At 35.4% G+C, this 61,140-nt stretch overlaps 1 protein-coding gene across 2 annotated transcripts; it reads right to left on the bottom strand.

The window, feature by feature from the left end:
• Window positions 1-7,417: 7,417 nt before the first annotated feature.
• On the bottom strand, window positions 7,418-55,917 carry STXBP3 (syntaxin binding protein 3). Of its 2 annotated transcripts, none has more exons than XM_033093999.1 (19): window positions 50,807-50,958; window positions 45,964-46,013; window positions 44,734-44,815; window positions 41,424-41,500; window positions 38,548-38,626; window positions 37,132-37,229; window positions 33,032-33,186; window positions 30,344-30,434; window positions 27,476-27,600; window positions 24,843-24,938; window positions 24,652-24,709; window positions 21,977-22,042; window positions 21,328-21,408; window positions 20,307-20,445; window positions 19,683-19,789; window positions 19,042-19,134; window positions 17,192-17,277; window positions 8,962-9,110; window positions 7,418-8,158 (listed from the first exon to the last, which is right to left on the bottom strand). In XM_033093999.1, the coding sequence occupies exons 3-19, from the start codon at window positions 44,810-44,812 to the stop codon at window positions 8,064-8,066; spliced, it is 1,674 nt and encodes a 557-aa protein (XP_032949890.1). In that variant the 5' UTR covers window positions 44,813-44,815; window positions 45,964-46,013; window positions 50,807-50,958; the 3' UTR covers window positions 7,418-8,063. The 2 variants fall into 2 exon arrangements, with proteins under 2 accessions (XP_032949890.1, XP_032949888.1); XM_033093997.1 differs by lacking the exon at window positions 50,807-50,958 and adding an exon at window positions 55,780-55,917 and having other exon boundaries at window positions 7,419-8,158.
• Window positions 55,918-61,140: the final 5,223 nt, after the last annotated feature.

The following is a 61,140-nucleotide window of genomic DNA, read 5'->3' as shown; positions in this document are numbered from 1 at the left end:
GATCGATTTGAAATAAAAATTTATCTATCTGAAAATAGCTTTTGAATTTCAAAATAACATTTCATTTCCTGGTGCCCAATAACTGTGAGCTTGGATGACGGCACAGTGTGACAAAATCGGCATCCAACACGACTGTGGAGATTTCCATTCTAGCTCAGGTTTGCCATTGGTGATCAGTGTTGCATGTTTGAAAGCAGGATTTCTTCATCAAATGTTTCCTCTGAACCCACTGTGTCTCAAGCGAGTTTGAGGTCCGAGGAAGCAACACGGTCCCCCATCTCATTGGCTTTCACTTTTAATGAGGAAAACGAAAAACCAAATTCTTAGAGTCGAGATAATGCCAGATGACAGTAAGGGCTGGGCAGATGGTGAAAGAAGGAATGACTGGTGGGTACTAATTAAAGTGGGTGTTTAGATAGCCTCCCTGAGAAGTAGATATTTAATTATGTCTTTTTTTTTTTTTTTAGCTTTCTTTCCACTTCTATTTCTTTTTTTTTTTTTTTAAATTTATTTTTAATTTATTGGGGTGACAATTGTTAGTAGAATTACATAGATTTCAGTTGTGCAATTCTGTATCACATCATCCATAAATCACACTGTGTGTTCACCACCCAGAGTCAGCTCCCCTTCCATCACCATACATTTGATCCCCCTCACCCTCATCCCCCACCCCCCAACCCCCTTACGCTCTGGTAACCACCAAATTACGTTCCCCAGATTAATTTTCAAACCCCGTGGCCATCCTGTGGTCACCGACTGCCCTCCAATCCCCTCACCCTCCCCCCCACCCCCCATCCCTCCCGCCCATCTAGCAACCCTCAGTTTTTCCTCATTGTCTCCCAAACTGTTTGATTAGTTCATTCACTTATTCTTTTCTTTAGAATCCACAAATAAGTGAGATCATATGGTACTTATCTTTCTCTGTCTGACTTATTTCACTTAACATAATGTTCTCTAGATCCATCCATGTTGTTGCAAATGGTAAGATTTCTTTCTTCTTTATGGCTGCATAATACTCCATTGTATAAATGTACCACAGTTTCTTTTTTTTTTTTTTATTATTTATTTTTTAATTTATTGGGGTGACAATTGTTAGTAGAATTACATAGATTTCAGTTGTGCAATTCTGTATCACATCATCCATAAATCACACTGTGTGTTCACCACCCAGAGTCAGCTCCCCTTCCATCACCGTACATTTGATCCCCCTCACCCTCATCCCCCACCCCCCAACCCCCTTACGCTCTGGTAACCACCAAATTACGTTCCCCAGATTAATTTTCAAACCCCGTGGCCATCCTGTGGTCACCGACTGCCCTCCAATCCCCTCACCCTCCCCCCCACCCCCCACTCCCCCCGCCCATCTAGCAACCCTCAGTTTTTCCTCATTGTCTCCCAGTTTCTGATTAGTTCATTCACTTATTCTTTTCTTTAGAATCCGCAAATAAGTGAGATCATATGGAACTTATCTTTCTCTGTCTGACTTATTTCACTTAACATAATGTTCTCTAGATCCATCCATGTTGTTGCAAATGGTAAGATTTCTTTCTTCCTTATGGCTGCATAATACTCCATTGTATAAATGTACCACAGTTTCTTAATCCAGTCATCTACCGATGGGCATTTTGGTTGTTTCCATGTCTTAGCTATTGTGTATAGTGCTGCAATAAACATAGGAGTGCATAGAGATTTTTGAATTGAAGTTCTGGATTTCTCCAGATAGATACCTAGGAGTGGAATTACTGGATCATAAGGTAGTTCCATTTTCAGAATTTTGAGATACCTCCATACTGTTTTCCATAGCGGCTGCACCAGTCTGCAATCCCACCAACAGTGCACAAGCGTTCCCTTTTCTCCACATCCGCGCCAGCACTTGTTGCCGCTGCACTATGGAACCTAAAATTGTTTGATTAAAGATATTTGGAGTCAGAAATATGCAAAAACAATAATCCTAGATTAAAGAAACTTGGAACAAAAGCGAAGACAATTCATTACAACTGTGAACCTGGGATTTAGTAAATTTATAACATTTCATATATAATGTCAGAGTAATGCCAAGATTTGGACTTGCTTCTTTAAGACTTTTCTAACCTCCTTAATGACAGAGCAGCAAATTATTGGTTCTTTCCCTCTTTCCTGAGGGAACCATTCACTCCAAATGTTTAACAAATGGTTTCCCAACCTCCAGAATTTTGCTCCGTGGGAAGGAGAGAGTTGAATCTATTCCCACTTTGAATATTTTTGTGACCAAGGCAGCTGCTATTTGTCTAGATGGCCGAAGAACGGGCTGTTTTTAACTTTGGGGCTTGGAAATTGCTTGGGGTGCCTTGGAAGAGATAAAGCAGAGGCCAGTCTCAAGATACCTCTGATTTTGTAGCTAAGTTTACTTTAAGCAGTGGCATTACGAGGAAGACAGTGAACACTGGAAGTAGTATTTTTAAGAGGAAAAAAGGAGCTCCAACTGTGTACGTGCGAAAGAGGCTTCTAGATTCATCATTTACCTAAACTGAATCACAACTTGAGAATCTGTCGTGTGCACCAAGCATCACTATCCTGTCCCCAAGTTTAAAATTACATCCTTTTCCTGGATGGTTGAAGTATTCTTAAATGATTCATGAGTTCTTAACCTTTTTGGGGGTTCCATGGTCTTTGAGAATCTGAAAAGGGATATGTGCACATGCATGATTTTACACACAATTTTTCAAGTTCATGGACACCTGAAGCAACTCCGTGGAAGCCAGGTTAGAAAGGACTACCATAAATGAATGTTCTAATCCCTCAAACTAACCTTTAGAGAAACTTTTTACTATTGTAATCATTTTTGATTTAGAAATATGATCCATCTCTGCTTTAAGTTATATTCTAAATGTAATTTTACATTTCTTTGATGATCACTGTGAACAATCGCTGCCACGACTCATCCAAGAAACAAACAGGGCAATGTCCGTCAGGTGTTCTGAAAAAGTGCTAGGGAGGCTCTGATTTACAAGGATAATTTTATATTAATTGACTCAGTAGCCTTGTCTCCTCCCTCATGCAACTTCGTGTCAGTGCCGGCAGACCTCTTCGAATTCGGCCGCAGTGCTAAACCAGGAAAACAATGCTTGTTAAATGATCGCGTCTAATACTGAGTCAAGAGGCTCGTGAGAGCTGAAGGCAGAGGTGCTGTAAAGAAACGCCCGGCAGTTTCCACAGCGCACAGGTCTCTGCTTGGAGGCTGTCGGGTCCAAGACAGCAGGAGGAGCTGGGGCTGTAGAATGCTTTTCTAAGAGAACGTTCAAGCCATCTGCTTTAGTTAACTATTAGATTATACAAACAAAAACTCATCTTTTTATCATTCCTCTCTGTTGTAATCTTATTGTTAACGAATTACTTAAAATAGGCATAGTTCATACTATGAATATATGTATTTATATTTAATATCCAAATTGCTTGGTAGTAGAAATTTTACTGTGGAGGAAGGCATTTCTTGCTCCTTTGATTTTAAAAGAAATCTGCCCGCATCCTGATGGGCTTCACAAAGGGGATCCGATACTTGTAGCAGAACTGCGTTATGAAGGGATCACATCTTACGTCGACTGCCAGGATCTGGGCCCTTTGGGCGCGAATCCAAAAATGTTTGCATCTTGTGAACTGCTGATATTTTTCATGCTTAATTTTGTGAATATCGCTGAACAATGGGAATCCACTATACGCTGTGGACCAAGCACATTTCAACAGGAAGCAAAACTGCTTCAGAGAGAGTGAATAAATGGTTTCAGTTAGTTGCAACAACAAAAGTCTTTCCTTGGGTCTAAATATAAGAATGTTTAATTGCTAATTCTGGGGGATGAGGAACAGCTTATACTAAGTAATTTATGTGAGATCTTTTATGTCTATGTCTTCAAATTCAGTAACAGGTTTGGGAAACAAAGGGTCTCTCCTATTTTAAGCCTAAAACATATGTGAAATGTAGGCAGCAAAGGATCTCACATCAGTGTGAATGGGCAAAGTGATCACTGAGGTGGTAAGTGACTGATGAAATGGGCCAATGTTTGCTGTCATCACACTCGAGTTCTGCTGTCACAGGTATTGGATTAGTCTGAATCTCTGTTCCACACAGATACCAACCCTTGACAGATAGTTACCAAGGCATTCAAGGATCTCAGATAAAAGCAGACACCAAAAATTAACCCTCTCACTGGCAATGGACTGTTCTCATGCTCCGTATGTGAGGAGAGCTGTTTATTCATGTCAAGCCTTCCTCTCCATGTACACATCTAGGTTAAATTACACAACTTCTTTGTGCTTTAGTCTCCTCAGCTTTAAAATGGAGATGATAATAACAGTACCTACCTTCACAGGATTAAATGACAAGATCAAATGAGGTAATAGAAGCACTTAAAAATGCTGTTTGGGCCGGTCCGGTGGCTCAGGCATTTGGAGCTCTGTGCTCCTAACGCTGAAGGCTGCCGGTTCGATTCCCACATGGGCCAGTGGGCTCTCAACCACAAGGATGCCAGTTCAACTCCTCAAGTCCTGGAAGGGATGGTGGGCTCCGCCCCCTGCAACTAAGATTGAACACGGCACCTTGAGCTTGAGCTTGAGCTGCCGCTGAGCTCCCAGATGGCTCAGTTGGCTGGAGCGTGGGCTCTCAACCACAAGGTTGCCAGTTCGATTCCTGGAGTCCCACAAGAGATGGTTGGCAGCTCCCCCTGCAACTAAGATTGAACACAGCACCTTGAGCTGAGCTGCCGCTGAGCTCCAGGATGGCTCAGTTGGTCGGAAAGCGTCCTCTCAACCACAAGGTTGCTGGTTTGACTCCCGCAAGAGATGGTGGGCTGTGCCCCCTGAAACTAACAACAGCAACTGGACCTGGAGCTGAACAGCGCCCTCCACAACTAAGATTGAAAGGACAACAACCTGACGTGGAAAAAGTCCTGGAAGTACACACTGTTCCCCAATAAAGTCCTGTTCCCCTTCCCCAATAAAATCTTAAAAAAAAAAAAAAAAAAAAGAGAAAGGAAAAAATATGCTGTTTGGCACATACCTGTATAGAGCACTAAGAAAGCACATGCATATTATTTTATAATCATCACTTAGTCAAATAGCAAGTTATGAAATTTGTTATCAAAACAGTAACTCTTCTATATATAAAAATCTGTTTGAAAAGAATAATAGGAGATCCAATTCACATGGAACCATGACAGATCAGATATGGCAACATGCAGTACCTGTGTGAAGAAAATGAAGATCCTGAAGGTCATAAAGATTTAGGTAAATGAAAAAACATTGTATATTCCTGAATATCGAGTTTCAACATTATCAGGCTGTCAGGATTTTTCCTAAGTTAACCTATAAAATTACTGAAAACTTAATGAAAATACCAAAATAACTTTTTGGTATTAACAAAATGACATTGAAGTTCACTTAGACAAATGTAATAGCCAGAAAATTTCTGAAAAATAACAGTAATTTAGGTGCCGGTGGAGTAGAGATTACAGCCATCATATATTAAAACATACAATGAATTAAAATAAATACCGTAAGAAATACTATAGGGCCATAAAACAGAATCCAGAAATAAACCAAAACACAAATGTAAATTTAGTCTATGATAAAGGTAGTATTTCAGATTAGCTGGGGAAAGAGAGGATACCAATAAAACCTGGTATAATATCTGGATGTTTAAACAGAAATAAAGCTGGATCCTTGTTAAATATTATATCAGTTTGGGTTCTTTGTAGGAACAGAAACTCCTCTACATACTTCAAGGAGAATGGGATTTCATACACAGAATTAGGTCCTTAAAAAATCATGGAAAAAGCTGTAGGGGCAGGAACTGGGGGCCACCATGCCTTTAGACTAAAGGTCATATCACCATCTGTCATTCAGGAAACAGGATGCGAGTGCTGCTGCAGCCACCAGCATTGCCTCATATCCATGAAGCAGGTAACAGACACTAAAATGAGGAGTCTGATTGCTACAAACAGCTCCTGTTGGCAGGTGGTTACGTGTCATTGGCGTAGCCACGGTATATGGCCTCTGCCTCTTACCTCCCAAATCTTGACCAAATGCAAATCATTTGCAGAATCTAACCTTCAGAACCCTACTAATCTGAAAAACTTCATTTTTAGCCTTTCATCCCCTGTGGTATGGGAAAGGGAGGCATAGGACATAATCCCAAGTGCTAAGAGACAATATCTAGCATACACTCTCACACTAAACTCAATTCCAGATGGATGGGTTACCTGTAAAAAAGGAAATGAAACAATCAAAATGTTCTAGAAGAAACAATGGGTGAATTAATAACCTTGGGTGCAAAAGGTATTTCTAAGTACAACATAAAATTCAGAAGCCATAAAGGAAAAGTGATGATCTGCATAAAAATTAAAAATGTGTATATGTTAGTATTTTAAATGCACAAATACTTTGACCAGCTATGTCATTGCTAGAAATTTATATTATAGAAATATTTGTGTAAGTTTGCAAATGTACCCTAACAATGCAGCATTATTTGCAAGAGCAAAACTCTGAAGACGAGTGATATTTAAAATTATGGCCTATCATACGACAGTACACTAAGGGCAGGTAAAAGGACAGGTTTGAAATGAAGATGTCCTTCTTGTGTAACACATACTCCCTTTGTGTAACGTGTGTGCAGACATCCTTATATAGTCATGAATTGCATAACAGCGCTTCGGTCAACAATGGACCACATACATGACAGTGGTCCCATAAGACTATACTGGAGCTGGAAAATTCCCTCACCTAGTGACATCACAGCTGCCACAATGTCATAGCAGAAGGCATTAGTCACATGTTTGTGGTCATGCTGGTGTAAACAAACCTACTGCACTGCCAGTCGTACAGAGTACAGCACATGTAATTATGTACAGTATGTAATGCTTGGTAATGGTAATAAATGACTGTTACTGGTTTATGTATTTACTATACTATACTTTTAATTATTTTAGAGCATACTTTCTATTTATAAAAAAAGTTTGCTGTAAAACAGTATGCAATGTTACACAAGCAGCAGCCTCATACATCCTGTGTTTATCATGTCACTTGATTGCATCATTTTCTCTTGTGACTGATTTAATCTCATGTTTTGTGCAGTAACATGTTGTACAGGTTTGTAGCCTAGGAGCAATGGGCTCTACCCTACAGCCTGGGTGTGCAGGAGGCTGTGCCATCTAGGCGTGTGTAAGTGCCTTCGATGTCGGCACAAGGACAAAATCACCTAACGACACATTTCTCAGAACATATCACTGTTGTTAAGTATTATCCAACCTTATATTATTTTTTTTTAAGAGCCAACAGGGGTTATCTTGGTGGGAAGATTGCTGGTCCATTCTTTTTCTTCTTTGAAACTCCCTGACTTAGAACTTTTCAACTTCCTAACTTCCCCCCAAAAACACCAAGATAATTTTTGTAACTATATATTTATTTTCTCTTAGAATGTTCATGATTCTTTTTGGTTTTCCAATTTAAACATACATGATTTCAAAGTTATATAAAATTGTGTTCTTTAGAAGTATCTAACAAGACAGTATACACTGTGCAATCATTCTGTAATGACTGAATTATTTTACACATAAAAGAAATTATGAATTTCAGCTGAAAGAAAAACTGCACTCATAGGAAATAATTCTATCACACGTACACATTTACAGTTTTTACATTTATAACCTTTCCATTTAAAGTCATTCTTTCCCAAAAATCTACACTTCATCATAAGACAGGTAAGTATCTAACAAATAGTAAATATGTACAGAGGTAGCTGTGAAAAATTACGCACAACTCTAATATATTCTGTTCCAAAGGTGAAAAAAATTTCCTTTTAGAAAGCATTTTAACATTTTTTCTTATCATCTATGAAGCATCAACAATATTTAAATTATTAAGTGTCAAATCCAATTATATGTAATCATAAACAGTCCTTTAAGAAATAGATTTGAAAAGTCATTATTCTATAAAATATTTACATTGTTTAAATTACATGATAGCAACATCGTCTTAATCTACTTTAGTTAAACATATTAACAAGAATCTCCAACTCCCTCCCCTCAAAAAAAATGCTATTCATCCTTAATAAGGGAGACTTTATCCTTGGATTTATTCAGCATCTTTACATCATCCAACAGCTTTTTCGGTGTTAAAATATGCGTGGAACCTGGTAGGGGAAAAGATAAATTTTCAGAGGCCAGCAGTTAATCGATTTTCCTTGGCTAATTATATTATCATGTCCTTCAAATACGCAAAGTGCAGTAGCTTGGGGTAATACAACAAAATTTCTATAAGACACCTTCCTGAAATCTGCCTATACTATACACTATAAAGTATTTCAGTCCTCCTCCTTTGTGAGCATGCTCAGTAAACCTTTAGAAATACCACTCACTACTAGTGCTTTGTCTACTTTGTGCTACATATTAATATACCGAAAAGCAAAATTTGAAGTTTCTCTACCCTCATGACCTGTGAGGTATAACAGGTTAATCACAGAGAACCATTAAGCAATATTGCAGATAGAGGCTTGGCTCAGGAGAGTTTATGTATCAGTGGTTTTGACTGAAATTCTAAAACTAAATTCCATATAGGCCTTGCCAATTTCAGTACACACCCACAAAATAATTGAAAATGTTTCTGTAGTAGAAATGTCTCAAAAATTATTTAATGATGAAAGCAAGAAAAGTATAGAACATAATATTTTAAAGGACATATTCAATAATATTTAAAGAATATAGTATTTTGAAACTCATTCCCTCAAAGACAGGCAATTTAAAAATGAAAATTATCAAGAAGGTCAATCAGGAAAAGCTCTGTTTAGAACATGAGCTAAAATATACTATGATTAAACAGTTTTTATGCATTCAACAATTTAGTTCTAAAAGTAAAATACAAGATAAAGTTTTACATATATATTTTGTAATTTAGAGTTTGTTTAAAAAAAACAGAAAAGAGGAAAACAAGTCTTACCAATAATAACTTCACAGGATTTATGTGCCTGAGAAACTTCATAAGCACAACGCATTTCAGAGTATGTAATTCCTCCAATTACAAAAACAATCAGCTTTGACCCATTTTTTCGGTCCTCTAAATAATTAGCTCTGGGTTTCTGGCGAGCACTAAAAAATAAAAAAACACAAACATGTTAAAAAAATTTTCCAAAGCCATACTGCTTATAGACTTTTAAAAAAGCCTAACTCAAGCCAACTCAAATTTGGCACCAATTATACTGATTTTAAGGAAACGACTTAACTACGGTATAACTGGGCATCAAGAATTAGGCAGGACAGCCCCACTTCAAGTTTAATTTCGATCTGATAGAGTAGACAAATCACTCAAAATCTAGCTCAGCAGTTTTACCTATAAAACAGAACTAATGCCTTCTCTTACTTAAAAGAAGTAATATACCTGAAAAGTATGTGACTTCTTGAAGTTAAAAAAAAAAATGGGGGGAGTAGCATAGAAATAATAGGGTTTTAAAGACATGGGGAGGGGGTGGCAGTCACAGGACTGGTTTGGAGCTGATGTGGCACTGGGACGTCCATCGCTGGAGCTCAGTAATGTATAATGGCAGGAGACACTGGATATTGAAGACATCTCTGCACCCCGTGTTCATTGCAGCATCAGTCACAACAGCCAAGATATGGAAACAACTAAACGCCCTTTGATGGACAAATGGATAAAGAAAATTTGATGTGTGTATATACAATGGAGTATTATTCAGCTTTTTTTAAAAAAAGGAAATTCTGCCACTTGCAACAACGTGGATGGACCTGGAAGACACTGTGCTAAGTGAAATAAGCCAGACTTAGAAAGACGAATACTGCATGATCTCATTTATATCTGGAATCGAAAACAATCAAACTCATGGGTGCAGAGAACAGAATGTTAGCTGCCAGCAGCTGGGGGACAGGGAAATGAGGTGACGTTGGTTAAGGGCATAGTTTCAGTTCTGCAAGCTGAGTAAGTTCTAGAGATCTAATGTACAGCGCGGTGACTGTAGTTAACAACACTGTATTGTATGCTTGAAATTTTTGAAAGAGGGTAGATCTTAAATTCAGTCTTTTCACCAGAAAAAAAAACCAAAACGTTAACTATGTGGAATGAAGGATATATTAATTAGCTTGTGGTGATCATTTCACAATGTATACATATCAAAATATCAAGTTGTATACCTTAAACACATGCAATGTTATTAAATCAATTATACCTCAATAAAGCTGTTAAAAAGAGTTAGACCTGGGTTTCAACTCTGATTCTGCTTCTTTCTAGTTCAGTATGACTTTCAGCAAGTTGCTTAACCTCTCTCTAAACTTCAAGGGTTGTTTTCAAGATTAAATGACATAATGTATGGAAAACACTAAGTATGGAATCTGGTACCAGGAAAGCACTCAATAAATAGTAGCCATTATTTCTGCCATTTCCTCCCTGATTGCTCTATATCCGCACTGTCCAATACAGTAGCCACTAGCCACATGAGGCTACTTAAATTTAAATTAATTGAAATTAAATGAAATTTAAGATTCAGTTCCTCAGTCACACCAGCCACATATCAAGTGCTCAGTAGCTACATGTGGCTGGTGGCTATCATAACAGACAATGCAGATACAGGACATTCCATCACTGCAAGGAAGTTCTATTGGGTGGCACTGATGTAGAGCATAAAGGTCACCTTTATTGTTCCCATATCCACGGGTAAAAATTTTGAGCTTTTATTTGAAAAGTAAATAAATATTTCAAAATTAACATTTATGTACATGTTAAAATGTACATTAGTTTATAAATTATATGTGTACTAGTATGTATATACTAGTAATATATTATTATCAATAAAGCTTAATTTCTCCCTTTTCAAGGTAAAAATAAGTACCCAATAGATCATCTTGCTACCTACTTCGGAAACCATGTTCTAGATAACCTCTAAGACCCTGCAATGTAGGATCCCACAGTAAACGTTCTTAGTCTAGCCTTTGAGATGACAACTTCCATCTGCCATCTTAAGGAATGAGGAGGTATAACAGGAAAAGGGAATTAATTGCTAGTTTTGAAATATGGAACAGGAACAAGATACAGTCTTGGTTCCCACAGAAAATAAATCAAGGATATACTAAAAGTACAACTTAGGTTTAAAAACTTTTTCAAAAGAGGAAGAAATAGAGTGAGAAAACAAAAGTAAAGGACATACACTGCTCAAAACAATTATGTGATTCTAGCAATTTTTAAACTTCTGAATCGCAATTTTAGGACAATGTGATTCTATTTGTTTCACACACACGTGTAATATAACTCTGCTAGTATTTTACACTATGATAGATACAATACTAATAATTAAAATGCTAGATCCTGAACATCTCACTCTAAAAAAGCACCCAGATGTGTTGGTTAAAATAAGAGCAAACATCTTTTTGAAAGCACAGCTGAAAGTAAACAAGTAAAAGAAACCTCCAGGAGTCAGCAGTAAAAAGGAAGCTAAAAACTAGAGTGGTAAACTGTCGGGAGGCTTGGTCTGCCTTGTGGAATATTAGTCTAATCTTAGCAAACAAGGGGTTTAGGTGTTTATCTGTTTAACGAACAAAGGAGACAAAACCTGAGGTACTGTGCAAAGTAGCGACTGGGAGTTGACAGCCCTCCATAAGCTCAGGACACCCTCAAAAGCAAGGGGAGATGACCAAGAAGATGATAATTCCAACCCAGGCCTTTCTCTCGCGAGTTCTAATTTCCACTACCTTCAGGGCCTGGAGAAGCCCAACTGAGAAATTAATACATAAAAATGTCTCTAATCCTGGCAGAAGTAAATGCAAAACCTTTCTGAAGGCACCCACTTTCAACCCCAGCTACTGAAATAAATCAGAATCCACAATTATTAAACCCATGAGGAAATATGCAACCTTAAGTGTCTGCAGAAATAAAAAGCAGCAGAATTAGACTCCAAAGAATGCCACATATTAAAATTATTAAAAATAAGACTAAAATTAAGTGTGTTTAAAATGATAAATCACAAGGAGAAAATTCTGAGATGTCCTAAATTAAATTACAGCAGGTCAGAGGCTGAAAGGAAGAGACACAAAGGAGTCAGTTAACAACTCCAGTACAAAACCAACAAAAGACTGCCCACATCCTTTGTGTATGTTAAATTATTACATTAACTGCCAAGTGGCCATTTCCAAGATTATCCTAAAAGAGAGACTAGTCAGGCGCAGTTGAACCCTGGGAGTCTCTGCTTCTTGTTGACACATGAGCTTCAGGGACTCTGCTGAGCCCATCCCAGCAGAACGGCTTACATCTTTCTGTCCCCTACTTGATGTATAAAAACTCCTCGGAGCTTGCAAAACTCCAGGACAGCGGACTTGGCTGTCTTTCCTACCTAGCCTCGCTGAGGCTGGTTTAGACTCATGCCCCAAGACCGGTCTTTTTTGCTAGCAAAAAAGGCTTTCAGCTGTGGAAGTTAAAATTTTTGTTTAATATAAATGACAAATGGAGAAATGAAAAAATACAGAAAGTATGATAAAATAATAACAAAAAATTCCAAGCATATTTGAAAAAGAAACAGAACTTTTAAAATTTCAAAATAGTCACTGAACACAGACATTTAAAAAATAGCTCACTCAGCAGGTTGGACACAAACTTAAGAGAGAGCTGAAGAATTGAAAACCAAATCTGAAGAAAAATTTCCAGAATGAAACACAAAAAGTAAAAGAAATGTTAAAGCTTGAGAAATTACAAGACATGAAGATAGAATGAGGTATCTGAACAAAACCAAGACTGCCAAAGTGGCAATATTTGAAGAATTTATGAAAGATAAGAAACCTCAGATTCAGTGTGTTTCCCAATACCAAAGACGAAAAGCAACCAAAAAGAAAAGGAAAAATTACCCATGACAAAAGTGGCAGAAACAACCTGCCCCCATACACATACCTTCCCAAAAGTTTAAAATAGAAACCAAGAAACAGCAGAATAACATCTCAACGTGTTGAGTGAAAATTACCGTGAACCTAGAAATTTATAGCCATCATATAAGAATATCATGTAAGAAAAATGAAGATATTTTCAGACAGAGAAAACCATAAAGTCTCTACCACCAACAGACCCACACTAAAGAAATTTCTAAAGGATATGCTTCAGAAAAAAACGTAACTGTATCTAGAGAAATCCAAAACGCTAATTTGAAAAAATTCATGCTTATGCAGAGCTATTCACAATAGCCAAGAACTGGAAATACCGAAATGCCCATTGGTAGACCCATTGGTAGACGACTGGATGTATATACAATGTGATACATTGTAATACAATGGAGTATTACTCCGCCATAAAGAAGAATATCTTAACAATATGGATGGATCTAGAGAATATTATGCTAAGTGAAATAAGTCAGACGAAGAAAGACAAATACCATATGATCTCACCTATATGTGGAATCTAAAGAACAGAACAAATGAACAAACTAATCAGAAACAGTCTCAGAGATATAGAGAAAAAACTGAGGGTTGCTAGTTGGGAGGGGGTTGGGGACGAGGGAGAGGGTGAGGGGATTAGAAAGCACAATTGGTAACGACGATTGCCACGGGGATACGAAATACAGTTTGGGGAATATAATCAATAACGTTGTAAAGATTTTGTAGGGTATCCGCTGGACACTTGTCTTATTAGGGAGACCACTTCATGGACGGTGTAGGTGCCTGACCACTGTACACATGAAGCTGAATAATACTGAATGTCAAATATATATACACACACACACACACACACACACACACACATACATACATATATATATATTCACAGGAAGGAGTACAGCATAAGGAATAGAGTCAGTGAAACTGTAACAGCGACATATGATATCAGAAGGTTAGTAGAATGGGGGACGGGGGTTATTACCTTGTGAGGTGTATAAATGTGTATTACATTGTTTTGTACACCTGAAATAAAAAAATAAAAAAAAAGAAGGTAACTGAGCTCCAGAAAGGGGATGTAAGAAGGAGTGGTGAGCAATGAGTGGTCGTTAACGTAACAGACAACTAAAAAAAGATAATAATGCTGATCATTAATTTGAGAAGTAAAAAAGATGTAAGGTGAGCAAAAATAAAGCGTTAAGATAACATTAAAAAGGTATGTGGCTTGAACTAAACTGTTCTGAGGTTCTTGTGTTGTTCAAGAGGAGGGATTCAAGAGATAATTCAAGAGATATTAATTAATCTCAACTTTGTTGAGTCAAAGTGTACAAAAATTCTAAGGATAACTGCTACAAATATACAAATAGAATATGTAACTTCCAAACCAGTAGAAAAGGAAAAAATAAAACTATATAAAAAGTCCTCAGTCCAAGAGAAGCACCCTAGAGAAACACTCAAATACATGTAAATGTACAAGAATGCTCACTGCACGTGGCGCCAGTTTTGACACAGCCTAAATTTCCACTGCGTGGAAAACAGAGGAATAAATTGTGATACTCATATAAGCATATACGAACCAGGAGTGAACATTTATACATGTATCAATGTGGGATAAACTTCACAAACATAATGTTGAGGGAAACAAAAAAAGCTAGATGCAGGAGGACACATACAATATGACGCCATTTACACTGTATAAAAACACAACTACAGAGAAAACTTGCAGTCATGGTAGAATAGGTGGTCAGGAGATTCCCCTCCAAGAAAACAAGTATAGACCAAGGTGAAATTGTGGAGGAAAAAAATTTCAGGTCACCTGGAAATCAGCCTCAGCCAGACAACAAGCTGAGAAGCACTTACTTTTGAACATATGCCAGCATATCAAGTAAGAATGGTGATGGTGACCACGTGACCTTCTAGCCTGAGGCTGCACCCAATTCCCACCGTTCCCCCAAATCAGTTAGCAAAAACTATAGCTCTACTGACTTGAGGCTGGTTGTGAAAACCACCAGCTTTCCTGACCCAGGTGAATACTTGATTTGAGGTAGGGTGGCAGAGGGAGTGCAAAATCTTGCAGCTTTGCTGGTTAAAAATGGCAGATCTGGTTCAGAGCAGGAAGCATGCAGCTTTGGTAGCCCAATGTTTTGGTCAGCAAATCATCCAGAAATTTAATGGAGAAATTCTGCATGTAAGAAAACCAAAGATGGTTAGGACAAGCTCTCCATACATCCTTCCTTAGCTGACCGTCAAACTGCATGTGCAGGGAAAGTCTGAGAAAGCCCAGGGGAAAAAATAAAGAAAAAGAGACTCAAAAACTGATTGTGACATGGAATGCATTCCTTAACCCACACTTAGCTTGATAAGCAAACGATAGAAGCTTTATAGGCTTGAGGTGTCTAAACACAACGTCTGTCCAGTTGACCTCGAAACTACACAAACATGGGGGGGAAGCTATTAGGAGCCAAGCAAAAAAATTAAAATTAAAAACCTCTTGAATGACATCAGTGGCTACACAGTGCAGGGAAGAATGATCCCACAGGTTAAATCCACACAAAATACTAAAACAAAACACAATTTAGAGTTACCACAATACATTATCTAAAAGGTCCAGTTTTCAACCAAAAATTAGTAGATATAAGGTCTGACAATTAAGTTTGTGAATTTGTTGCAATGATGTTGCAAACCTTTTTCGATATCAGAGGGATTATTCATTATGAATTTGTACCAACTGGACAGTTAACCAAAGTTACTATTTGGAAGTGCTGAAAAGGCTGCATGAAAAAGTTAGATGACCTGAACTTTTCGCCAACAATTCATGGCTCTTGCATCATGACAATGCACCAGCTCACACGGCACTGTCTGTAAGGGAGTTTTTAGCCAGTAAACGAGTAACTGTATTGGAACACCCTCCCTACTCACCTGATCTGGCCCCCAATGACTTCTTTCTTTACCCAAAGATAAAGAAAATATTGAAAGGAAGACATTTTGATGACATTCAGGACATCAAGGGTAATACAAGGACAGCTCTGATGGCCATTCCAGAAAAAGAGTTCCAAAATTGCTTTGCAGGGTGGACTAGGCGCTAGAGTTAGTGCATAGCTTCCCAAGGGAAGTACTTTGAAGGTGACGGTAGTGATATTCAGCAATGAGGTATGTAATAGTTTTTCTAGGATGAGTTCGCGAACTTAATTGTCTGACCTTGTATGTAAAGAAACAGTAAACTGTGACCCACACTTTTGAAAAATGCAGTCAACAGAAACCTGAGTGGACCCAGATGTTAGATATAGCAAATTTCAAAGCAGGTATTATAAATATGATAAATGAATTAAAGAAAATTATGCTAACAACTTAACCATGGAAAATCTCAAAAGAGAAATGGAAACTAAAAAAGAACCAAAAGGAAATTCTAAATGTGAGAAGTACAAAACTGAAATGAAAAAAAAAAAAAATCACTAGATGGCTCAACAGCACATTTGAGATATCAAAAGAAAGAATCGGAGAACTTGCAGATGGATCAATAGATATTGTATTTGAAAGAAAAAAGATGAAAGAAAAGTAACACAGCCTCAGTGACCCATGACACAATGTCAAACCTTCCAACATAAGTGCAATGGAGTTTCAAAAAGAGAAGAGGGAAAGAGAAACGGGCAGAAAAAAATTTGAAGAAATAATAACTGCAAGTTTCCCAAATCTGATGAAAAGTATTAACTTGTAGATTCAAGAAACTCAAAGAACTGCAGGTAGAATAAACACAGAGAACTCCACCTAGACACATCACAGTTAAATAGCTAAAAGCCAAAGACCAAAAGAAAAATCCTGCAAAACACAACTCTATACATTGTTTATAATACAAATATATGTAGAAAATGTGTAAAAGATATATAGGTGAATGATAAACACCAAATTCAGGATAGGGAAGAAAGGGAGAATAACAAAATCAGAGTGATTTGTATTTATGATTGAACTGTATTTATGATTCATTTGTTAAGTTGGACACTGAGTGTAAGGGTATGCATTATAATCTTCTCTAGAGCTTTCTGAATGTTTCAAATATCTCACCACCAAAAAAATTATCAAAAAGGGTATGTCCTCTGCTATGTAAAGAAAAAAAAAATGAGAGGAAAAACTTTTTTAATTTCATGAAAATATTTTTTGTAATAAAGTACATTTTCATACAGTTTACCTGGTCTCATTTAAAACAGATTAGAGTTCTAGGAGAATTGCCAATGTAAGAGTACTGTGTACCATTTCAATTATTAGTCTGTAATATCACACTGAAAATGTCACTGACTCTCATTTACAGGTTTTACCTTACAGCTCCTGAGCCATTCCATACTGCTGGACACTGGGAACAATATGGCCATTCCTTTGAATCTAATCTATTATCAGTGGCATCCTAGGGAAGAAAAGAGTTAACACATCAAGAAATGTTGTAAACTCTAGGATATTTTTGTTTGTTTTGCATAAAACTCAAAACGTGTATTTATAATTAAGGACCATAAGGAGATATATATATCTATCTATATCTATATCTATATATATCTACCTATCTATCTATCTATATATATATATATTTATTTATTTTTAGGATATATAAATATTCAATAAAATAAGGTTAGTCCTTTCTTTGAAACTCACAAAACTTACTCGCTTCAAATATTAATGCAATCACTTATTAAACCAGTATTTATTGCATACCTGTATTTCTTCATTTGGAGGGTCCCCACATTGGTGTGAAGACTCCAGGTATCTTATCAGGACCTTTATGTCTAAAGTGCTAGGGAATTCTAAATATCATCCTGGTCCTGACATGCCTCTTAGGCTACCAGTGTCCAAGCCCTGCCCTTCAGCAGTGGCTCTAAAACAGGATGTGACCCCTGGCTAGGGCTACACAAGACAATACATGGGGATGGGGGAAATTTTCCTTTTCATTTCATTTATAAAATTTTCCTTTTTTAAGGGTTACATTGGATATACTTATGTGTATGGATATATTGTATACATAGATTATGTTTTGTTAGTATAGTAATATAGTTTATAAATAATCTTATGCTATAGGCTCATGTTCACATTTTTTATGGTTAAGTGTGAATGATCAAAAAAGGTTGGGGACCACTGCTTTACAGCATGGTAGTACAAATGGTATTAATAAGTGGACATAGGAGTGGGCACCAGGTACTCAGTATCCAAGAATATTTCAATAATACTGCAGGAAATAAAGAAGTGGAGTTTTAGGAGAAATTCTGAAGGTCTTAGATTGCCATTGAGCTCAAAGTGGATTTTCTGAATTTATCATGCAAATCTTTGTGGAAGGGTCTTATTCTAAAGCCAATTCTTATTCTAAAAATACCAGCCAAGAAAAACTACTTAGATCTACATCTTTGTCATGGGTCAGAGAAAGAAAATCTTATGTTGCAGAAAATAAAGTCTAAATTCTTTAAACTTTTCATCTATGATTAAGTACGTGTGAATGACAAAATTAGCCAAGCAAAACAGAAAAATCCTAGTAATATACTGTGTCCAATTAGATTCCAAAGGAAAGTAGAAACTGGGGTTTAAGTCAAAGGAAAATTGGAATAAATGATTATGACTGAAGAATCAATGTTATTTTATTGAGCTCATAATGCAATTTTTATTAGTCCATTTTATAATTTCTCATAATATTATTATAGATTTAGAATATTATTTTCTAAAAGCAGATAGTACTAAAGGCATCAACTATCTGTTGGATATAACAGCAAACTATAGTGAGGTTCACATTTTAGTCACAAATATATTTCCAAGAATACTGGATTCTAACATTTCCTAATAGTGGTCATACACAAATGTTATTTTGTTTGAACCTTCATTCAAATAAATTATTTATATTTCTGCTACATATAGTTATTTAAAAAACAGCAGTTTTTCCATAAAACGTGTGTGCTTTACTTTTTTATTTTGAGGCAGTCAGTGGTGTGAGTTTGTTTGAGGTCTTCAGGAAAGAATCTTCCAAGAGTTTACTCTCCTCCCTTGATCCCAGACACAGTCTTCTTTTGTAAACCCTACCAGTACTGCAGAAAATTCCTGACCCATGGATATGTTCAGAGTAACAGATAAACATACAAAGAGTAAAGAATACAGAAGGGCACTTAGGGTATAAGTAAAATCTAATGACTTTTACCTCCAAAATATCTTTGATAAAAGGTGTCCATCGAGAGAGTTGAAAAGTTTCTTCTGCAGACCGATCCTTTCTTAATGGTTTGCTTTGTTGAGACTAATAATAATTAGAGGAAAAAATTTAAAACCAGTAATTTATTTAGTGAGATTCTCTTACTGAGTTTTCTAACAAAGATATTTAATTTACAGCAAATACTATGTTGTATTTGATTTAAAACTAAGAAATGCCTACTCAAATAACCTGAATAAGTGTGGTTACATAACTTCACAGTATTTTGTGCTTTAATAATAAAATAGCATCAAAATGTATGTTTACTCAAAAGTGCTATAAAACTTGATGGGAAAGAATGAGATCCTAAATAGTTCTTTCAAAATTTGCTATAAATGAATCATAAAGAGAAAAGCATGAATAGCAAATTACAAATGAAGCCATTAAAACATAAATTCACTAGAAAGATGTTATCTATCCAAATTACTCATATATGGAAAAGAAAACAAAATTTTAATTTTTTAGTTACCAAATCTATTGAGCAAAATTAAGAAGACTGTTCACATGGATTCCCACGTAATAAAACATATTTAATGCAAACAACTACACATGCATATATATATATGTCAGTATATACAAAACGTAAGATTTCTTACCGGAGGGACAATGGGAACACCAAGGTAACTCCAGTTACGAATCATGTCACTCTCATTTTCTATCTTTACATTCTGGATCAACCTGTCCAAATTTTCTTCCGTAGTTCCTTAGATAAGTAAAAGTGAGTCACAAAATTGCTACCACAATCATTTCTAGATTAAAGGTATACCCATGAATAAAGCTTTTTAAATAAAAAGTAAACATTTAAATTACATACACTCTAGTCTTCTCCCAATTTCATATTTTTCCTTTTATTTACAATAGTACCTCGGTTTTCGAACACTGTAAATTTTATGGATCTATGGTATCATTAGATAGTAAAACTCATGCTAAATTTTCAGTTTTAGGGGTTGATTTTAAAGGTCTGGAATGGATGAATCCCTTTTGCATTACTTTCTATGGGGAAACCGTGCCTCAGTTTTCGAATGTTTCATAACTTGAACGGTCTTCCGGAATGAATTACGTTCGAAAACCAAGGTACCACTGTATCTGAACCAACTTCAGCTATTACCTTTGAATTTTCTAAGATTCTCTTAAGATCTTTAGTTAAACCACTTCTTATAAAGTGATTTTAGAGCTGGGTATTCTAATACATTCATGAAAATGAACAAAGTCTCCATTACCATTAATACTGAAGATATAGAGCAGGATTGCTCTTATTTTATCATAATTATCATGACTTTTGTTGAGTAGAACTGGAAGGAGTACTCGCATAGAATCTTTCACCTTCTGTCCTTCTGCGTCAGTTCCAAGTGCCAGATCCTTATTGAAAATGAAATAGTCAGTGGTCTATAACCCAAATTCATCTTCAGTTAAAAATATCTTATTATCTTGGCAAGTTTTAATGGAATACTGATGACATTTCACAGGAAAACGTGGGCATCACTTGTGAACTACTGACTGAAGAAAATGTAAAATGTCAAAAAATAATTCAGAGAAGAGAATCATTAATCTAAACCTGTGCTGATATGGTAGACATGGGCCACATGTGGCTACTGAGCACATGAAATGTGGCTGGGCTAAATTAAGATGTGCTGTAAATGAAAACACTAGATTTTGAAGACTTGGTATAAAAAATATGTAAAATATTTTACTAATAATTTTTTGATATTGACTACATGTTGAAATAATATTTTGGATATATTGGGTTAAGTCAAATATACTATTAAAATTAACTACCCTTGTTTCTTACCTTTTTAAGAATATTTAAAATTACACATGACTTGCATTCTATTTCTATTAGACAGCACTGACCTAAACCATTTCGCATTATAGAGGAGCCTCTTAAAACAAGTTAAAAGTGCCTATGCAGTACTCTGCAGGCTGCTACATTAAATGCTGCATCCACTGAGAAAAGCCTGCCAACAATAGTACGCTGAAATAATGCTCCGAGCACTTAAATCATCCCATTCAACCAAAAATGCTTAATCACAGGTTAGGAGGGACTTGCTTACTATGATACTATTTATCTACTTGTTACTGTCAGTGGGGAAAGATGTAGTAAATACGGCCTAGGTGAGTCCTCTTCTAACAGAGACTCTGTGACTCCGCGCACTGTACTGATTGAGCAAAGTTAGGTTTTACCTTAGAAAGTTCACTCAAGAAATCCATTATGAACATACGTATTTCTGACTCTGCACATACCTGTTCAGTTTTGCAGAGCTTTTCTATATTAAGCTTGAATTTATTCATGCAGTCTTCTGCTAAGTTAAGATGAACAACTTGCTGAAAAGCAGAAGAAATCATTTAAAAAATTTTAAAGCATTTAGAAATCATTTAAAGCAAAAGAAGTCATTTAAAGCATTTTAATTTATTTTTGTGCAACCGATATTAACTTCTGAGATTGGCTTGAAGGTAAGTATGGGTTTGGGTGGAAAGGCGGTACCATGTAAAGCAAGACAAGGAGAAAAGTGAGAATTAACATGACCTACAGGGGACGATCAACAGACAGCACAAAACAGAATGAAAGGGTTGACTTTGTGTTGGGTTTACGGGTAAGGAACAACCACCACTGGTTAATCCAATGGTGAATTTCCTTATTAAGTTGATATATGCTAAACTTTCTCTGTTTGGCTGTTCAAGACAAAGACAAAGTTTAAGTTGGATATGGCTAAATCTAGATTCTAAATAGAATACTATTGGGAAGCTTAAATATTTGGGCTATTTCTCAGGCTTACAGTGAGGTTTTAGAGGACAGCTAACACCAAGTATTCCATGACATCCACTGCTAAAATTGACTATAGAACTAGATGGACAAATAAACGAAAAATGATAAGGTATGTCACATGCTTACCTTGGTAATCTGTTTACGGAAATGGGGCATCTTTTTCATCAGTTGGGCAAGAGCACTAAGCGATGTCTAGGAAAAATCAAACATTTTAAAATCAAACTTATGATTCAGTTATTCTATATACCAACTTTAAAATCCAGTAGTTTTAAATATTTGTTAATTTATTAAATATTTGACAAATTTTAAGACAATAAATTCAAGAAATTTCTAGTTTCAGCCACGATAGAGTACATGATATCAAGATTACTCCATAAACAAAAATAAAATTGGCAAAATTAGGACAACAGCTTTCAGGTAATGGATAAAAAATAGCTCATTCAACTATATCAATAATTATATGAAATATATACAGACTTAGCATTCCAATTAAAATACAAAGACTGTCAGATTGAACAAACAAACAAAAATCAACTACAGTTCTTTATAATAAGCACATTTTAAATATAGACACAGACAATTCTAAGCAAAGGATGGGAAAAAGATATACTATGTAAACACTAACCAAAATAAAGCAGGAATGGCTACATTACTATCAGGTGAAGTAGGCTTTAAGGCAAGAAATATTGCAAATTATAAGAAAATGACATTTTATGATGATAAAAGAATAAATTCAACAAAGATAACTATCTTAAATTTATAATGATTCTCATTAACATGGCCTTATCAGTTGATACAGCTTCAAAAGTTGACAGGATTATAAAGAAAATCAGATTAATTCATAATCAAAGATTTTAATATACTACTCTCAGTAACTGACAGAAAAAGACAAAAAAAATCAGTAAATAGATTTGAATAACATGATAAATCAACTTAATTTAATTGACACATAGAATTTATATTCTTTTTAAGTACACATAGGGTACTGACCACACTAGATCATATGGTGGGTCACAAATCAAATCTGAACAAATTGCAAAGGACTGAAATCACACAGTGCACATCCTCTGGCCACTATTACAACTAAATTTCAACTCAGCGACAGAAAGATAAGTAGAAAATTCTCAAACTCTTCGAAATTAAAAAACATATTCATTCCTATGTAACACATGAGTCAAAGAAGAAATCACAATGAAAGTTAGAAAACATTTGAGCTGAATTAAAATAAGTTATTCAAAAATTTGTGGGATACAGCTACAGCAATGTTGAGAAGGAAAGAGAAAAGGTTGAAAAATCAATGCTCTAGACATCCAATTCAATAAGCTAGAAAAACAAATTAAGCCAAAGAAAGTTAAAGGAAGGAAATAAAAAAGTAGAAATCAATTAAATACAATACTAACATACGAAAAAAGAAATCAACAAAGCCAAAAGTTGATTCTTTTAACTATTACTAATATATAGAGAGGATAGTAATAGTATAGGGGATAAAACACAAATTAACAATATTAGGATTAAATTAATAGAACACAATTACCAATTCTACAGACACTGCAAGGATAAGAAGATATTTGAAAACACAGGTGTAATAGACAAATCCCTTGAAAAATGCAACATCTCAAAACTGATACAAGAAAAACTTAAAAATCTGAACAGCTTTATATCTAGTAAAGAACTTGTAATTAAAGACTTTCCCACAAAGAAAACTCCATGTCCAGACTACTTAATTGGTGAATTTCTTTCAAGCAATAATTGGACTAATAATAACAATCTTATACAAACAGTTTCAGAGAATAAAATGAGTGAAAGCATTACAACTCATTTAAAGACCAATAATCTTGCTACCAAAACCTGACAAGAACATTACAAAAAAAGAAAAAAAGGAGTATTACAGGGAAATATTTCTCATAAACCTTGAAGCAAACATCCTAAGCAAAATGTCAGCAAATAGAACCCAGTGATAGAGGAAAAGAATAATGTATCATGACCAAGTGGAGTTTATTCCAGGAATGCATGGTTGGTTTAATGTTAGAGAATCAATGAATGTAATTTATCACATTAACAGAATAAAGGAAAAAAAATAATTTCAATAGATGCTGAGAAAGTATTTGATGAAGTCCAATACTCATTCCTGATTTAAAAAAAAAAAAAACCTTTTGGCAAATTAAGAATAGAGAGGAACTTCCTTAATCTGAAAAAGGGTATACCTAAACAACCTAAAACTAACATAATACTCAATGATAAAATATCAAACATGTTTCTCCTAAGGTTAGGAATAAGACAATAATAGACTCTATCACCAGTTCTTTTCTACATTATATAGCTACGAGGTATTAACTACTAATGAAATTAATTTAAAATAAGATTGAAAAGGATCAAGCTAAACTTTCTTTATTCATAGATGGTATCATTGTGTAACCTTCTGGAATGATGGAAATGTTCTATATCTTGATTTAGGTTGTGGTTCTGATGTGTGTATATACATATATAAAAAAGTTATTCAGTATACACATAAGATTTGTGCATTTTACTTAGGTAAATTATACCTCAATATAAAAAACTTAGCAAGAATACATTGGTAAAATGAGCTAAATAGCCTTTTAAAAATGAACTTTAATGAAGCAAGACAGTTAGCAAAATGTTGCTAACTGTTTAGGCTAGGTTATAGGTACGTGGGAATTCATTTGCTCTACTTTTGTGTTAGAAATTTCCCAAAATGAAAAGTTAAACAAAATAAAAATTTTAAGCAAATTTTAAAATTCACCTTCAGTATTACTTTGAAAGTTAAATAAGTCTCTTCTTACCTTTCCTTCTGTTGCTTTCTTTGTTGACGAAATTTCCTTCATAAGCTTTGGAATTTCCCTGTCAAATTGAGAGAATTTTTTAAATTCCTAAGGTGTACTTCTTTATAGAAACATTTTAAGATTACAAAATGTACTATCATGTATTCAGGGTCCAAAAAATATGGAATGAAAATTAAAATGGGTTCACATACTCTAACACAACTGCAATATGCCGATGTCGAATTCTGACCCAGAGGTCATCGTCTTCTTCAAGGATTGCCTCCTTTTCTTTCCCATCTGTTTTATATCTACAAGTAGACATAAGTATAAAACTTCTGGATTATTGTTTCCCCAAAAAAAGTGGAAGAAACATTTTTACAAACAAAAATTTTAAACCAAAGCTCAAGAACTGAAGAGTACATATCCACTATTTTAGGGGGATAATGAAGACCTACTCAAAACTAAGGCATATTGTTATCCTTACATTAAAAAAATCAAAGTGCTATGCCTACCAAGACATTCTTACTTTCAAATGTTAGATTTAGTTGTCATTATTATAGTTTTAGGTTAACAAAATGGTATTTTATGAAACAAAAATTCAACATTCCACGATCAACTTTAAGAACAAGACCGAGTATACTAACGATTTGTGTTAATTGCTTAAAAACACGATTTTAATGTACTAGTAACCATCAGCACAACTATCAAACTTCTATTAAGTAAAAACGAGAAACATCAGCCCCAATGTAGCCTATTAAATACTGAAGATGTTCGGAATTAGTACAAAATTCACAAGCATTTATCATGTTTCCACATTCTTCCCTAACCCTATAAGCACATCTCCTTTAAGAATGAGAAAGAAAATGAGAGAAAAACTAATGTAGCCATAAAAAATTGTGATTGCTTTAATGAGTCCTAATGAAGTTAAGCAGCAATTCAAGGGATTCATGAAAAAACTTAAAATGGACTTCCTGACTGCTTGTCCAAATTAATTTCTCCCTTCTCTTTTTTATGCAGATAGCCTCCTTCCATTTGGGAAACTAAGGAGATTCAATCATTCAGGGGACTGGCAATTTCCTGAGCCAAGATTAGGAAGAATGGCACTGAGCTTTCCTAGCTCTGGACTGCAGACAATAAATGTAGATTTCTGCTGTATGAATACAATCATTTCCATAGCCCCCAAAATTACAGGTCCCACTTATAAAACCATCTACCTATCTGTGGTCTTAATTACAGATGCCCAAGGGTAGAAAGACTGTGCTTAATTACAAGACTGTACTAAGGATAGTGGTCCTTTTGTCATTTAAAATGTCACTTTGTACTCATACAATGTCTTTAATCTTTGATTTATACACAAAGATTAAGATAACAATCCTGACAATACTAAAAGACGACAATTCCACTTTAAGAGTACATTTAAAGAAGTCACCAAGATGAAAAATAGATTCTGGGTACTTAACAATTTCCTGCTTTGTAACAATTTCCTGCTTTGTATTCTACTTCCATTAAAAATTGTGATGAAGCACAAACCGCAGGGAGTTCATGCTTCCATCTATCAAGTCTTATCCCTGGAGTGCTTTGATTCATTAAAAAAAAAAAAAAAGTATGGATGGCTTTTAAAAAAAAATAAGTTGCTCCCTTACTCTTAAAAATTAAAACTTGCTTTGCTTGCTAGCAAACCTAGAGAGATAAATATTTTAAATACTAGGTTAGAAATGTCTGAAAGGTAGGTCTATAATCTGAAAGCAAATCCTTTAGAGTCCATCAGTTCAATTTTTTTGTAAATCTCTTGAGCAATGCAGCTTTAGAGACCTATGTAAAGAGAGGTAATAATATGCCTTCTGAAAATTCTGAATAAACTGCTTGAAACTACTTTTATACTAGAAAAAAGCTGTTGATTTCTCCATGCCATCTAACATTAACACAAACAACATAAACTCAAGAAACCAGTATTTGACCAGAATTCAAATTAAAATACAACAGAAAATATTAAATTAGTTTAACAATATATTTGGTTTAAGAAAAATATTAAGTATTATATTTATCACAAGAATTTGGATCTTTTTAATCTATTAAAATTACTAAATTAATTAAATTATGAAATTTCAGAAAACTAATTTTCATTTTTACTACGACGCTCAAACAGTAAATCTCAGCTGAAAAATGCCTATTTGGATTTAGAGATTATATCAAATAACATGTTACATATATATGCACATGCATATACACACAAATAAATGATACACAAAGAATAAAATGGGTCCTTAATAGAAAATCTATTTTATTTTTCACGTAGCTTTTTATTTCACATTACTTTTCAAGTAAATATGCTTATATCAGGGTTAAGTCAATACTAGGTGCCAAACTGGTAAAATTGTCTATCCCAATTGCCATCCTATTTAGTTTTCCAGTCTTCTAATCTCTTTAAATACGTTACACTGACAAGACACACATACAGAGACTTCTGGGTGTGTGATTCAAAATAATTACAGAATGACCAGTTTGAATATAGTTACTACTTCCATAAATAGAGTAATAGGTATGGCATTTACTCTTAACCTAAGTGAAAAGTCCAAATTCCACTGGTTAAATGTAGCTTTGTTGTAGACAGTTCAAGAAGCAAATATACCAAAAAAGGCTTCAAAGCAGTCAACATACGCATTAACTTACAAGGTCAAGATAATGTGTAATAGATTATGGTTATTGGGGAAAGAGAAGGATATAGTCTCCGAATAAAAAATAAAAAAGGTCAGAGTTAGCTCTCTGGTGCCTGCACAAATTATTAAATGCTCAGATCCTCTCCCGTTTCTATATGCCCTTTACATGCCCTTCAAATTATACTTGCTTGTATGTGTCATTCTCAATCGGCAGTAGATCATATGCCATTGCCTGAAACGTCAGTTCATGCAGGACAGTGGACACAGGATCAAAGCCACGATCAATTATTATGAGCTGGGAGTGAGTTTTACCCTGGAATGATAAGACAAAATTATCTTAAACTTCAATTTCCTTGTTTGAACACATATTCAATATCTTAGAAAACAAAAACAGACTTTTCCTAAGTTTTGTCACATTCTTAAGATTGTGAAGTTATATTAAGACAGAAAAATCTGAATGGCACAATAGGGGGAAAACAAGACTACAAAAGCAAAACCTTTCATAATTAGATTAAGAATATCTATATTCAATAATACAGTATTGTGAAAATTCCTTTTAAAAAGTAACACTTGGTTTGCAGTAAATCTGTTTTCTTAGGAATTCAGCTCCATAAACACTAAAATAGATATAAATTATAACCAGATGCTACTACACATTGTGCTAAGCAAGAAATACATATATTAGTTAATTCTTACAGCAACCCTCTGAGACAGGTATTCTTATCTCCATTTGACAATGAGGGCATTAAGGCTTAAAAGTAACTTGTCCGAATCAGGGAGGATCACTTCATATGTCATATAAATGTCTAAGCACTATGCTATATACCTGAAGTGAATATAATATCGGAATGTCAACTATAATTGAAAAATCAAAAAAAGTTAACTTGCCCAAATCACACAGGTAGTAAGAGACTCAAATTCAGGTCAGCTTCACTCCATGGCCTGTGCTCTTAACCATTATGCTATTTAAAAATATTATATTGCTAAAAATAAATCAACCAAAAAAACATTATATTGTTGCCAGCTAGGTGATAAATCACAATGAAAGCCTTGCTATCATTAATTCACAAACAGTACTAATTATTAAACAGTGAATAATAATACTGCTGGGAAAAATAATTGTTAATATCAATCTTTCATATTTCATTTTTAAAAGTAATATATTATTTGGATTTTTATTCAAAGCAGTAAGAGATAACTACAACTCATTAGACAAACATTTCCTATTTACTTACTTACAGTAAAGGTAAACTACATAGGATAGATCTTTGAAACATTTTTAAATTAACCATTCATTCATTTAAATAAATCTTGAGACAATATGGTTAAGAGCACAGCCTCTGGAATCAGACCAGAGGCTGATTGAGTCCAGCCTTGACCACTTCCTTGCTGTACAATTTTGGACAAATTGCTTAACTTGCTAATTATCTCTGCATTCTCATTTATAAAACAGAATATAATCAAAACCTCTCCTTATAAGACTATTATAAAGCTTAAATGTAACAATACAGGGAAATACTTAGCACAGTGTGGCAGTTAGTAAGCCCTCAATACATGGAAGTTATGAGTCTTCAGAAATTTGAATAGGAAAAAGTACAATATACGTAAGTACTAGATCAGGGCTTGGGATTCTGACAATATGTGGGAGGAAGTATCACTTGACCTGAAGGAAAGGCTTCAAAAAGGAGGTGACATTTTATCAGGTCCTTGAATAAAAGAAAGGTATCAAGCATTTGAAAGAATGTATAATTTCCCAGGCAGAAAGAATGGAAAGGAGGTTTTATTTATTTCTGTGGATTTTGCCTTTTTTTCACAGAAATCATGAAGGACTAAAGGGATATTTACTAATATACTCATTGTCTATCTCTCCCCTTATTCGACATTTATTGACTATCTACTGTGCTCTGTGTACTGAGCCATTGTCCTCATAACTACTATCAGCAGCTTTCGCTAGGCATCCAAACCAAAAACCAGTAATAAAGCTCTAAACTAATATTATAACTATGCTTATACCCTCCATTCTAGCCGAGTTGTTTGATTGTGGACTGTGCCTTTTTCTCTGTACATCTGCCCCCAAAATACTGTTATCCAAGCAACAAAATCCCTCTTCTATCACGTCATACTCATTCTTCAAGCTCAAGGGCCTGTTCCTCTAGGACGGCTCCTAGGACTCCAGTTAGAATACGATTAAGCCCCAGCCTACATTCCCATTACATTCTATGTTTTCTCTCATTCCACTTATCACATAGCATTGTAACTGGTGGTTTCTTTGCCCATCTCCTCTTTTAAACAATCAACAGTTTCTTCCTTTCATTCTTTAGCTACTGTAATATGGCTTCCTAGCCCTCTGACACACCTCTGTCAGTCTCCTCACGTTCTTCATTCCCCAACCCAAGCCTAAATTCTGGTAATTCCTCAGGTTCCAACCTTAGTCTTTGGTTACTTTAGACTATCTTCATAAGACAGTAACAGCTGTCATTTATTAAAATCTTGTATGTGCCAAACACATGTTAATTCACCTAATCTTCATATCAACCAAGCAAGGTATGTTATCTCATCCATTTTATAGAAGAAAATACAACTCAGAGTAAATAATTTATCCAAGGTCACAGAGCTAGTAATAATAGGAATAACTGTATTTACTAAATGTTTGCTCAGTGGCAAGCATTATTCTAAGAACTTTTACATGCACTAACTCTTTCAATGCTTCCACTGCTTTATAAAATAGGTATTCTCTCATTACCCCCATTTTATAGATAAGAAAACTTAGGCACAGCGAAGTTACACAATTTGCCTAAATTAACATATCTATGAATTAAATGACAGAGCCAGGATTTGGCCACAGTGCTTAATTTCAAAACACATACCTTCCCCACTGAACACCCTGTCTACTGAGGTTTCCACTACCATCTATATTAATAATTTCCAAATCAATATTGGGAATCTATGCTAATGATTCCCAAATCAGTACTGGAAAATGAATGAACAATAGTTTTTCGGTTTATAAAGAAATAAGTCAGACTATGCATAACCACTATTTGCCTTTTATACTTTACCTTTATTAGGCTCTTTTCATCAGTCTTGTAGTAGTTTTCAAGTTTTTTTTCAACAAGCTGCGCAAGCTTATTGGCATTATCTAGAGGTTTACTAGAAACAGAAAAAATGCTCAATTATCTTTCTTTCAAGACATACTTTACAATATCATAAAGTTGAATTCTAAAATTAAACCATGTAATTTATTAAAAGATTTTATATAAATATATTATACTAATTTTGTCTGGATTTTAGAAATGTAAACATCATATATGCTTCAGATATTTTTAATATAAAGGAAATAAAATATGATAAATAAAATTTTGGTTCCCTTTATTCCCCCCCAATTCCTGGTCTTCTTCCCTTCTTCTACTCCCCCATCCCCACGGCAACCACTATCATGAATATAGTTTGTATGCTTCATACCATTACTGTTATGTGTGTGTGTGTGTGTGTGTGTGTATATACACACATATATATGCATATATATATTCTATATATGTACATATATACACTGTTTTATATGTTTTAACTGTATGTTTTTTACTGTTTTATATATATATATATATATTTGAGATCTATATACATTGACACATATATCAAATTTATTTATTTGTAGTTCGATACAGTATTCCATCATGATTATACCAGATTCTATGTATTCATTCCCCTCGAGATGTACATTTAAGTCATTCTCTATTTTATCTTATTGCAAACAATGTTGAAACAAATATCTTTGTACATACATCTCCATACACATGTTTCTCTACATATATTACATCTAGAAGTATAATTGCTGGGTCATAGAGTATGTATGTTTTCAATTTTTCTAGATATTACCATATATTCTCCAAATCAGCTGACCAATTATCCCACCCACTAGAAGTGTGAGATTTCCCCACATGCTCTCTAACATTTAGTCACTTTCCAATATAGTCTTTTGCATAAAATCTAATATATCACTGTCTTCTAAAATGATAAAAATCATACTCTAAATTGTAACTTCATGATCAGTGGCATGAGTAGAACTTCCAAATTTACAGAAAGATGTCGGAAAAGGTTCTTCAATTAGCACACCGACCTCAAAAATGGTCTCACTGTGAGGGCTTCAAAGTATTAAAAAATCTTTAGGTTTTATACCGTAAAAATAAAGCAGCAACTATAAAGAATAATTTATTACACATTTGGTTTTAAACTATCTCAAGAGGTAATAATTTCATGTTAGAATTACACTTTAAAAGTCCATAAGGCATAAAAGTAATACTTTGCAAAAGAACAAGTGGGATTCTAAAAGCCTGGATTATTTAACTATCACAGTAACTCAAAACAGGTCCATAGGTGAGATATTAAATTATAAATTGGTTATATTTACTCATGTCCTTGAACAGAGCTAATCACCAAAAGCAGAAGCTTGAATGGAGATTGCACTCTGGCAGAAGATAAGCCAATTAGCTCTCTGCCCCACTGGGTTCAGAATGTAATTAGAACATCACCTATAAGAAAAAGAATGTTTCCAACACCTGAGGTATGAGTAAAGAGCTTGTTTGGTAACACCTGAATTAAGGAGATTTACTATATTTTTTTCTAAGTAACTAATAGATTTTTTTTAATGGTTTAAGAGTAATGCAACTTAAATATAAAGCACTACACGAATTTCAAATTAAACAGTTCAACCAACCTGAGAAATGTTAATATTTAAAGAACGTTTTAAAAGAAAAATGAGTGATAATCTTTATTAGTAGTAGTATAGTATATTCACTACTACCATTTTATTAGTGCCATACACTATTAGTGCTTTACAGGTATTAAACTCATTTAACAACACCTTATAAGGTGAGTACTATTGTCGTTCCGATTTCATAGATAAGGAAACAGAAAACAAGGGTCACAGAGCTCGTAAAGAGTAAAGTCCAAGCTGCCTGGCTACACATAACAACATGGATGACTCTCAGAACATAATGTTGAACAAAGAAGCCAGAAACACAGCATTATCGTATGATTCCATTTATACCAAGTTCAAAATCAGGCAACCCTAAAATATGTGTTAAAAGTCAGGAGCGTAGTTACCTTTGGGGAAGGGAGAGAGGACAGTAACTCGAAGGGATCAGGAGGGGGGCCTCTGAGATGTTGTTAATGCTCTCTTTCTCGACCTTGGTGGGTTAGACGGGTATGTCCACTTTGGAATGATGCATCGAGCTATACATATATATAATTTATGCACTTAACAGTAAACTTCATTTTTAAAAAGAGGCAAATAAATAACGGTACATACTACTAAAGTCAAACTTTACCTCTTAAAAAATCCCAAAAATCTATTTTAAATGGCCATTGGGATTAGATACTAAAGACACTTAGACACTCTAAACTGTATCTAGATAATATGGCCGCTTAAATTTGGTGAAAACTTAATAAAAGATTAAATGTAAGACTGTAGTAGCCCCTATATGACAACAAAGACATTTACTCTAAGCATTCCTAAACTAATGAAAAAATGTGCCAATAAATCATAGAAATTTAAGGTCTGACAGTAACAGAGGCTATTAGTTACTCTGAAATTTAAACCTTACACTTTAAATCTCCTGTACATACAGCATATTTTTTACAAGGAAAATAAATTTTGCAAACCAACACACATAAGCACAGAGACATTTCTTACCTCTATACTGGACAGCAAATAGAAAGCATAACATAGACACTACCGAGCGTCTCACCTTTTATATCTTACTCCGGGATTTTCATCCAGAGTAGCACAGACTGTAACTATCTGCTCAGCCATCGCTTCCATGACGGCGTCTTTTCCACTGGCATTACTGGGGTCTGGACTGTAACAGTAATAGAATGCATCCGGTACATCAAGAGTATATACCTAAGGCAGGCCAAAAAAGAGTTACACTGTCAATTCTGTAGACTTGTTAAAAATATACATCAAGAAAAATGAGGCTATTGTTTGGGACATTAAAAAAATACTTGAAGTAACCATGCTATTTTCTGAAACAACTGTGTCTTTACCTTAATCAAATTTCATTTTCTCTGTCATTTTCATTTCATCCTTTCTTTTCTAACTCTCCTTTCCTGCTTAGCCTACCTCTCTCCTTTAGTTCTTGTTTCATGTACAGATAGTACTGTTTGCAACAGATGGAGGAATCTGAAGTAGTCAAACTAAAATACAACTCTAATGCCAACCACAAGAAAATACAACAAAGCCAAAATAGGTCTATATATTTGACATCCACTAAAAACCTTCTAGAGAATAACCTAAAAATTTTCCATAGTTGATACATAGCTTCAATTTTTCAGCTTATACTCTTCGTGTCCTTAAAATAAAGATATACTTCCTAAGACACAGTATTGTGCCAGACACCGTACTGGTCTTACCACATATATAGTAAAACCTCACAGACACATTTATTCAACTAACAAAAGCATTTACTTACTCGTATGTGCAAAGAATCGGATTAGAGATTTAACATTATTGTCATTTGAATAATACAAATGAAGAAGCTCTCTAATTGGAGTTGAGCGTTCCCTCATTAAACTATGTAATGTTTGTTTTTTTAAACAATGATAGTAATCCCTCTTAGCCTAGGATAATGTACTGAGTATAAAAGCAGGTATGTAATATACATTATAGATTAACTAATAAATTATGAATAAACTTCCCTGCATTTCCTTTCACACACAGTCATTCATTTCTTTGAACATAATCCAATCACCAAGAGCAACAGCTTGAACATGGACTGAGATTTAGCTGTAGCGAATCCACTTACGTCTGTGCTGCTCCAAGTCTTGGTTGCTGTATTAACTGCCAACAAGCATCCTACAGCTTGATGGTGGTTTTCTGATAATATACTATCCTACTGCAGTAGATAGTATTATCTGTTCAAAAATATTTACTGCCCCTCCCTATGGGGCCTCTTTCTATAGAATATTCCCACTCACTGATGTTGGGTCTGGTCAACTGTTTGGTCACTTGTCTCTGGTCATTGTAATCTGACTAGGAGTGACACATGCCACTTCCCCACAGAAGCTTTAAAAGCCTCTGTGGCTCGCTCCACCATTTCTCTTTTCCCTCAGCTACATCCCAGACAGGGGCTACTCCTTCGGCCTCAGTCGCAAAATGAAGAGAATAAGGAGGAAAGCCCTGGGCAAACCACTGTAACATGAACGAGAAATACACTTTGTGGTTGTAATGCAGTGAGATTTGGGGAATTCCTACCACACAGTTGAAATTACTCTAAGCTATCTATACTAATACTCCAATGAACCAAACAGAATTTTGGAGCAGGTTTTCATTCTACACTCTCATCTCTTCCCTTTCCCTCCTTCTCGCCCTCTGCCCAACTTTCCCCATCACCACCACTACGTGTTCCTTTAGGCTTTACTCATCTTTATGCTTCACAATCACTCCTTAGAGATCCCTGCAACTTCCATCTACTTTTTTTGCTAATCTCTAGCTAGCTTTGCTCAATTTCTACCTAGACTCCGTCTAGCACCCTCTCCACTAACTATACCAGACTCTTTGTACTCCCTAAGGCCCACTGTAAACAAACTCCTCTACACTCTTGAGTGCTTTCTATCTAATTGCCTTTATTACCTTACGCCCTCTGAAAGGGATTTAGGAGGAGTGAGTAAAATTCCTTCCTCCCCATGCAACGTCTAAATGTGTTGAATGTCCAACTTTCCTTCTTGGGAACACAGTGATATCTGACTTTACCAGTCTCAGCAATGATCTCCTGACTTCTACTTTTCCTTAAAGACTTTAGGACCAGTCCCCCAGTTTTCTGTACCTTCCCATTTTCTGCCATCATTCTTGGTGGGACTGGGAGCCTCCTACAACAGGGTCCCAACCTACCTATAGAGACAGCCTTATCTATCTTAACTTCACCCCTTATAATCCACTTTTCCTGATGCTCCCCTGCACTTTACTGCTTCTGTATCTTAGCAACCAGGCTATTGTTTTCTAGAATATTCTTTCCCTCGTCTGTTACTACCTTATGAAATTCTATTCTTTCTTCCAATGTTTTCCCATTCTCCTAGTAAGGAATAATCTCTCTCCTCTTGTGGCAGACCGCGAGCTGCCTCTCACCAAACCATTCTTCCCTTACTTTTGAGTAACATACCAATTCTTTGGGAGGAAGCAGCCATATGCCCAGCTAAAACACTACATTTCTGTTTTCCATGCACTTAGGTATAACCGTGTGACTAAATTTTAGGTAATAAGATATAAATGAAAACCATGTACTTCTTTCTTTCTCTCCTTCACCTGCTTCCTCAAATGAGGATGTAATAAATCGACAGTCATCTGAGATCACGCAGGCCATGTCCCAGATACCAGGCCCCTGACAATTTTGTACAGCCAGCATACCAAACTTACATCACCCATTTCCTGACTTCTTTTATATTAGCAAGAAGTAAGTTTCCATCTTGTTGAAGCCACTGAAAGGTTAAATTTTTGTTATGTGCAGTTGAACCTAACCTTAATTGATAACATTTTGAAGATGTGTAACACTTTTTTTTTTACAGTATTCAGATGAGGGTAGGACATACATCTTGTTCATCTTTTCACAGCAGACTGTTTTGCATCTTGCAGACAATGTGCATTGCACATGATCTTTGCTCATAGCTTAAAACAGTAGTATTTAATTTATATCTTCACTTGCAAACAAAAGTTCAAAAATTTTCACTGTAATTTCTCCCTAACAGTTAAGTTTATTAAGTAAACCCTCTTAAGATGTTTACCAAGGAAGTAAATTAAAAGAAAAAACAAGGGAGAAACATAGCAGACAGATAGGACCTAAAATAATAACATTTTGAAAAGACTGGTAAATAGAAGATTTTTATGAGATTTCTCTATACATACAAAGACAAGTTATTTCCGTCAGCCATCAAATTGGCCAGATATCTACACAAACCTCTCTTTAAAATACAGCAATTCCACAATTTCAATAAATTCTGAGGGTTAAACTATATCTTTTGTGCAACAAGATGCTTTGGATATGTTTGCAATATTTATCACACTACTGTTCATATCCCATGTGATTTTAGGAAGCCCATTTTCACTCTAAACTAATCTTACATATCATACTAAAAGGAACAGGTCTAAAGGTTTACATTTGGAAAACAGTTTAATGTCAACCAGATAATCTTAAAATTTTATAATTTGGATTATAATCTTTCTTTGTCAAAAACAGCAATAGCCTAAAAGAGAAATTCTTTATCTAGGACCTTTTTGTTTCTTAAAATATTGATCTTACAGTTCCAAACAATAATAAATAATTTCAATTCTATAAAATACTAGAATCCAAACAAAGAACAGAGCACTGTTATTATTATTATTAATTGAAGGCTCATTAACTGTTCCAAAGGCAAAACAAATCAACAAAAATCTTGTTTTATAAATTTTAAAAAATCATAATTTATATAATGTTATATAAAAGTTTATTAAAGAACACTTATTTTAATATCACAAATTAGAGAAGCTAAAAATATTTTTTTGTGGAGTCATCTAACAGAGATTGTTCGCAAAATCATTTGATTTTATAATCTAATAGTACCGTAAAACTTGACATACACAGGACTTAGTGGCAGATGTAAAATTTAAGCTCCACTTTCATTATTAATGTTGTATTCCAATTAAGTGCTCATGTTCTTCCCTTCATCATAGGAAATGTTTATTTGTGGATTACTCAAAATTCACCAAAAACATAATATATAAAACATCTTTAGGATATACCTTATTAACAAATAAGCTCATAAAACCAAAATTTAAAATCCATTATGAACTAAAATTAAAAATTAAAATAGAAAGTACCTGAGATTCAAGTGGAATAAAGGAAATATTTATTTCTTTACATCTTCTTACTGACTTGGAGCAAGCCTTAATTTTGTTAAAGAGACCATCGGGGCAAACTGAAAGGACAAAAAAGAAAAAAGGCATATGACTCTATCTAAATTTTTGTACTTTTGGATAAATCATTCCAACATCCAAGAATATTTACTTTTTATATATAATTACTGATTTTCACAAAGTAATTTACTATGAGGACAAAGATAATGTGTAAATATTGTTCCTTACTTTATAGAGCATGTGTATTCTAGCCAAGAGCGCTGTATTAGAAATTCCATTTCCCCCCAATCTTATCTACAATAACCTAAGATATATTTCCTTAGAGAGCTGCTAACACAGCAAACTAAAATTGTTACGAAGGAAAACCAGGTACAAACTCATGACTTAACATTTTGTAGGACTTTCAGAACGCCTTGGGAATTTACACTACTTTTCTAATTCGGCCATTAAGTGCAACCATACCACATAAATTGTTAATTTTTCTCTAATGTCAGGAAATTCTAAGATTCTAAACTAGTAAGTTCTGGAACTTAGAGCCCATTTTTTTTTCTTTCCCCCATTACTTGTTTATAATTCCATTAAATCTAAGTTAGAATATCAACCATTGGCTCTAGTGTCTTTTAACATGAAGTTCTTTAGCCTCAAGATTCCTTAAGTTAAAAAAGGCTTCACATTAATTAAATTCTATCAATTCCATAGACATAGATTTCTGTATAATAAGGTTACCTGAATGATAAATACTTATGATATGACATTTTAAAAAATGCATACTACTAGGCATGACATAAATATTAACAAGAAAAATAATACACTACTTAAAATGATGAATCTCTAATAGCAGAGACCAAGACCTAACTTAGATCAAAGGCATTTTTATTTTGCAGTGTAATTATGTAAGTTATAACATAAAACTAAATTATATGTGTGTCTGGACTCCTCTATGATTCTTTGTGTAGCTGATTTCTATTTGAACATATGACAGGGTAAGAGAAATGACTTTCTCCCTTAATATTTGCCAAACAAACGGCAGTTTCTTCAGTGCCCTCCAAGGGTCTTATTTTTTATTACATAATCAAATCCTCAGTTGAAACTGATTTAAAAAAGAATTCTTCCTGTTATCATCACCGAATTTGAGCGATAGCCCTCTCCACGAACACACCCCAGAATGTCAGAAAAAATGACTGTCTTGAAACTGGCTTGGAATGATTTCTTTTTTCTATCACCTTAACATGAATTAGGATACATGTGATCTTATGTTTTTAGATTCTTTCTAACCTAACCAGGATAGAAAGTCAGTAGTATTGAAATAGTATTATAAGAAATAAATACGATTAATAGTATTTTAAACGATGAAGCAATGACTTTTACAAAGCTACTTACAGTCAGTGAAGTATATATATGCTGCTTTATATTTGTTCTCCGATTTACTCCCAAAGTCACGTAAAAAACAATCTACAGACTTAAAAAAGTTTAGATGTTAATATACATTTTATCAAATATTAATTTAAATATGCCAGCTTTTGAAATAACTAAGATTATTTTACTTTGATGATGAAATAAAATCTGTCTCAAAGTTTATAAACTTGTTTTTTAAGAAGCTATGTAGGCCAGCCAGTGATAGCTAGAAACATAGTAAATAGTAAGGTAATATGAACAGAGTGCCGTTTTGGCAATGAGGAAATGTAGAAATGACAAAGAAACTGGGAAGCTGCAGCAGCAGAGAAGACAAGACAACAGATCAAGGACCTGACAAGTCACTGAACATACTGGAAGTATCATGCACACAGATATTGAAACCACCAAGACTGTGACTGGAGAAGTGTTGAATAGAGTGACAGTGAGCTGGGAGGTGAAACTGTCAGGGGATTACAACGAAACACCCAGAGGATGGTAGATGACTGCAAGAGGAGGAACAACAGGTAATACAGTCTGGTAGTGTATGACTCAATGCTGCCAGTTTTAAAGACACAATGATCTAGAAGCAAAAAATGAGGACAAAGAATTTAATTCTCTCTCCTTCGTCTGTTCCTTTTTCTCCGTCTCGAACTCCTAGAACTATATTTCTGTTAGATCTCATGGATTTATCCTCAAGTCTCTTTTCCCCCCATGATTTCCAGGACTTTTTTTTTTTTGCTTTGAGGTACTCCGTTTTGTTATTCTAGGCTATCAATTCAAATCTCAACAGGGATTATCCTCTTCTTTAGTTAACTGAGAAATAACACTTTTGAGCTTCAGAAAGTTTTTTATGCTGTACTAGACTCTCTTTATGTGTACTATTTTTCTGTTCAGGTTGTCATCCTTTTCTCCAAGCAGCTATGTTTTGCTAGATGTGTGTTTTCTTTATTCTTACTGAACTTGCTCTCCAAGCAGCCTGACCCACTTAGAAGTGTGGCTGCTTTTCTTTGTCGGCTCACTTGAGGCTTAGGTTTAGTTGTTGGGATTATCCTAAGTAGAGGCAGTTACACAAGAGGAGGAAGGCAAAGTGGTTGTTCCTTTGGAGGGCTATATGTAATAAAAGCAAACAAACTCCCAGGGCTTTCCTGACACACCCAATTGAACTTTCCCCTGGGATTCACAGATCTCTTGGAGCCAAACTCATCCTGAAATCTGTAATTTTAGGGTTCTTGCCTCGGAATTATCTGACCTGGTCTCCAGGAGCTAGCCCAGCCCTAGGAAGGAAGTCTCACACCAGGATTCTCTCCCAGTGCCCAAGGAGCCCAAGGCCTAACTTATACCCCGAGGCATATAGGACTCAATAGGTAATTGTTAAGGAAAGGAAGAGAAACTGTATTTGGTTGTGGCAGAAAAAGGCATCACATTCAGGTGCCATTTTCTCTGAATCCTTTGCTCCTTTATTGAATATACAATTTTGTAGCCTGCTTTTGTCACTTATCATTAAAAAGGAACTTTTACCTAGACCATTAAAATTTCCTAGAAACCCCATTTTCAATAGCCACATGGTCTTTCATACCATTATTTGTTAATGTTAGGAATTTAGCATATTTTAGCAGTATTTATTTATTGCTAGGGATTTAATTCAACCATTTATTTGATTATTTCTTTACAATAAACTTGAAGATATAGACCGTTTTAAAGTTCTTGATAAAGAATGGCAAATTATTTTTCAAAAAGACACTATCAATCTATACTCCCACTAGCAGTATAGTTTCTGCTCCATTACCCATTGATAGCTAGAATATGAGAATGATAGATAAGATAGATATAGCTATATATAGCTATACCTATGCATACACATACCGTGTTTTCCCCGAAAATAAGACCTAATTGGACCATCAGCTCTAATGCATCTTTTGGAGCAAAAATTAATATAAGACCTGGTATTATATTATATTACATTACATTATATTATATTAGACCCAGTCTTATATAATACAATATAAGACCGGGTCTTATATTAATTTTTGCTCCAATAGACGCATTAGAGCTGATTGTCCAGCTAGGTCTTATTTTCAGGGAAACACGGTATATACTTTTTATAAAAATCCTTCTGCCAATTTAGTAGGTAAAAAATGGTGTTTTTAGCTCACATTTTTTCCAATCATGAATTTTATCTTATGAAATGATATGAATAAGATACAAAAAACCCACCAGCAGCCAACATGTAGAGACTAACTAGTGAATATCTCGGTTCTTTCTTACTGTCTGCCAAAGTTAGAAAAAATGAAACTGGAATTGCCAAATTAACATTCCAGGTGAGAATGAGCCAAAGAATGTACTGGAAAATGCATTTTCAAATATTGTACAGAATAAAGGAATTTTATACTTTATTTGGCTCTAAACGTGATTGGCTTTAAGTATGAGTTACATCATGGTTAGATTATAAACAAAAAAAATTCATTTGATATAAAATACATATATACATGTATGCATATATACATATATACATGTGTACACACATACACATATGTATGTTATAGGGAAGTCACTGAGCTAAATAAAGGATTAACCCAAGACTATTTAAGTACATTTCCATTGTTTCAAAAAATATGGTTGAATAGGAACTGCATGAGTAACAAATTATTCAAACTTTAACATTTTATAAAATTAAACACACTATTTTTCTTAAGTGTGCAAATCAAACAATCTTCTAACACAGAAAACTTTCCTAAGCAAACTAGTGTATGGCACTATTTTTCTAATAAAGGTTATTTTATTGCTTTTAGTTTTCTGTGAGAAAATTGTATCAATAGCGAAAATGTTGAAGAACGTACTTTTTAAAGATTCAAAATACTCACCTTTGACGTTGGAGAGATAAAATAAAGAGCTTTCATTTGTCTGACAGGTTCTCGATTCTTATAAATATTCTCCACAACTACAAAAAAAAGTCATTTTATATAACCAAATATTTATACACTTAAAATAATTTTTAAATAAACTACTGTACTTATTTATAATAATAGGAAAACACATTTACATATCTTGGGTTTAACATTTTCTTTGCCTTCATTTGATAAATAAAAAAAAAACTAAAAATGTGTCTTCCCTAAGGCAAAACTTTGGGCTAAGTGCTTATCATGAAAAAAAGATAAAGCAGTTATTTCATAGTTAGGTCTACCAGCACAAGCAATCGACATGCAATGAATTAAACCAAAAAAATGCATTAAAAATTAAAATATGTATTTCTTTTTAAAAATATCCTACTATAATAGCAAATACAGAACAGATACAAGGCTAAGCACTTTACAGGAATTATCTGATAAACCTCATAATGACCCCAGAGCCATCTTTTAAAACTCATTTTGGTAAAGGGCATCGATAGAATTAAAGACATTAATCTGACGAGTAAGGGAAGACACTGTTGGATTTTTCTTTTAAATATGACGATACATTTTCTCATTCCTAAATTTGTATTACTACAGTATAGGTTTATCATAATTTCTATTAGATAGAATATCAAATAAGATTTCCAAGGAAATATTTTATGTTTATCTCCATTCCCAACAATTGTAATTTTACCTTTAAACAACTAAGGTTAAGTCTGTGTTAACTTTCTTTTATTGCTGAATACTCAAAAAATGAAGTGTCTTACAGTCATCTTATGTTACATATATTATGTTTGGTAAATAATGTTAAAGTGTTGTGAAAATACTGTGATAATGATTTAGAACATAGACATTGAAAATATTCTGAAATGTCTGGTAAGCAATAGCAGAAAGTGCCAACTCAATTCACTGAAAAGTGGACATCTATTAAATGATGTAAAAAAGAAAGGTTTTCATGATTATTCCTATAATAATGACAAAGAAATCATTTAATTCCCAGTCTATTTTTTAAAGGTTTTTACCTGATTTTACTCTATTGAAGTAGCATCATATGTGCATTTTTTTTTTTAAGATTTTATTGGGGAAGGGGAAAAGGACTTTATTGGGGAACAGTGTGTACTTCCAGGCCTTTTTTCCAAATCAAGTTGTTGTCCTTTCAGTCTTAGTTGTGGAGCGTGCAGCTCAGCTCCAGGTCCAGTTGCCGTTTCTAGTTGCAGGGGGCACAGCCCACCATGCCTTGTGGGACTCGAGGAGTTAAACCAGCAACCTTGTGGTTGAGAGCCCACTGGCCCATGTGAGAATCGAACCAGCAGCCTTCGGAGTTAGGAGCATGGAGCTCTAACCGCCTGAACCACCTGGCCGGCCCCATATGTGCATTTTTTCTCATCTACTGTTTAAAAGTCCAAGACACTACTGAATATTTTCACAAATGACCTGAACGACAATAGAAAGTCTGATCACCCAACCTGCCCATGCCAAGTCTAATAAAGGGATTCTCAGGAGAACTCATGTGGAACTCAAGAGGACTGTGACAAGTGCAAGTTAGTAGATATGATTATGATTAAACCACAGCAAACCTAGGTGACTCTGGAAGATATTGAGAACAATCCACAGCAATGTATTCCATAATATACAGTCCTATGATATATCTCTCAAAAAAGCTTTCTGTGGTCAAATAAGTTTAGAAAACTGAATACTATACCTATACCCAGGGGATCCACATATATGCTGACATATAAAAAAACTCTGAAAAGTCCTAAAGAAACGTGTTTAGCTTTATTTAATTCTGTTGCCCAAGCTTAGTTGGCCACAGAATCCTTTCCTTGAAAAATATCTGTGCACACGGAACACACGAGAAACAATGGTCTACCAAAATTCAGTAAATCTTACAGTGCAAATGGTTCTGTAGTTTCATAGTACTTTCACACATGCTATCAAATGGCTGTTACTCTAGCTGCACATCAGAATAACCTCTGGGAACTTAAAAAATTTAAGTGCCTTAACTAGTATTACACTTATCCAATAGAAAAACCAAAGCTTTAATCCTCCAATTGCTAGTTTAGAGCTTTTTCCACTGAAGGTCATAAACACCACAAACTGAATATGTAAATAACAATAAAAAATTATTTTACATGTAAATATCAAAAAGTAAATATTACTTAAAAAATTTTTTTAGATACCGTTTCCCTGAAAGTAAGACCTAGCTGGACAATCAGCTCTAATGCGTCTTTTGGAGCAAAACTTAATGTAAGACCTGGTATTATATTATATTACATTATATTATGTTATATTATACCCGGTCTTATATTATAGTAAAATAAGACCAGGTCTCATATAATTTTTGCTCCAAAAGACACATTAGAGCTGATGGTCTGGCTGGGTCTTATATTTAGGGAAACACGGGAATCCTCTCATTGTCCACATTGCTCAGGCTTTCTTGAAAATACTGGGTATACTTTTGAACCTCACAAGTTAGGAGTGATAGAAGGTACATATACTACATTAGGATCCAAAATACAAAAGAATTATATTTGACTGAGTACCAGTTTCCTCATTACGAATGGGATATTTAGTATCTGTCTTTCAAGGGTTGTTATGAAAATCAAATTTAAATAAATGAGTTAAAGAACGAGGAGTTAAGGATGATAACATGATTATGAATGTTACGAGATATTGGCATTTTCCCCAAAAAGGAGATGAAAATCTCATTAACACAATCTTGCCTAGTAGAAGATAACTTGTAGCAGCATGATTTTTTCATAATTCCATACTAAAGCTGATTTAAACTTATAATTCACTGCCTCATGTCTAAGTAACAAAGAGACATTTACAAAGTCAATATTATACACTTGTAAATATGTATAAAAGTTGACTTTATGACATAAACCTTCCTATCCATTTAAAAGCAATACATGTAAATCATGAATATTAATTAAAGCGCTAACATAAACCTTGTGCATCAACACACAAAATCGTAACAAGTATATAAAATATTTGGAGAACAAACTCAACAAGGCAGCTGAATTAATCTTGGTTAGGGGAATTTAATTATATGTCTCAGCTGAGGAAAAAAAAAAAGAAAACCTGAGTTACAGAGGTTATTCTGAAGACTCACAAAGAAAAGAAGAATGTCTAGTATAATTATTATGGCTAGAGTTAGAAAACAAAAACCAAAAAACATAACCCCCTCAGAAACACAATTACTAACTAAAATTTATTAATACTTCAAACTTTCCCAATCACAGTAAATGTTTTTATGATGAATATTGGTAATAACACTTACCAGTTATACCCTCTGCTAGAAGATCTGTCATTTTGCAACACGATGCCAAAAGCTTAGTGGTAAATTCATCTAAAAGCATTATCTTAAAATAAATATAAATTAAGAAATAGTATAAGCATTTGACTGCTAAGAATTCACAAAAGACAATTTAATCCATTAAACCTACCAAACTTATAAACCTTTTATAACATAAAATTAAAATATCAGGACAGTAGGCAAAATCATCTCAATTCTTCTTTTAACTTGCATGACCTAGAGATTTATTTTTTCAATATACGTGTATAATTACTATACATAAGTGAGCAAATAGAACTATTTCCATTCTGAAGCAGAGAACTATTCATTGTAAATGTATGTTATGTTTAACATCAAATTTTCTTAAAATTATAAAGTGTCACTTGTAGAATAATAAGTGTTCCAGGCACTGTTTTAAACATTTTACATGAATTAATTAATTTAATATTTACAACTACCCCCATTTTATAGACAGGGAAACAGAGACACAGAGAGGTCACATAATTTACCCAAGAAACCACAGCTATTACGTGGAGAGGCTAGGATTTGAACATAAGCAGTATGATTCCACATTCTATGCTGTTACAGAAGTAAAAGGTGTGTTCAAAAAATACAGTGAATGTCTAAACTAAAAAAAATTATTACAGTAAAAGACACACTGCCATTAATTCCCTCAAAATACTCCCCCTCGCTTCAAACACACTTATTCCCATGATTTTTGCCACTTTCGGAAGCAGTTCTGGAAGTCCTCTTTCATGAGTGTCTTTAGTTGTGCTATTGTGGCTTCCTCGATGTCCTGAATCAATTCAAAACATTTTCCTTTCATGGTCATTTTCACATTAGGGAAGAATCTTTGGGGATCTGGCAGGGTGCCTGATCCAGTGAATAAGGTAGATGAGTACACACTGTAATGTTTTTACTTGACAGAAATTGCCATACCAGAAGCTATGTGTGACACGGAGCGTTGTCATGATGAAGGATGAAGTAAAGACACTCAAGAAAGAGGACTTCCAGAACTGCTTCAGAAAGTTGCAATGATGGGATAAGTATGTCTGAAGCGAGGGGGAGTATTTTGAGGGGGATTAATGGCAATGTGTCTTTTACTGTAATAAATGTTTTTGAATTTAAACATTCACTGTTTTTTTAATCATACTTCGTATAATAAGGATAATATATTAAAGTCCTCAATATAATGGCAAAATATGCAAACTTTACCTTCCATTCATCTTCTTTCTTGCAGTCATCAAACACTGTTGATTTTATCTCTGAAAAAAAAAAGATTTAGGAATTTTAATCAGTAGTTAGAAATATAGTAATAGGGTAACTACTCAAAAGACCCAAGATGGCTGGAGAAATATCCAATTTGAAATTCTGCTAAACTACTTGTAAAATTCTATGTAAAAATCTAGTTCTCTTTATTATCTAACCTACATGGTACATTTAAACTGTAATATAATTTTAAACTTTTGAGAATAAGAGTATAATAAAAAAGGCTACTATAATTAAGTACATAAACATATCTGGAAATGTTTCTGAAAGTATTATCTGATTTGTTTCTCCCTATTCTACTTAAATCCAAAGTGAAGATGATGAAAACAAAAACCCATAGGAAAATCCCTAACTAGCCGATAGCCAAATTATATCTGACAATCAAAACTGGCTAAGTACTTTTCTTCCTGATTTACTACATTATAATTGTCAACAATATATATTACAGCACTAGGATGCAGATATACAAGTCATTCTTGATTTGTAATAATAATTATTAATATGTTCCTTGCAATGCTTTTCAGAACTAATCTAAATTTAAATTAGTTCACTGATTTGCAAAAGTTTTTTTTCTTCTGTATTAAATAAAAAAATACACATAGGCAAATCACACAAATAGCTATTCTCCTTTGTAATAACTTTCCCCGCTTACTAGGTTTTATTAATTTTCAGTTAATTTTGAAAACTGTAGTACTGTGCATATGTAATAAATAAATAGAATTAAAATGCAACTTATAGTAACTGTCTTTAATTCTTGGTAATGAGATGTTTATATAATTCATTTAAAATTTTCTATTTCTTAATTTATAACTGCTTTGAGTTAATGCTTTTGGAAATTTACTATCAAGTTTTTTGGCATCATACTAAAGAATGACATGTTTAAGCAGAGGGTATACTTAATAAGGGTTACTAACACTCATCGTTAAGAATTATGACTGGGGAGCCGGCCTGGTGGCTCAGGTGGTTGTAATTCCGCGCTCCTAACGCCAAGGTCACCGGTTTGATTCCCACATGAGCTAGTGAGCTGCGCCCTCCACAGCTAAGATTGAGAACAATAGCTCTCCCTGGAGCTGGGCTGCCGTGAGTAGCTGAAGGTTGGCATGAGCAGCCGGAGGTTGGCGTGAGCTGCCATGGGCTGCTGTGTGCTGCCATGAGCGGCCGGTGGCAAACCTAAGTGGCTGGCAGCCGGCAAGAGCTGCCGTGAGCTGTTGTGAGTGGCCGACCAATGACCGGCGACCGAATGCCCCAGCCAGGGGAGCACAAGGCTCATAATACCAGCATGGGCCAGGGAGCTGTGTCCTACACAACTAGACTGAGAAACATCGGCTTGAACCGGAGTGGGGGAGGGGGAGAGGTGGGAGAAAGGGAAAAAAAAGAATTATGACTGGGAAGGTTTGAAATTGTTAATAAATATCAGTTAAGGTGCTTATATATGTTTGCTAGGAAGATTATAATGTTATACAAGAATTACGGCAAAAGCCTGAAGTATTTAACCAAAACTTAAGCCTAAAGCACTGGTACTGGCAGGAAAAGATGACGCATTTTCTCAGGCAGAGCTCAGACACTGAAATATGATGCTACCTTCCTTTCTAAGTTTTCTTTATTCCTGTATACCTCAAACAAGCCAAAAATCAAAAACATTTTGCTTGCTTTTACTGGATTTGTGTCCTTCTCTTAAGAAATGAATGCTCATGGAATTTATGATGGAGTAGACCGAAGAGTTCCCTATGCAGAGCCCATCTCCTTAGTCTTTAAAACCCTAGAAACTGCACTGTGCTGTACAGGAGAAACTAATCACATGTGGCTATTGAGCACTTGAAATGTGGCCAGCCTGACTGGGATGTCCTGCAAGTACAAAATACACACCAGATGACAATGACTTCGTACAAAAAAAGGAATGTAAAATATTTTTTCTATTGATTACATGTTCAAATGATAATTTTGAACATATTAGGTTAAACAAAATACATTATTAAAACTAATTTCACCTGTTTCTTTTTACTTTTTAAAAAGTTTACATTACATATGTGGCTTGCCTTATATTTCTACTGGACAGTACTGCCTTAGAATATGAGGATATCTTGATAGTCAGCGTAAGCATCTTAAAAATAAATGATAAAGAAGTAACCTGTTTTGTGGACAGAGATTAGGAGCATCCATGAAAAGTGATATGGTCACAGGTATGTTTGGCGAGGAGTCAAAGAAAACTACATCAACTAATATTACAGAGCGAAAAAGTATTTCCTCTAAATACTAATGAAAATATTTGACCTTATATTCATTCCTCTACCATCCTAAATATGGATATATCCCAAGACTCAATTCTCTTGGTTTTGCTCTCCTTGCTCTACACTCTTCCTCAGAGACCACATTCATCATCAAAGTTTCATCTATGGCATCAGTCCTTCAATTTCTTTTCCCCAACTTTATTGAGATATAATTGAATTGTGTCACTTTACAGTTCACAGTGTGTAGATATGACACACACATATAATGACCACTGTAGTGTTAGTTGACACCTCCATCACCTCACATAATTACCATTTGGGGCGGGGGGGGTGGTGACAGCATTGCTGATCTACTCTCTTCGCAACTTTCAAGTATTTAATACATAATACAGTACTATTATCTACAATCACAATGCTGTGCATTAGATCCCCAGAACTTACTCACCTTCTGACTGGAAGTTCAACCAACTTCTCCCCATTTCCCTAACCCCCAACAGTCTTTCAATTTTCCACAAATCTTACAGCCCAACACTCCTTGGACTTCATTCAATTACAAAACACAAGTTTAAGCAGCTACATGCCTTAAACTGAGATTACAGTTCCCTAAAACCTGCTCTAGACTTCTCCATTTATGAGCTTTACTGTCATTTTCTTAGTCACAGTCGGGCTATTTCCTCTTTCCCCCACATCCAGTCATTAGGCAGCATTGGTTGTTCTTGCTGGTGACTCTCACCAGCACTGCCTTGATTCTCATTGTCTCTCACTGAACTACTACTGCAAGACACAGTCTCCTATCTCAATTTCCTCTTTCCGCCTTTCTAATCCATTTTTCACACTGCTGTCAGTTATCTTCCTGAAATACAACCCTTTGTTTATATCAACACCCACCTCAGAATTCCCTCAAATGCTCACTCCTGCCTACAGAATAAAACCTAGACCCTACTATCCAATATTCTCCACCAACTGGCCTCTATCTAATCTGTAAACTGATCTTCCACCAATCCAAATGTCACCCAAATAATGACCTGTTAATACTAACTACCTCATTGTTTCTCCTAAAGGCAAAAGGAAAAGGAAGTGTACCTAAAACTGTAATGCCAAAGACTAGGTGAAAACACTGAAGGGAAAATGAGAGCAGAAATGCAAGGTCCAGCACGGTATCAGCAATGCTGACAGGAGACCTGCACAACTATCTTAAATCACAGAGAAACAATTAACAAACCTGGTAATAAAATGCAAGAGAAACTAATTTGTCTGGAAAACAGGGGAAAAAAAGCCTTGAGACAGAAAAAAACTGTATAATGTCATTAAACAATGAAAACCTAATATTAAATATTTATGGCCTAAATAAAACATAAAATTATGGCATAAGAGAAAACTACCAGGAATGAAAGCAGAAATAAAGAAAACATAACAAAATGAAGACCCAAAAAATGAAATCATGGAGAATTCAAGCTAGAAAAACTTAAAGAAAATTCATTGTTTAGGTTAGGAAAGTGAAGTATGAGTGGACTGCAAACCAAGTCTTCCAACTCTTAGTCAAATGAGGAAAAATAATAAACCTGGTTTTTATAAGTAATATATAATGAAAATGTGTTTGAAAATCAAATAGCCAAAAGTGGGAAAAAAAAAAAGCAGACTTGAAGGTCATAAAGAAATTTACATTCTCAGAAAACTAAAACATTCCTGATTATGAGTCAAACAGATTCTGCCTATCTGGGGTCCAAGTTGTTTACTGAACAGGTAAGAATCTTTATGAAGATTCTTTAAGCTTTCAAGGTACGTACACTGTTTAAAAATTGAGTATAGCTCAGGTAACATTTTGAAATCACCATATCCTCACTATAATAAAGAATGTTTGATTATGTTAATTACAAAGCATGTGACAGGCATTGATTACAAAAAAAAGTGAAAGCAGAACATGAAAACTGAGGACTATTATAGGACTAATCACTTATATACAAAGGCAAATATTAAAGAAGTGTTTTCTAGGTAGAAATTTAGTAAACCCTGTATTTATTCTTAAAGAAAATACTTTACAATAAAAGGTCTAGAGGGTTTCTCTCTTAAACTTAAGGGTCTGAAGGTAAAAAGACACCATTATAAAATTATTTGATGGCAGTGTAAGTCAGAATAGTTACTCTGGGGGAAAGGGTGGGATTCGGACTGTGAATAGTTATGGAGTGCTTGGAAACGTTCTCAATCTTGATCTAGGTGGTAGTTACACGGACAAAAATTCATCAAGCTGTATGTACATTTAGCATTACTACAGTTTACACTACCATTATTTAATGAAATCTTAAGAGTCATTTCCCTTCAAAACAAGAAAATGACTTCCTTTCAGCATTGTTTTAATAAGAGTCCCCAAAACGCTTGTGTCTGCTTTTTGCCAAGGAGGGAAAAAACTTTCATCATTAATGGTTCCCCACTGCCTAGAGAACGTCCCCACTGCCTAGAGAACATAGCTCCAACCTACCCCTTTTAGTCTTTGTCTCCCTATTTGTTGTACTCAAACAAAAGGAATTGTACCCCCTCCCATAAATAATCACGCAGTTTCTCACCTTTGGGCCTTGGCTCAGATTTCTGTACACAGATTTCTGCAAAATCCTAGCACCTTTCAATGTCACCTCTTTGGAGTCTTCCCTGATTCACTCCCAGAGAGAAAATAATTCCTTTTTCTTCTCTCCTCCCATAAAACTTTTTCATAACACAGTACTTGGTACTTGTGTAGTTCTTCTCCCACTGACTGTGAATTCTAGGTTAAAAAATATGCACCTAGAATAGTCTGCAGCACAAGGTACAAGTACATAATTGATAAATATTGATTTTAAATGAATCCATGACTGTGCAAATATTCAAACATTAAAAGAAAATTTTGCTCAACAAAATAAACTTAAACAAGTGACCAGAATGAAAAAAGACATAAAAGAAAAATAACTGATTAAAACAAAAACAAAATGTATTTTATACATGCATATATTTGCATAGAAAACTGGAAGAATTGATCAAAAAAACCTAAGAGTAGTTGCTGTGGAGAGGGAGGCTGGGGGTCTGGGTTGAGAGCAAGATTAATTTTATTTTACAATCTTTTATGCTATCAAAAATTTTTTCCACACCAAGGTACTTAATAATGATTAAAAATGTTAACTACAAAGATTATGAAGGAGCATGGAAAATATGTCAATGTTAGGTATTTTTAAAAAAAGAAGTCATGGAATGACAAAGTAAAAATTATCTGGAGTTATGTAAGGGATAGAAGGAAAATGTGAAAAAGGGTAAAAGATTATGATTTAATATTGAAAGAATTGACTCAAATAAATATATTATGATTACTTTTATTTGCAATTTTTCTAGGTTCATTTCCCTTAACTTCCTCTAAATATATGCTATGAATTACAGACGATAGACAAGAAAGAAAATAGACTAAGAGGAAAAAAGCATGTTGGGTTAAACTTGCTTTGTGGTTGATTTAAGTACTGTTGTTTTGTTGTATTTATTTTTTAAATAAGTGTCATCAAATTTTTATCTAAAACATTTTATCAATGATATTTTTTGCTACTACATCCCTGTAGTAAAAAGTGGCCAATGAGCAATACCAAGCACTAGAAACTTTCACTGATTTTAAGTATGGGTATTAATTTTGTAAATAAATGTAGCCTTTGCACTCAAAATATTAAATTTGTTTTAAAAAGAGTTTTAAGGTAGTGCCTAGAAGCTGACTCTCACGTTTTAAGTTTCAGCTCAAATGCACCCAGAGAAGCCCCTCTCTATATATACATATTTCATAAACTGAAATTATGTTTATTCTTTGTTTTCATATTTGCTATTATTCCACACTGAATGCAAGATTCCAAAGGCTGGAAACTGCCTTCTATTGCTGTATTCTGATAGGAAATTCAATAATGTTTATTGAATAAATGGGGAACTTTAGGTAGCAAAACATGGGGGAAAATTATAAAACTGATCTGTTCACTTTTAACAAGATTGATATCCACTGCATTCTGCTAGGGCCTGAATTTAAAGCTCCAGAAGACACAATAGTGGACCTACGTTCCAGAAGCTTACCCAGAGACTCACCTTAGGCAGTAGTGAGAAGTGCCATTTGAGAAGGATAAACTAAATGCTACAGAAATATAAGAGGCTGGGTTAAAATGAGAGGCCACTATGGAGGTAGTAGCCCCATTTGAGCAGAGACGTGAAAGCTGGCTAACATTTGAATAAATGAAGAATAGGGGTAAGGAGAGCATTTTAGAGGGAGGAATTGGCATCCAAATGGGAGACAGAAGATTTCCAGAACAGTATAGACTAGCTGAACATTAAGATTCGAGGGACTAGGAGTTAACAAGGTAGGTTGGGGCCAGCATATAAGTCTTCAAAAGCAGACTGTTTGAAATGATCTTTAGGCAACTGGGGGGGGGGGGTCTCTGCAAGTCTTCAAGCAGATCAGCCCGATCATAGCACAGTACTGTTACAGAAAAATTATTCTAGCAGTTATTGGCCAGGTGGACTGGAGGAAAAACAATGGCTTGGAGGCTCAGTTATTAGGAAGGTACTGCAAGAGACTGGGCTTAAAATAAAGTTCTGAGTTAAGGTTTAAACATTATAGAGTCCCAAAGAAGTCACACATTAACTCTGCAGCCAAAAGACCTGCGTCTGAATACTAAGTCCATATTTAATAGCTGTATCAGGTTTTTTTAAAATAGCTTAAGATATAATTTGCGTACCATATACAGCTGACCCTTGAAAAACGTGGGGGGGTTAGGGTCGTCACTCCACTCAGTCAAAAATCTACATTAACTTTTGACTCTCCCAAAACTAAACTACTACAGTTGTCCCCTCAGTACCCGTGGGGGATTGGTTCCAGTATGACCCCACCCCACATAGGGATACCAAAAGCCAGAGTTCAGTTTCCGTATATAAAATGGGGTAGATAAATGGATACAGTCAGCTTTTTGTATCCACAGACTCTCAACCCCAGATCAAAAACAGTACAGGTATTGGGGTGGCTGGTTAGCTCAGTTGGTTAGAGTGTGGTGCTAATAACACCAAGGTTGCCGGTTCAATCCCTGTATGGGGCACTGTGAGCTGTGTCCTCCTTTAAAAAAAGTATAGGTATTTATTGAAAAAAATCCATGTATAAGTAGATCCAGGCAGTTCAAACTCATGTTGTTCAAGGGTCAACTGTAATTGACCCAATTGTGTAAAATTAAATGGCTTCCAGTATATTCAGAGTTGTACATCTATCAACATAATCAACTTTAGAACATTGTCATTACTCCAAAAGGAAACTATTCCCCTTAGCCAACATCCCCAAATCTCCCCATCTCACCCCGCCCTTGACACATAGGTAATCACTAATTTATTTTTGTCTCCATAGATTTGTCCATTCTGGACATTTAATATAAATGAAGTCACATAATACGTGGGTCTTTCTGACTGGCTTCTTTCATTTGGCATAATTTCTTCAAGATTCATCAATATTATAGCATGTATCAGTATACCATTCCTTTTTGTGGCCTAATAATACTCCATTGTGTGGACACACCACATGTTATTTTTTCATGGTCATTAGGTTGTTTTGACTTTTTGATATTTTGAATAATGCAGCTATAATAGTTGTATCAGTTTTAACATCTGTGAAATAGAGATAATTTTCATTAAGTTTTAATATATGTAAAGAGTGCCTGGCACAGAGTAAATGTTCAAAAAATATAAGTTCCCTTCTCTCTACTTTGTGGGGAAATTGAAGGTTATTTAGTTTTCTACCCTATACCATCTTCAACCTAGCAAAACCTTTTCCCAATTAAATGTATGATTTTCCTACCTCTCAGGAGATTGCTTCATCATTTCTTTCACTGTCATCTTTTGCTAACAGATCTCAGAGGCTCCTCCCACTCTCTCCCTCTCCACTTTACTCACTAAATGTTGAATGAATATCATCTTGTCTTTTGGTTATGTTTCTATTTACACAAAGATTCAAAGAACTATTTTTTAACCCTTATATCTCTTTCCTTCAGTTCAGCCTCCTGTCTTCTTTATCTTACTGGATATCCTGGTGCTACCTCAAGTTAACAGCACAAGACGGAAATTTTGTTATCACTAAACTCTCCCTCTGTTCCCTAGTTTCCATGCTATCAAGACTGACATTACTATTATTAACCTTTTTTTCTGATAAATGCTGATGCCATGTGTATATATTTATATATATGTATACGTATATACATATATACGTATACATATATATACACATGGCATCAGCATGTGTATTATATATGTATGCCGTGTGTGTATATGTATATACGTATACATATATATATATATATCTTGGAAATTATAAATACAATTCGTTACCCATTTTCATATAAATGTATTTAAATGCCATTGTGATTTTAAAACATTACCATGTCTTAGAAGTCACCCATGTAAATCTTGAAAAACAAAATGCCAACCTTGTAATTATTCAATTTTTAAAAAGATGTTTTTGCAACTTTTTCTTTTCCCTTCTATTTATACACTTGTTTTTTGTACCTGGTATGTTAAGCAATATGCCAGTTACTGATTTGGAGTTTTAATTTTACACAAGGAGCTCTGTAACTCGCAGAATTTTAACTCAAGTCATTTCTGTTCTTTGCTCAACAAACTGGAGTCAGAAATACTAATTAGATGTTACTCCCTTTTCCACTACTAGACCATAATTACTTTGAAGCGAGCAATGCCAAACAATGATGGTTCTTCCTGTTTGGTGATTTCATTCCTTCTCTAACCTGGCAGATCTAGGTTTGGAGAGACTTTTATCAAAGTCAGATGAAATAGCAGAATGGCAAAACATCAGTAACCAATAAGTAAGAGTCCTAACAGCGGGGAGTGGCCCGGAGAGTGTAAAGGGAGAGGGAAGGATGCAGGTTGGTCCCGAGATTTAATCATTCCAGTGGTCCCCTCTCAAGAACTCTTTAGAAAGTAGGCTCCTCCAGGAATAGAGGAAGAGGATGTTTTTAACAGCGAGGTTTTTTGCTTTTGTTTTTTTTAAGGACAGACATTGAAAAGTATGGTTGTAAAATCTTCCTTGGTACTAACACAAATAAGCAGAATAAGCAGTCTTCGGAAACTCAAGTGTGGGGAGAAGGGGAGGGGCGGGATAAAGAAACAGTGCTCAGATTGTCTCGAGTGGAGACATCACCGACTGGTGCGGCCGCGTTGGAGCGTGGGGAGCACGACCGGGGATAGGCGCAGGGGCCGCGGAAACGCCGGTAGGGGGTGCCGCTCACCCAGGGCGGGGGTTCGGGCCAGAGCGGGCCCAGGCGAAGGAGCAGACGTGAACGACAAGGCCGAGTCCTCCCGACCCCGCCCATCCCTGGCACTGGCAAGAAATAGGGCTGGGAAAGGAAGGAAGAAGTCCTAACTGGGACGCGGGTCCCAAAGCAACAAGTGCCCGCGGCGTCTCCCCAAGAGACTGCTGGTCTGGGGCAGGAAAGCAAGGCCCGGCGCGGCGGCCTCCAGGCCTTCTCTCTCTCAGCCCCTGCCCCACCGCACTCACTCTGCCACACGACGCTCTTCAGCCCCCTTTCCGTCACCGGCGGCGCCATCTTCCCAACACTGCGGAGGAGCAGCCGCCGCCTCCCCTTCGCAACCTATTTTAGCCGTGGGAGTGCTGCTCCGGATAGCCCCGCCCACGGGCCGCGCCCTCTGGTGACGTCACGCGCTTCTGCACGGCGATTCCCGCCTACCCCTGAACAGAGGCTGCGCGGTTCAGGTGGAATTCACATGGGCCGTCGCGCGCCCTCTAGCGGGAGACTGGCTCACTGAAAGGTAGCCAAACTGTGACGTCAGAAAACGAAAAACGTGTGTAGAGATACTGAGCTAACGCGATCTAGTAAATTCCCTTTACAGTCATGCCATACATCAAGAAGGGAGAGATCCTTCGCTTTGCAAAATAATTTTTCACTTTACAAAGCGATTTATAATAGACTTCACTCAATAGCCAGTTCAACAACCAAATGGAAAATTTACCCCCAAAAAAAGTTTATTTTATTCATTTTCAAGGATATAATAATTGTATAGAGCTATGAGGTGTACCTCCAGTGTACCCAATACTATGCAGGAATTCATAATCTAATTAGAGAGCTCAATTACTGGCGTGCTGAAAGTAGTCAAAAGCTGGTTTAAAAAGCAAATACCTTTAAAAACAGACACTGTTGATCAATGGAACAAAATAGCCCAGAAATAAGCCCATACCTACACGGTCAATTAATCTATGACAAAGGAGGTAAGAACATACAGTGGGATAAAGACAGTCTCTTCAATAAATGGTGTTGGGAAAACTGGACAGATACGTGCAAAAAAACGAAACTGGACCACCGTCTTACACCATATAAAAGAATAAATTCAAAGTGGATTAAAGATGTAAATGTAGCATGCAAAACCATAATACGAGAAGAAAACATAGGCAGAAAAACTCTCTGACATTGCTTAGTAGCATTTTTTTCTGATATATCTCCTCAGGCAAGGGAAAAAAGAAAAAATAAACAAACTGGACTAAATTAAAAAAAAAAGTTTTTGCACAGCAAAGGAAACCACCAATAAAACAAAAAGAAACCTATGGAATGGGAGAAGATATTTGCCAATGATACATCTGATAAGGGTTTAATATGCAAAATGTATAAAGAATTCATACAACTTAACACCCAAAACACAAACAGTCCAATTTAAAAATGGGCAGGGGACCTGAATAGACATCGCTCCAAATAGGACATGTAGCTGGCCAATAGACACGAAAAGATGCTCAACATCACTAATCATCAGAGAAACGCAAATTAAAAGTACAATGAGATATCACCTCAATGGCTATCATCAATAAATCAACAAACAAGTGTTGGTGAGGATGCAGAGAAAAAGGAACTCTTGTGCACTGTTGATGGGATTGCAAATTGGTGTAGCCATTATGGAAAACAGTATGGAGATTCCTCAAAAAGTTAAAAATGGAACTACCTTATAACCCAGCAATTCCACTTCTGGGTATTTATCCAAAGAAATTAAAAAAGATATATGCACCATTATGTTCACTGCAGCATTATTTACAATAGCCAAGATATGGAAGCAACCTCAGTGCCCATCAATAAATGACTAGATAAAGAAGAGGTGGTACATAAATGAAATATCACTCAGCCATAAAAAATAATGAAATCTTACCATTTGCAATAACATGGATGGACCTATAAGGTATTATGCTAAGTGAAATAAGTCAGACAGAGAAAGACAAATACCATATAAATTCACTTCTGTGTGGTATCTAAAGAACAAAATAAACAAACAAAACTGAAACAGACTCATAGATACCCAGAACAAACTGATGGATGCTAAATGGGAGGGGGGTTGGGAGGGCTGGGTGAAAAAGGTGAAGGGATTAAATACAAATTGGTACAGTCGTGGGGATGTGAAATATAGTATGGGGAATATAATCAATAATATTGTAATACCTATGGATGGTGTCAGGTGGGTAGGTACTAGACTTATGGAGGGGATCACTTCATAAATTATATAAATGTCTAACCACTATGCTGTACACCTGAAACCAATATAAAATAATATTGAATGTTAACTAACTGAAAAATAAAAAAATTAAAATTAAAAAAGAAAATGCCTTGATGATGATGGTATACATAAATGAACCAATAAAAGAATAATTATTTATTCGCCAAACATAAATTCATGTGCAAAATTGTATGAGAGGGCCTATCAACGCTTTAGAATCTACATGTCAGGGAGTTATTCTTGAAAGCTGATTGCCAGAGGAAGTGATTTGAGCTCAGACTTAAGAAGTTTAGGCAGAAATCTATTTCCTGAGATGGTTCATTTGAGACTGAAATCAAAGCAATTAATCATGAATTAGATCAGTTTAGTTGCTAAGCACCCCAACTGTGATATAACCATGATACACACTGGCAGAAAATAGACTTTCCTACAGAGATTTGCAGAGAACCAATGGTCTTAATTCAAGTTGGTCACATAGGGAAGTGGAAATGGTTAACTACTATGAGTAATAATAATGGCTAATATTTACTGAGTGCTTACTATAAGCCAGGCACCATGCTCAGTGGATTATTTCCTTGATCCTCAAAGCAACCCTTACAGACAAGGAAACTGATGCTTAGTGAATAGACAAGGTAACTTGGCGGAGATGCACAGCTTGTGGTGGAATGGAAACAAGGACAAGGCTTGAGCTACACAGAAAGCAAATAGAGCAGCCTGTGGGATAACCTGTGGGGTTTGCTCTTTACAAGAGAAAAGGAAGATGAATAAAAACAGCCATAAAATGGATTCAAGCATAACATATGTCATTGTTAAAAACAACACAACAGGCCCCAAATGGAGTCACTTAAACCGAGAATTATCGTTTCCACTCTCCCGGAAATGGCATCTTAAACTAGTCAATCAGGAATCACTGATCAGCACTAGTTAGGTTATCTGCCATCCACTAAAAGAAACTAACCTTGCAAAAATCAGTCTGCTTTTTTGCCAGTATAACTTCTTTGTTCCTGCTCCTTTCTGTCTGTAAAAGTCTTTCATTTTGTACATTTCCTTGGAGCTCCTTTCTGTCTGCTAGATTGGATACTGCCTGATTCATGAATCATTCAATAAAGCCAATAACATCTTTAAAATGTACTCAGTTAAATTTTGTTTTTTCATAGCATGAATAGTTTTTCCATTCAAGGTGCATATGGGAATGGAAGCTGGAGCCCTGGCTTCTTTTAAGCCTACATTAAATGGACTCAACTGCCCCAAATTTTAAACAAACACATATATTATTTCCCTCTCACTTTTTTATTTTAAATCAGGTTCTGTTTAATATAGCAGGCTGGAACCCCAAGCCATAAGAAAAAGACGAGATAGTGCATACTCACCCTTCTTAAACAGAGCTCCTCACCCTGGAGGCTCAAACCAATGCAGAAAAGGGAGGTAGATGAAGTGCCTCCATCTCCTACCCTTCAGGAGAATGACTGGATACCAGGGAATGACACAGAATGGCCCCTCTGGACTGGAAGTTTGACTTGGGTCACATGGGGCAGAGCTGAGACTCATGTCACTGAAAACTAGGTTCCAGGGTGGCAAATAGCAAATATGGGCTTTAGCCATACCCAGATCCACACCCTGCATAACCTGGCTTTGTCTCTTACTTGCAGTGTGACTTCAAACACCTCAGTTTCATTGCACTTATGTGTTGAATATAATACCTCAAACCTCACAACAACAAACAAGATGACAATATTGCCATTTTACAGATGTGAAAACTGAGGCTCTGAGAAATTAAGTGAGGTGTGAAAGACCTCAAGATGGCTCCAAGACCATCACCTTTTCTGTTGTAATACACTTGCTACCATTCCCTGCTCCCCTAGTTTCACATAACCTTTCTGAGCTCTCTCTCTAGTCTCGTCTAATTTGTTTGCCTAAACAAATTGAACCATGATTTTGAATTCCCTGAACATGACAATGCAGAATGGAAGGTAAAATCTACTGACACTGGTCAGAGATGAAAACTCTACTTTGTTTAATTCGCAGACCAGATAAAGAGCCAAAATAAGAGGGGGCTGAATGTGAAAGCTCTTGAGTTAGGGCAGATCATTCACTCACCATCCTATTCCCAGGTCTTCTTCACTAATAATTGATGACTTAATCATGATAATCCAGAGAAATATTTTCCATAAAGACATCATGGATTAGCAGGTCTAATCAATGCTACATACTTGGCCCTCTGAGAATTAATATTTGAACTGGTTAGCCGTGTGACTGTGGGTGAGTTACTTGACCTTTCTGGGTCTCTTCATTATCTGTATAAAGGGGATAATATTATTATCTAGTTCCTGGGGTTGCTATGAGAATGAAATGAGTATGTGGAAAGAACTTAGAAGAGTGTAGTATGTTTTGGTTTTATGTTCACCTGGTATGGACCACATCATCTTCTGTAGCATTCTGACCAAAGCAGCCCAGCCTTAGATGCCTAGCTAAGTAGTTAGTCATTTCATTTCCTGTGCCCTGGTATTTGTAGAGTATGGGTGTACTGGTCCCAGCTCCTTGGTGTCCTAGGACCAGGAATCCTGGCCTTTCCTTTGACCTTTGACCTCAGCTCTTTGGCCGGTCCAGTCAGCCATGGACACAACTCTGTTCAGAAGACACACTCTGCCAGCAACTGGGCTTACCACACAGTCTCACGTGGGCTCTAGACCACAGCCGGGAAAGCTGGGCCAGTTCATGAAGGCCCTCCCAGGGCATGGACCCACTCTGAACCCTCCAGATCTTCTCACCAATCTTTCCTCAAATATCACACATCTCCTGTTAGGCCACTAGACTGAGGTGGTTCCAATGCCGTGGCAGCCCACATAAGCAAACCAAAACCTAAGTTTGTAACGGCCTCCAGGTTAAGAAATCGAAACCTAAGGACGACCAATCACAAACAGCCAACTAGGCTTTTCCAAATAGGACAACCGCTTAAGCCATAGGCAATCAAATAACATCCTGGCTTTGATTCTGCCTCTTCTCTGTAGAAGTCTTTCCCCCAAGCTCCTATCAGTGGAGCGCTCCTAACCACTTCCAACTTGCTGCTGCAGAATTCAAATCAACTTCTGCTCAAATAAATTCTTAAAAAATAAATTTAGTATGCCTCAGTTTGTCTTTTAACACTTCTTAGCCTCCCATCACTGAAATTTTGCTTCAAGGAATTGCTCACCAAGGCAATCCTTTTAAAGTTCCCAAACCTGGCCACATGTCAGAATCACTTGGTGAGTTTGTTACAAACAGATTTGCAGGCCTGTTTCCAGAGCCCCTGAGTTAGAATCTCCAGGGGTGGTAGGTACCTGGAAGTCCTTATTAAGTAATGAGTTTCCCAAGTGATGTGGATGCACCT

This window comes from Rhinolophus ferrumequinum, chromosome 22, assembly GCF_004115265.2.
Source record: "Rhinolophus ferrumequinum isolate MPI-CBG mRhiFer1 chromosome 22, mRhiFer1_v1.p, whole genome shotgun sequence".
Classification (NCBI taxonomy): Eukaryota; Metazoa; Chordata; class Mammalia; order Chiroptera; family Rhinolophidae; genus Rhinolophus; species Rhinolophus ferrumequinum.
The sequence above is the reverse complement of the archived record's forward strand: the minus strand, read 5'-3'. Positions and strand labels throughout refer to the sequence as shown.

Bases quoted from the DNA above. Each gene is read 5' to 3' on its own strand.
- STXBP3 (XM_033093997.1), bottom strand. From the start codon at position 55,828: ATGGCGCCGCCGGTGACGGAAAGGGGGCTGAAGAGCGTCGTGTGGCAG. The intron at 46,014-55,779 runs GTGAGTGCGGTG...TTTTTTTTTCAG, and splicing joins GAAGAGCGTCGTGTGGCAGA to AGATAAAATCAACAGTGTTT. The intron at 19,790-20,306 runs GTAATGGAGACT...TACTTATCTAAG, and splicing joins CTATATCTTCAGTATTAATG to GAACTACGGAAGAAAATTTG.